The 65,000-nt window shown below is 41.8% G+C and overlaps 2 protein-coding genes across 2 annotated transcripts; both read right to left on the bottom strand.

Annotated features, from left to right (window-relative positions):
* Positions 1–13,460: 13,460 nt before the first annotated feature.
* LOC110499745 (pseudouridylate synthase PUS7L) lies at positions 13,461–20,092 on the bottom strand. Its single transcript, XM_090201118.1, has 10 exons — positions 19,769–20,092; positions 18,767–19,670; positions 18,167–18,326; positions 17,624–17,822; positions 17,239–17,337; positions 17,044–17,125; positions 16,236–16,398; positions 15,957–16,083; positions 15,702–15,755; positions 13,461–15,486 (listed from the first exon to the last, which is right to left on the bottom strand). Exons 2-10 carry the CDS (start codon positions 19,653–19,655, stop codon positions 15,028–15,030), a joined length of 2,232 nt encoding a protein of 743 aa, XP_090057244.1. The 5' UTR covers positions 19,656–19,670; positions 19,769–20,092; the 3' UTR covers positions 13,461–15,027.
* A 604-nt stretch (positions 20,093–20,696) lies between these two features.
* LOC110499746 (twinfilin-1) lies at positions 20,697–37,593 on the bottom strand. The gene is made up of 9 exons (XM_036945215.2): positions 37,453–37,593; positions 36,453–36,530; positions 35,821–35,999; positions 34,947–35,042; positions 34,353–34,457; positions 26,937–27,062; positions 24,854–25,004; positions 24,544–24,665; positions 20,697–23,119 (listed from the first exon to the last, which is right to left on the bottom strand). Exons 1-9 carry the CDS (start codon positions 37,475–37,477, stop codon positions 22,955–22,957), a joined length of 1,047 nt encoding a protein of 348 aa, XP_036801110.1. The 5' UTR covers positions 37,478–37,593; the 3' UTR covers positions 20,697–22,954.
* Between the last annotated feature and the right edge of the window lie 27,407 nt (positions 37,594–65,000).

Raw genomic sequence — 65,000 nt, 5'->3', positions numbered from 1 at the left:
CTGTTAGTTCATGTACACATCACCATTTAGCTGTTAGTTAATATACACATCACCATTTAGCTGTTAGTTAATATACACATCACCATTTAGCTGTTAGTTCATGTACACATCACCATTTAGCTGTTAGTTCATGTACACATCACTATTTAGCTGTTAGTTCATGTACACATCACCATTTAGCTGTTAGTTCATGTACACATCACCATTTAGCTGTCAGTTAATGTACACATCACCATTTAGCTGTTAGTTAATGTACACATCACAATTTAGCTGTCAGTTAATGTACACATCACCATTTAGCTGTTAGTTAATGTACACATCACAATTTAGCTGGTAGTTTATCTTCACGTGACAATTTAGCTGTTTTTATCACCATTTATCAGGATGTGCGTCCTGGCATGTGTGTGTGTACTACATAGGTGTACTATGTGTACTATATGTGTGTATGTGTGTTTGTGTGTGTGTGTGCTGTGTGGGTTGTGTGTGTGTGTGTGTGTGTGTGTGTGTGTGTGTGTGTGTGTGTGTGTGTGTGTGTGTGTGTGTGTGTGTGTGTGTGTGTGTGTGTGTGTGTGTGTGTGTGTGTGTGTGTGTGTGTGTGTGCGTGTTTAATGTGTGAGTCCTGATATGAGACAGACAGGGCTGTGGATGGGGGCTTCCTCAGCCAGAGTCAGTAGAAATGAACAGGCACGTTCATTCATCCTGCTCCTCTCTGCTATGAGGTTTTAATGTCTGAATGTTTCCAGACTGGAGCCAGCCAGCTAGCAGCCCAGGCAGCGTGTTCCAGCCCGTGTTACTGTTCAGTGCTGCTCACACACTGCTGACACTGTTACTGCTGGGGAGTTCGGTTGCATCGCAAATAGCAACCTAATCCCTATATAATGTACTACTTTTGACCAGGGCCAATAGGGTCTGGTCAAAAGTAGTGTGAGTAGGGAACTAGTAGTGGGATTAGGGAATAGGGTGCCTTTTGTGACGTTGCATAGGACTATTAAATATAATGATCTTTCCTTCACCTCACCTCACCTCCCTCCATCTTTTGCCCCTTTTTTTCTCTGATGAACCATCTCTCTCTCTCTCTCTCTCTCACTCTCTATCTCTGTCTCTCTGTCTCACTTTCTCTCTCACTCTGTCTCTCTCTCTCTGTCTCTCTCTCTGTCTCTCTGTCTCTGTCTCTCTCGCTGTCTCTCTCTCTCTCTGTCTCACTTTCTCTCTCCATCTCTCTGACTCTCTGTCTCTCTCTCCTCTCTCTCTCTCTCTCTCTCTCATTCTCTCTCTCTCTGATAAAGGACAAAACTTCTGCAACACATACAGTACACACGTATTTTAAATGCCTGTCTCCTCTAATTTACACAGAGAGAGATATCCTTCTAAAATATACTGAAATTCCTTATATAAAGTAAACCAGACGGCATCATTTTCTTGTTTTTTAAATTGAAGGATAGCCAGGGGCACACTCCAACCCTCAGACATCATTTACAAACGAAGCATATGTTTAGTGAGTCGGCCAGATCAGTGGGCAGTAGGGATTTTTCTGTCCTGCTAAGCATTCAAAATGTAACGAGTACTTTTGGGTGTCAGGGAAAATGTATGGAGTAAAAGGTACATACTTTTCTTTAGGAACGTAGTGAAGTAAAAGTAAAAGATGTCAAAAATATAAATAGTATTTTTTTTAAAACTTAAATAGTACTTTCAAGTATTTTTTACTTAAGTACTTTACACCACTGCTTTGGACGCTTACGTAGATATAATAGACAGGCACCACAGGAACAAATTATGTTCCAGAGGCATGCAGAGTTGCATCCACATGTCAATCAATAAACTCAATCCACAAAAGCATTATTTTCCAGAGCTCAATATCTAGCTCAATATCTAACCTCAAGCTAAGGGGTCAGTGAGTCAACGAAGGCTAACAGCTAATCGAATCCTATTGTGATGCAGAGAGGGACACCATTTGGCAAGAGGACACTGTTTGGCATGACAGGCGCCGCAGGCTGAATGAAGAACACAGCTTCCTTCTATGCTCTGGATCAGATTATAACAGAGGAACTTTATTAACACATGAGGTATTTATTATAAGTGACTACTGCGTTCTACATGGCTATTTAATAGATTTTAGATTCAATAACTTCTGCTATTTATTCATTCTCAAATGGGAAAGCATGCCGTATGTACAGTATGATTTCTGGTTTCATACTAAATCTCAGCTGTTTTCACAAGATTAAACAAAACAAGTCAATGATGTTTTCCAGGCTGTAGTCATAGTTACAATATAAAAACATTGAAAGCTCTTAGCCTGAGAATGAACTGCAAACTATCATATTCAGAAACACAAACCAAATGCAACTCTGAAAAATAACAAATATATTACTTCATGGGCAATGCTTTATTTCTCTCTGTAAACTGCCATTTTTTTTGTGGGGACATAACCAAAATATTGCATGTGCTTATCCAACCTTTTCTGACCACAGTTGACAACCCTGTGTACACAAACTGTCACATCTTGACAATATTCAGTGGCGGTCCCTGCAACAACACGTTTGACAAGTAATTTAAAACACAACCTGGTATGTACCCACAGAAACAAACTAACTACAGTCCCACGATAACGTTTGTAAAATCCTTGCTGCAATTCTGATTGTATATAAAGCCTGTATTGAGAAAAAAACGGATCAAATATAAAGCCTACATTTTAGGCTTTTACATTGTTCAAGTTCAAGTTTATTCATCATATACACATGATATACAGAACATGGAGTAGACATTTGGTACAAAGAACATGGGGTACACTTAGATAAAACATTATTTAAGATATTACCACTCCTAATTGGACGATATTACCACTCCTAATTGGACGATATTACCACTCCTAATTGGACGATATTACCACTCCTAATTGCCATCTCTTCAGTCTAAGCCTACAGGAAAGTGGGTGCCCTCAGGCCCAGAGGGAAGAAGAAGCAATTCTGCTACCCAAGAATAGTAAAGCACCCTTCCTTCACTGGCTCAAACAGTCAACCAATCAGCCCTTAGTAAACTTTTTTTTTTACCAGATACAATACTATTTCTCAGAAAACAAATTAACAACAGATTTTCAGCACGCTTATAGGGAAGGGCATTCAACATGTACGGCACTTACACAAATGACTGATGATTAGCTGAGATAAATTTATAATAAAAGATTGTGGGAGCTGTTTTGTTAGACTTCAGTGCGGCTTTTTACATTATTGATGATAATCTGCTGCTGGAAAATTGTATGTGTAATGGCTTTACATCCTCTGCTATATTGAGGAACAAGAGTTACCTGTCTAACAGAACACAGATGGTCTTCTTTAATAGAAGCCTTTCCAACATAATCCATGTAGAGTCAGGCATTCCCCAGGGCAGCTGTTTAGGCCCCTTCATTTCTTCAATCTTTACCAATGACCTGTCACTGGCTCTGAGTAAAGCCTGTGTGTCTATGTATGCTGATGACTCAACACCATACAGGTCAGCTAACACAGGAAGTGAAATCACTGCAACACTTAACAAAGAGCTGCAGTCACTTTCAGAATGGGTGACAAGAAATAAGTTAGTCCTAAATATTTAAAAAACTAAAAGCATTGTATTTGGGACAAATCATTCACTAAACCCTAAACCTGCCTTCTTAACAATGCTATTAACAAAGCAGGAACTACAGGCCCTAGTTTTGTCGCACCTGGACTACTGTCCAGTCGTGTGGTCAGGTGCCACAAAGAGGGACTTACAATTGGTCCAGAACAGGGCAGCCCAGCTGGCCCTTAAATATATATGGAGGCTTAACATTAATAATATGTATGTCAATCTCTCCTGTTTTTGTGAGATCTATCGACGTGCTGAATGCACCAAGCTGTCTGTTTAAACTACTAGCACAAGGCTCGGACACCCATGCATACCCCACAAGACATGCCACAAGAGGTCTCTTCATAGTCCCCAAGTCCAGAACAGACTATGGGATGCTCACAGTCCTACATAGAGCCATGACTACAAGGAACTCTATTCCACATCAAGTAACTCAGGCAAGCAATAAAATCACATTTAAAAAATATAAAAATACACCTTATGGAACAGCGGGCACTGTGAAGACACACACACAGGCACAGATATACACACACACACACACATTATAACATACACACTATACACACACGTACACATGGATTTTGTGTTGTAGATGTGTGGTAGTAGAGTATTGGCCTGTGTTGTGAAATCTGCTGTGAAATGGAATGTTTTTAATTGTATATACCTGCCTTCATTTAGTTGGACCGCAGGAAGAGTAGCTGCTGCCTTGGCAGGAACTAATAGTGATCCATAATAAACCCCAGGAAGAGAAGCTGCTTCCTTGGCAGGAACTAATAGGGATCCATAATAAACCCCAGGAAGAGTAGCTGCTGCACTGCCAGGAACTAATAGGGATCCATAATAAACCCCAGGAAGAGAAGCTGCTTCCTTGGCAGGAACTAATAGGGATCCATAATAAACCCCAGGAAGAGTAGCTGCTGCACTGCCAGGAACTAATAGTGATCCATAATAAACCCCAGGAAGAGTAGCTGCTTCCTTGGCAGGAACTAATGGGGTTCCATAATAAACCCCAGGAAGAGTAGCTGCTTCCTTGGCAGGAACTAATAGGGATCCATAATAAACCCCAGGAAGAGTAGCTGCTGCCTTGGCAGCATCTAATGGGGATCCATAATAAACCCCAGGAAGAGTAGCTGCTGCCTTGGCAGCATCTAATGGGGATCCATAATAAACCCCAGGAAGAGTAGCTGCTGCCTTGGCAGGAACTAATGGGGTTCCATAATAAACCCCAGGAAGAGTAGCTGCTGTATTGGCAGGAACTAATGGGGTTCCATAATAAACCCCAGGAAGAGTAGCTGCTGCCTTGGCAGCATCTAATGGGGATCCATAATAAACCCCAGGAAGAGTAGCTGCTGCACTGCCAGGAACTAATAGTGATCCATAATAAACCCCAGGAAGAGAAGCTGCTTCCTTGGCAGGAACTAATAGGGATCCATAATAAACCCCAGGAAGAGTAGCTGCTGCACTGCCAGGAACTAATAGGGATCCATAATAATCCCCAGGAAGAGAAGCTGCTGCCTTGGCAGGAACTAATAGGGATCCATAATAATCCCCAGGAAGAGAAGCTGCTTCCTTGGCAGGAACTAATAGGGATCCATAATAAACCCCAGGAAGAGAAGCTGCTGCCTTGTCAGATACATAATAAATATGAATACAGTGCAGTGAAATGTGTCCTTGCAGGTTCACCTCTCGACAATGCAACAACAACAGGAGAAGTAAGTCAGGGAATATAAAGAGTACTACAAATAAAAAAACTCACTGAATAAAAATGAGGAGAAACATATATTCTCTATAGTACAGAACAAGAAGGCAGTCAGATGAATGGAAGTAGGGTGTTTACACATGCAGGGAGATTGTTCAATAGATTGTGCATTAATGTATCAACAGAGATAGCACTATAACAGAATACTGTCATGTCTCATTGGGAAATTAGATTTCCGACAAATTGAGGTATAACCTGCTGCATGGTCCCCCCCCCCCCCCCCCCCGGCCTATTTGGTATACAGACATAGACATAAAGGCAAGACAAACTAAATACCACACAGTTCACTTTTGCACATCTATACTCTTATGACTCCTCTACGTATGTATTAACAGTGAAATAAAGCCTCCCTGGCTTTAATGAGCAACACTCACCGGTCCAGTGTTTGGGGGTAAGAAGGCAGACAATTAAGACAGGGTCGTAGTTCACAGCAGTGTTTACATCTCTGATGAATGAAAGCCTCTGTTCTCCAAAACGTCCTGTAGAAACAACCAGGTTCAATCAGCACAACACACCAAGGTGCAGCCGTCGACCAGGATACTTGTTAGTAGGAGTTTGTGTTTGTTTGTGTGTGTCCACACCAAACCTGTGTGTGACATGACATTCTATGACCTGTAAATTACAGCAGTGTTTTGTTATGGACGATAAAAGGCAACATGAAACGTGAACTCACCTGCCGAGCCGTGAACTTGGAGAAGTGGAAAAGAGAAACATACACTTCTCATTTAGCTAATTAACCCAACGGACTAAACATCCCCTCAACAAATAACATGCTGCTACCCCTCAACTACCACCATGCTGCTACCCCTCAACTACCACCATGCTGTCTACCCCTCAACTACCACCATGCTGTCTACCCCACAACTACCACCATGCTGTCTACCCCTCAACTACCACCATGCTGTCTACCCCTCAACTACCACCATGCTGTCTACCCCTCAACTACCACCATGCTGCTACCCCTCAACTACCACCATGCTGTCTACCCCTCAACTACCACCATGCTGTCTACCCCTCAACTACCACCATGCTGCTACCCCTCAACTACCACCATGCTGTCTACCCCTCAACTACCACCATGCTGCTACCCCTCAACTACCACCATGCTGTCTACCCCTCAACTACCACCATGCTGTCTACCCCTCAACTACCACCATAATGTCTACCCCTCAACTACCACCATGCTGTCTACCCCTCAACTACCACCATGCTGTCTACCCCTCAACTACCACCATAATGTCTACCCCTCAACTACCACCATGCTGTCTACCCCTCAACTACCACCATGCTGTCTACCCCTCAACTACCACCATGCTGTCTACCCCTCAACTACCACCATGCTGTCTACCCCTCAACTACCACCATGCTGTCTACCCCTCAACTACCAACATGCTGCTACCCCTCAACTACCACCATGCTGTCTACCCCTCAACTACCCCTCAACTATGCTGTCTACCCCTCAACTACCACCATAATGTCTACCCCTCAACTACCACCATGCTGTCTACCCCTCAACTACCACCATGCTGTCTACCCCTCAACTACCACCATAATGTCTACCCCTCAACTACCACCATGCTGTCTACCCCTCAACTACCACCATGCTGTCTACCCCTCAACTACCACCATGCTGTCTACCCCTCAACTACCACCATGCTGTCTACCCCTCAACTACCACCATGCTGTCTACCCCTCAACTACCACCATGCTGTTACCCCTCAACTACCACCATAATGTCTACCCCTCAACTACCACCATGCTGTCTACCCCTCAACTACCACCATGCTGTCTACCCCTCAACTACCACCATGCTGTCTACCCCTCAACTACCACCATGCTGTCTACCCCTCAACTACCACCATGCAGTCTACCCCTCAACAAATAACATGCTGCTACCCCTCAACTACCACCATGCTGTCTACCCCACAACTACCACCATGCTGTCTACCCCTCAACTACCACCATGCTGTCTACCCCACAACTACCACCATACTGTCTACCCCTCAACAAATAACATGCTGCTACCCCTCAACTACCACCATGCTGCTACCCCTCAACTACCACCATACTGTCTACCCCTCAACTACCACCATGCTGTCTACCCCTCAACAAATAACATGCTGCTACCCCTCAACTACCACCATGCTGCTACCCCTCAACTACCACCATGCTGTCTACCCCTCAACTACCACCATGCTGTTACCCTTCAACTACCACCATGCTGCTACCCCTCAACTACCACCATGCTGTCTACCCCTCAACTACCACCATGCTGTTACCCCTCAACTACCACCATGCTGTCTACCCCTCAACTACCACCATGCTGTCTACCCCTCAACTACCACCATGCTGTCTACCCCTCAACTACCACCATGCTGTCTACCCCTCAACTACCACCATGCTGTCTACCCCTCAACTACCACCATGCTGTCTACCCCTCAACTACCACCATGCTGCTACCCCTCAACTACCACCATGCTGTCTACCCCTCAACTACCACCATGCTGTCTACCCCTCAACTACCACCATGCTGTCTACCCCTCAACTACCACCATGCTGTCTACCCCTCAACTACCACCATGCTGCTACCCCTCAACTACCACCATGCTGCTACCCCTCAACTACCACCATGCTGTCTACCCCTCAACTACCACCATGCTGTCTACCCCTCAACTACCACCATGCTGCTACCCCTCAACTACCACCATGCTGCTACTCCTCAACTACCACCATGCTGCTACCCCTCAACTACCACCATGCTGCTACCCCTCAACTACCACCATGCTGTTACCCCTCAACTACCACCATGCTGTCTACCCCTCAACTACCACCATGCTGTCTACCCCTCAACTACCACCATGCTGCTACCCCTCAACTACCACCATGCTGTTACCCCTCAACTACCACCATGCTGCTACCCCTCAACTACCACCATGCTGTCTACCCCTCAACTACCACCATGCTGTCTACCCCTCAACTACCACCATGCTGCTCCCCCTCAACTACCACCATGCTGTCTACCCCTCAACTACCACCATGATGTTACCCCTCAACTACCACCATGCTGTCTACCCCTCAACTACCACCATGCTGTTACCCCTCAACAACAACCAGGATGTCTACCTCTCAACAACGACCAGGATGTCTACCCCTCAACAACGACCAGGATGTCTACCCCTTAACAACGACCTGGATGTCTACCTCTCAACAACGACCAGGATGTCTACCCCTCAACAACGACCAGGATGTCTACCCCTTAACAACGACCAGGATGTCTACCTCTCAACAACGACCAGGATGTCTACCCCTCAACAACGACCAGGCTGTCTACCCCTTAACAACGACCATGCTGTCTACCCCTCAACTACCACCATGCTGTTACCCCTCAACTACCACCATGCTGTCTACCCCTCAACTACCACCATGCTGTCTACCCCTCAACTACCACCATGCTGCTACCCCTCAACTACCACCATGCTGTCTACCCCTCAACTACCACCATGCTGTCTACCCCTCAACTACCACCATGCTGTCTACCCCTCAACTACCACCATGCTGTCTACCCCTCAACTACCACCATGCTGCTACCCCTCAACTACCACCATGCTGCTACCCCTCAACTACCACCATGCTGTCTACCCCTCAACTACCACCATGCTGTCTACCCCTCAACTACCACCATGCTGCTACCCCTCAACTACCACCATGCTGCTACTCCTCAACTACCACCATGCTGCTACCCCTCAACTACCACCATGCTGCTACCCCTCAACTACCACCATGCTGTCTACCCCTCAACTACCACCATGCTGCTACCCCTCAACTACCACCATGCTGTTACCCCTCAACTACCACCATGCTGCTACCCCTCAACTACCACCATGCTGTCTACCCCTCAACTACCACCATGCTGTCTACCCCTCAACTACCACCATGCTGCTACCCCTCAACTACCACCATGCTGTCTACCCCTCAACTACCACCATGCTGTCTACCCCTCAACTACCACCATGCTGTCTACCCCTCAACTACCACCATGCTGTTACCCCTCAACAACAACCAGGATGTCTACCTCTCAACAACGACCAGGATGTCTACCCCTCAACAACGACCAGGATGTCTACCCCTTAACAACGACCAGGATGTCTACCTCTCAACAACGACCAGGATGTCTACCCCTCAACAACGACCAGGATGTCTACCCCTTAACAACGACCAGGATGTCTACCTCTCAACAACGACCAGGATGTCTACCCCTCAACAACGACCAGGCTGTCTACCCCTTAACAACGACCATGCTGTCTACCCCTCAACAACGACCAGGCTGTCTACCCCTTAACAACGACCAGGATGTCTACCCCTTAACAACGACCAGGCTGTCTACCTCTCAACAACGACCAGGATGTCTACCCCTCAACAACGACCAGGTTGTCTACCCCTTAACAACGACCAGGATGTCTACCTCTCAACAACGACCAGGATGTCTACCCCTCAACAACGACCAGGATGTCTACCCCTTAACAACGACCAGGATGTCTACCTCTCAACAACGACCAGGATGTCTACCCCTCAACAACGACCAGGCTGTCTACCCCTTAACAACGACCATGCTGTCTACCTCTCAACAACGACCAGGCTGTCTACCCCTTAACAACGACCAGGATGTCTACCCCTTAACAACGACCAGGCTGTCTACCCCTTAACAATGACTAGGATGTCTACCCCTTAACAACGACCAGGATGTCTACCCCTTAACAACGACCAGGATGTCTACCCCTCAACAACGACCAGGCACTTCAGGGTCAAAGCCAAGCACAATCAGCGCGCGCGCACACACACACACACACACACACACACACACACACACACACACACACACACACACACACACACACACACACACACACACACACACACACACACACACACACATATCACTGCTCAGACAGTGCTATGGTGGTGAAGTCAAAGTAGTTCACAGACACTCCTGGTCAATTCAGGCCCGTATTTTCAGGTTAAGAGATGCTATTCAGTATGTGAAGAACAGGGCTGGGGCTGACATAACATCCACTAGTTAAAACACATTCAGGTTGATGAGAGGGAAGTGTCTGAGGCCCAGGGATGTGGGCTACATGCTCCACGAGGGCTGTTGATTTCAGGCTAGTTAACGGGACATTCACATCTCACTGCAGGACACAGACACAGACAGAACCATCCCAGTTCAGACTTCAAACCCCAAATCAAAACTCCACCTACAACCAAGACTGCTTGATGGTTGACCTCTAAACACCATGTAGTCCCTTAGGAAAGGCCCTCCAGTTGTACAATCCTGTAGGGAGGTGTACCACCACGCTATTAAGACGCTATGACGCATTATGTAGCCTTATGTCAGCCTGTCATATCCAAAACAACACTTTCCACGTCCGTCTAATCCCTCCAAGGCCTTGACGTGCAACATATCAGAGGTACTGAAAGATAAATAGATCCCATTGTTCAGGGGAAAAGTCACTAGTACAGAAAACATTCAGAAGCCACATTTCATTTGAGATTTCCTCAGGAGGAGTTAATACTTTCTGCTGTACACTCCTTCTGTTCTGACATTCAGACACTCTGCCCTAACCCTACAGGCAGGTACTTCACCAAGCGCTGCTTAGGCCTGAGTCTCGACTACAAGTCAGAACCCACAAACCCAAACTCAGACATGCCACACTTACTCTCTAACAGTAAGGTTTTCACATCACTAACAGAAGCTAAAAATGGAAGTGAAGAATCAGATTAAATGATTCATGACAGAAATTTGATATGGTCCTGCCTTTAAAAAAAATCTAGTCTGAAATCTACCAATGACCCACAGGAGAAACGCTGTCTGTCCCAAAAGGCATCCTATTCCCTTTACAGTGCACTTCTTTTGACTAGAGCCCTGGCACTATAAAGGTAGTAGGGAGCTATTTGAGATGCTGCATAGCTGTCTGAATTTTATTTCGATTTCAGAGGGCCAGCCAGAGGCTAGAGCATGATGAGGGGGATAATTATAATATATATTTTGGGTTTATGCTTCCTTACATTTCATATTAGTTCCCTTGAATATTCCCACAGCTGCTGTTGCAATATGTTTTTTAAATGAAAGATTAGCATAGCAATGACTTGTTGGGTACGGACAGGCACAGACTTAGGAATCAGTTTATGAGAATTGTTATCTGATAGAACATGTTCTATCAGATCAAATGATCATTATCCTACTATAGCTTGGCAAGAGTTTGTCCAGTACTGGCATCTAAAGAGAGACAGACTAGTGTTAACATGTTTTACTCAGTTACTATACCTTCAAGTAGGTATTAATTCACTTGTTCACCTGATAAACAACTCATGAGGCACCATCACCCTCTAGTGACCATGCAGTGTAGGCTGAGATCACCCTCTAGTGACCATGCTGTGTAGGCTGAGATCACCCTCTAGTGACCATGCTGTGTAGGCTGAGATCACCCTCTATTGACCATGCTGTGCAGGCTGAGATCACCCTCTAGTGGCCATGCTGTGCAGGCTGAGATCACCCTCTAGTGGCCATGCTGTGTAGGCTGAGATCACCCTCTAGTGACCATGCTGTGCAGGCTGAGATCACCCTCTAGTGACCATGCTGTGTAGGCTGAGATCACCCTCTAGTGACCATGCTGTGCAGGCTGAGATCCCCCTCTAGTGACCATGCTGTGCAGGCTGAGATCCCCCTCTAGTGACCATGCTGTGCAGGCTGAGATCACCCTCTATTGACCATGCTGTGTAGGCTGAGATCACCCTCTAGTGACCATGCTGTGCAGGCTGAGATCACCCTCTAGTGACCATGCTGTGCAGGCTGAGATCACCCTCTAGTGGCCATGCTGTGCAGGCTGAGATCCCCCTCTAGTGACCATGCTGTTTAGGCTGAGATCACCCTCTAGTGACCATGCTGTGCAGGCTGAGATCACCCTCTACTGACCATGCTGTGCAGGCTGAGATCACCCTCTAGTGACCATGCTGTGCAGGCTGAGATCCCCCTCTAATGACCATGCTGTGCAGGCTGAGATCACCCTCTAGTGACCATGCTGTGCAGGCTGAGATCACCCTCTAGTGACCATGCTGTGCAGGCTGAGATCACCCTCTAGTGACCATGCTGTGCAGGCTGAGATCCCCCTCTAGTGACCATGCTGTGCAGGCTGAGATCACCCTCTAGTGACCATGCTGTGCAGGCTGAGATCACCCTCTAATGACCATGCTGTGCAGGCTGAGATCACCCTCTAGTGACCATGCTGTGCAGGCTGAGATCACCCTCTAATGACCATGCTGTGCAGGCTGAGATCACCCTCTAGTGGCCATGCTGTGCAGGCTGAGATAGATCACCCTCTAGTGACCATGCTGTGCAGGCTGAGATCACCCTCTAGTGGCCATGCTGTGCAGGCTGAGATCACCCTCTAGTGGCCATGCTGTGCAGGCTGAGATCACCCTCTAGTGACCATGCTGTGCAGGCTGAGATCACCCTCTAGTGGCCATGCTGTGTAGGCTGAGATCACCCTCTAGTGGCCATGCTGTGCAGGCTGAGATCACCCTCTAGTGACCATGCTGTGCAGGCTGAGATCACCCTCTAGTGACCATGCTGTGCAGGCTGAGATCACCCTCTAGTGGCCATGCTGTGTAGGCTGAGATCACCCTCTAGTGGCCATGCTGTGCAGGCTGAGATCACCCTCTAGTGGCCATGCTGTGCAGGCTGAGATCACCCTCTAGTGACCATGCTGTGCAGGCTGAGATCACCCTCTAGTGGCCATGCTGTGCAGGCTGAGATCACCCTCTAGTGGCCATGCTGTGCAGGCTGAGATCACCCTCTAGTGACCATGCTGTGCAGGCTGAGATCACCCTCTAGTGACCATGCTGTGCAGGCTGAGATCCCACTCTAGTGACCATGCTGTGTAGGCTGAGATCCCCCTCTATTGACCATGCTGTGCAGGCTGAGATCACCCTCTAGTGGCCATGCTGTGCAGGTTGAGGTTCTTCTACATTCACACAACTAAATTAACTTCAACATTCAATGTGATTCTACCTCTAATCCACTGTGAAGAATTCTCATTCAGTCAGTAAATTAACAAAGCATTTTCTTTATTAACGACATGTCTGACAAATCAGGCAACGAATCAGCAAACTGATCACAATACTGTAGCAGTATTCTACATGTACACAAGAGGCTATAATGTGTACAAAACACAATACTGTAGCAGTACCCTACATGTACACAAGAGGCCATACTGTGTACACAACACAATACTGTAGCAGTATCCTACATGTACACAAGAGGCCATACTGTGTACAAAACACAATACTGTAGCAGTACCCTACAAGTACACAAGAGGCCATACTGTGTACACAACACAATACTGTAGCAGTATCCTACAAGTACACAAGAGGCCATACATACTGTGTACACAACCCAACACAATACTGTAGCAGTATCCTACAAGTACACAAGAGGCCATACTGTGTACACAACACAATACTGTAGCAGTATCCTACAAGTACACAAGAGGCCATACATACTGTGTACACAACCCAACACAATACTGTAGCAGTATCCTACATGTACACAAGAGGCCATACTGTGTACACAACACAATACTGTAGCAGTATCCTACATGTACACAAGAGGCCATACTGTGTACACAACACAATACTGTAGCAGTACCCTACATGTACACAAGAGGCCATACTGTGTACAAAACACAATACTGTAGCAGTATCCTACATGTACACAAGAGGCCATACTGTGTACACAACACAATACTGTAGCAGTATCCTACATGTACACAAGAGGCCATACTGTGTACACAACACAATACTGTAGCAGTATCCTACATGTACACAAGAGGCCATACTGTGTACAAAACACAATACTGTAGCAGTACCCTACATGTACACAAGAGGCCATACTGTGTACACAACACAATACTGTAGCAGTATCCTACAAGTACACAAGAGGCCATACTGTGTACACAACACAATACTGTAGCAGTATCCAACATGTACACAAGAGGCCATACTGTGTACACAACACAATACTGTAGCAGTATCCTACATGTACACAAGAGGCCATACTGTGTACACAACACAATACTGTAGCAGTATCCTACAAGTACACAAGAGGCCATACTGTGTACACAACACAATACTGTAGCAGTATCCTACATGTACACAAGAGGCCATACTGTGTACACAACACAATACTGTAGCAGTATCCTACAAGTACACAAGAGGCCATACTGTGTACACAACACTGTAGCAGTATCCTACAAGTACACAAGAGGCCATAATGTGTACAAAACACAATACTGTAGCAGTACCCTACAAGTACACAAGTGGCCATAATGTGTACAAAACACAATACTGTAGCAGTATCCTACAAGTACACAAGAGGCCATAATGTGTACACAACACAATACTGTAGCAGTATCCTACAAGTACACAAGAAGCCATAATGTGTACAAAACACAATACTGTAGCAGTATCCTACAAGTACACAAGAGGCCATAATGTGTACACAACACAATACTGTAGCAGTACCCTACATGTACACAAGAGGCCATACTGTGTACAAAGTACAATATTAATCAAAATACTGTACACACAGTAGTACATACAACATCTGAGACTCCAGTTTAAGGGTCACATTTCATGACCTCTCTGAGGCAGACGGTGGCGTAGCAGGAAGAGTCCAGGTCAAAGTTCAACGTCAAACTAGGTGTGTCTGTGTCAGGGTACTTCACCGTTGACTCCCCCTCTCCATTACCCTGCACGCTCTCCCCTCCTCTCTGCCTCTCCAGACCTCCAGGTCTAGGTGTGTCTGTGTCAGGGTGCTGTGGTTCCGCTCCAATAGCCTGTGACTTTCCATTCCACTCCTGTTGCCTCTCCCCAGCTCTCTGGCCCTGCTCCAGCCTGTAGGTCAGGCTATGTGGGATGGCCAGTAAGGGGCGGTAGCAGCCAGGGAGGTTCAGTTTGAGAGGAGTGACTCTGAAACGACAGCTCTGTAGTCCATCCCTCGCCAGTCTCTCCTGGTACCAGCCCCCTACAGGGTTCTCTGGGTACTTCACAGTGTTGCCAAGCATGGGAAGAACCACCTGATGGAAGAGCACAGCAGAAGTGAACAATGGATTCAATAGAATCATAACCCATTTGATTTGTGTAGTGTTTTGTGGATGTAGGTTTCACCGAGCTCGGCAACGCACTCAGACAACACACCCATGTTTGCAGAGTAGATTAATAGTTAAAATGGTACAAGGTACTGTAGTACAGGGGAGTGGACAGGTGTGTGTGTGTGTGTGTATATACATACCTGTCCTAGTGAGTAGACTTCCTCCTCCTCCTCTGCAGCAGTAACAACATGAATCTGGGGGAGTAGAGAGTGCAAAGGTCCATCTCAGTACCATCTTTATGACTGGTTCAATCTCAGTGAGCGAGTATCACTGGGTGTCACACTCAAAGATAGAGCCTAGTGGCCAACTCTCTAGCACCGATTAAAAATGATTCACACAAGTGATTTTGACTGTTTATTTGACTCCGTTATTAAGTCATCCTAGAACCTAACTACCTGAGGTAAGCTGGTTTCTCCCGCCTCTATCCCCTCCTCTCTCCTCTGCTTCCAGACCAGATCTCCCTGCCTGGCCCTGTGGCCCAGCGTGGTCAGCCTGTGTGCAGCCGCCTCGTTCCAGACCCGGCTGCAAATCAAAACAATCTTTATTGATATAGTATACTATATCAAAGTGAGTGAAGAGGAAGAAGGAAATACAAATGAAAGTAAGAATACAAATAGAACCATAAAGGATTCAGAATATTTAAAGCAATTAAACAGGTGATATGAATCCCAGACCTGCAGTAAGCGTGGGGGTAGAAGACCCTCATCCCATGGGGTAGGCTGAGCCAGGCACGGGTGCAGCCCTCTGGGCCCGTCCCATAGCGATGTAGGGCCCTCAGCATCATCCTCTCTCTGGCCTTGGACATGGGCATCAGAGACAGGGCCTCCTTGGCATTATCTGAGATGAGGGAGGAGAGGGGTGGAGGAACAGGGTCAGAATGGAGAAGCATTATCTGAGGAGATGAGGGAGGAGAGGGGTGGAGGAACAGGGTCAGAATGGAGAAGCATTATCTGAGGAGATGAGGGAGGAGAGGGGTGGAGGAACAGGGTCAGAATGGAGAAGCATTATCTGAGGAGATGAGGGAGGAGAGGGGTGGAGGAACAGGGTCAGAATGGAGAAGCATTATCTGAGGAGATGAGGGAGGAGAGGGGTGGAGGAACAGGGTCAGAATGGAGAAGCATTATCTGAGGAGATGAGGGAGGGAACAGGGTCAGAATGGAGAAGCATTATCTGAGGAGATGAGGGAGGGAACAGGGTCAGAATGGAGAAGAGTAGAACATGAAATACATGTGAAAAGAAAAATCCTACTGTGTTATTGACTGTATGTTTGTTTACTCCATGTGTAACTCTGTTGTTGTTGTTTGTGTCGCACTGCTTTGCTTTATCTTGGCCAGGTCGCCGTTGTAAATGAGAACTTGTTCTCAACTGGCCGACCTGGTTAAATCAAGGTGAACATTTTTTAATCTGAAAAAGGTTGGGTCCATATAAACAGAGATCATGGTAAACAGGAAATGGTGACTAGTGTAAGCAGCAATTTCTCACCAGTCTGGAGGAAGTGTCTCTTGGCAACGCTCTGAGGGTCATCACCCTCTTCTGGTGTGAAAAACAGACGGACAGCTGCCACCTGAGACACATGAACGACAACCCACACCACAAGTCAGACAGAACAAATAGAAACATTGACATCCACTGTTGTCAGTTTCTTGTCATATAAGAACACAGAAGATGTAACTGTACCATTTCCTCTTTGAGCAGGGCCAGTCCGATGCGGTCAGACTGAACACTCTGTCCAGTCCCAAACCTCTGAGGTCCATAGTAGTTCACAAACCCCTTGACCTAAAATAATTGACATTTAATAACGTCTCACTACAGATCAGAGAACAACACTCCTCACTTACACACAGTGCAGTGGAAAGGACTATTAAAGTGCACAGAGAAATCTACATTTGTTTCCAAGTTTGGGTCTGGGGGCCAACAGGGTCTGATGTTTTTATTCAGCCAATCAAGCGCTTGGTGATTAAGTTGATTAGTTACATTGAGTGCTTCAGTGCTGGGCTGGACAAAACCCTGCATCTCTCCAGGACCAGGGTTGAATGGAGGCCACAGAATAGGAGTGTCTCACCTTTACGTTCTCCACAGCCTCCTGCACCCGTGAGTCCAGCTCCATCAGTGTGCCATGACCCTGGTGTGACCTCAGATCCCGTACCACTAGGTCAAAGTGGTTCCCCTGGAGTCTACCCAGATGAAGAGGCTCAGAGACGGAGCGGACGGAGGAGAGGACCACCCCCCTCTTCTCAAACTCACTGGCCTTCTCTCTCAGCCTGACAACACACATCCCTCCCATCAGCACTAGTCTGACCGGTCCCCATGATGAGGACAGGATATGCATCAGTAGACAGTGAACTCACTGGACTAGCAGGTTAGAAATGCATGAATGTGGTGGTGATGGATGAGTTGAGTTTGCCCCCAATAGAATGTAGCACTTTGTAAATATTCATCATCATCATCAAACCATAGCCAAGGATAGCCTGGTGATCCAGTCTGTTAGTGCTTTAGTCAACTCTCTGTTTATAGTCTAGGGGAGTTGACCACAGCACATAGGCTAAGCCAAGGACTTTGAATGGAAACAGCAACACATTCTATCTAACAACTGTACTGTATCTACCGTTGTGGTGAGATCTTCTTGACCACCATGGACTGGTAGGTGACGGCCCTCTTGTCCTTGATGCCAGCGTAGGTGAAGTCAGAGGGCAGCACCCCCAGGACAGCTGCCATGTAGCTGATAGCCTCCAGCGTCTCTAGGTTCTCCTTCTTCAGAGTGAACGCTGCAGGGGAAGGAAACCCATGCCAATAGTATCCACACTAACTTCCTAGAATACATGCCCAACACATTGCTTCGTTCTAAGTAGTATTCATTCTAAGTATGGCCAGGGGAATAGAGTGTTATGAGTGGTTTGAGGTTGGTCTTAGACACTGATTTAAGGTCAGTTTTGTGGGGTCCATGTTCAGGATTTGGGGAGGATAAATCCAAGGATATGTTTTTTTTGTCACGTACAGTTTAAAGCAGATATATAAATGCTTACTTGGGCTAATAACATTTTTCTTGCTGTACATACAGAATCATAAGAGAAAAACATCAAGTAGGAGAGAGAAATAGGAGAGAAATTAAACGGAGAGAGAGAAATAGGAGAGAGAGTAAACGGAGAGAAATAGGAGAGATATAGAAGAGAAACATAGTCTGTGAGGTTCTCTATAGACCTCTCACCTGTATAGACCTCTTCCTCTTTACTGTCATCAGCCGTCCTCTTCCTGGGTTTCCCTCTTTCTCTCAACCTGACCGTAATGGCCGTAGTCTTCTGCTGCTGGTCACTGAAGCTCTTGGTCTCCACCAGTTTACCAAACCGTCTACTGAGGAAGTGGTGCACTGCTGTCCTGTGCTCCTTACTGTCATCACTCCTGAATGTGTACACAGAATTAGGCATCTTGGTGTCGATGAACCTGATAAAGTCTTCGGCCTCCTCCTCTGAGACCAAACCTGATAGGAGCTTAAAGTCAGGGTCCTCCTTAACCCTGATCTCTGATTGGTTGGTTACTGTCAACAGGAAGGGAAAGCTGTGTCGGACAGCGCGGTGGACATTAGCCCTTTGGTGTTTGTCTGGGAATGAACCCAGGGATAACTCTTGATTGGCCATCTTCTTCTCACTGCCATTGGATGATTCTTGGTTGGCCAGCTTCTTCTCAACGACCTCATTTGGACTTGATGACATCTCTCTCAATAAAGCAGTGAACTGCTCTAGCTCTTCACAGACAGCCTGACCCAGTATTATGCTCAGGTCAAAACAGTCTTGGCTGGCGGTGGATGTGATGTCACCATTCTGACCGGGTCCAGGTTCTGAATTCTCTTCTTTGAGGTTGTGTTGATGTTTTGGGCTAATAATATTTGTCTTTCCTTCAGACTTGGCACCTGGGCATGCCTCAGTAATGTTGGATGATTGAGGAACATCAGATACACTGGGTTTAGTGACCATCTGGCCATGGATGTCTATCTCTGTGACTACAAAGTCTCTGGTGAAGTTCTTGATGGTTCCATAGAACCCTTCATGTTCTGAGATGTAGCACTCAGGGACACTCGGTGCTTCGTCCTTCATAGTCATGGTAGATAGACTGTCCTGTCACAAAGAAAGGGATAAAACCAATATTATACCCCAAGTTATGTAAAAATCAATTAATTGATAATCAGAAGCCAGGTATTAAGCCATGGTCTTACCAGTTATGTAATGTGACGTGTCAGTGCTACAAATGTTTAATGTGCTAAATGAATCAATGTGACACCATAGCACACTATAACATTGTAGCTAGCTTGCTAACACTGTTCAAATACGTTACTGTTTACCAAGCTCAACCAACAGCAGAAATCGTAGTCTTTAAGCAATTTGTCATTTCACTTATATCATCTAATTATAAATTAATGCAACAATAAATGTCCTAAAACGACACATTTCTAGCAATAAATGTCTAATACACAAACACATGTGCAAATGTAGCATGAGATTGTAATTCTTCCGCATCATGTCATGTGACAATAGTTCTTAAAGGGAAAGTGCTCTTTTATTTGTCTCAAACTCCTGTTCTGGTCTTCTGATGACTAATCACCTGTTAATAATTATATTGCACAGTATAGACTAGAGAGATACATCATAAGTAAATCATTAGTATGTTTTGACAAACAATTTGCACTTAAAAGGTCATTTCTGATTTGCTGAACTGTATGAACAGGCTACTATGTATCTAACTGCTGTGAGTCATGGTAAAATAATGTTCTGAGATAACTGGAAAGATATTTTCATTAATTGAGATCTACATTACTACAAAGGTTTATTACAGATTAGGCATGGCGCAGGTATGCCTTTAATTTGTATCATCTGACATCAGCTGATCTGCAGCCAGCCAACATGACTTATTCATTGTAATCTTTTATGTGCCAGGCCAAAGGTTTACCCTTACCACTGGTGCCAATGAGTGGGATTACAACGTGATGGGAAATGCAGATTTGGCCTACTATTTCCCCCTTCACTGCCAACTCTATTCAGAGAGCAATGCTTTATTCAGTAAGCTCACACCTCTCAGTGGTCACTAGGCTTGCATAGTAGTTCTGATACTGCTACTAATAATATATCAGGCAAGAAACACATTAGTGAATGTAATTTAAATATTTTAATTTATTTCATTTCCTTACACAATTTAATTCATAGAAAAAAAAACAATTTGAGACATTACATAACATGATAGTTTCAAGGTACTAGGACTCCTTCAGAATGACATAATGTCATAGTAATCTAGTACAGCATGAACATGTCATAGTGGTTTGCCTTTTCATGGAATCAGTAGACAGATTCTCCATGACATTTGACCTGGGAATCACAGTCCCTTCCCTTCATTGTGGTTCTAATAAACATCACATGCGTACACACATTGTCACGTGGGGAAAGACCTGCAGCATTGTGGTTGAAAAGCATTGCATATTATGTGGGATTAATATCACTGATGTGAAATGCACAAACGAGCAACCCTGATTGACAAACAGGTCTGCATCTGAAATGGCACCTGGGTCAAAAGTAGTGCACTATATATATAGGGAATAGGGTGCCTATTCTGATGGGCTCTGGTCAAAAGTAGTGCACTATATATAGGGAATAGGGTGCCTATTCTGATGGGCTCTGGTCAAAAGTAGTGCACTATATATAGGGAATAGGGTGCCTATTCTGATGGGCTCTGGTCAAAAGTAGTGTACTATATAGGGAATAGGGTGCCTATTCTGATGGGCTCTGGTCAAAAGTAGTGTACTATATAGGGAATAGGGTGCCTATTCTGATGGGCTCTGGTCAAAAGTAGTGCACTATATAGGGAATGGGGTGCCATTCCGGACGCACCCAGGCACTCTCTCTCTCACACAGACCGACAAACAGATAACGGTTGACATTCAACTGATTCAGGCTGTGACCTCTCAGACGCAGAACACCACACACACATACAGTACATCACAGACCTAGAAAAATACTTTCTCATTCTTCAGTAAAATAACATGGAAAGAGAAATCCCTAACTAGATTTTGGACTGACATGTAATCATACAGTTGTTATGGACATGGTAGTGGTAGTACAAATTAGATGCATACAGTAAAATGTATACAAAAGAATTAGGCTTCTTAACAACATCCACAGACCCACACATGGCCTCTCTTCTCTCCCAAATCAAGCTTCTACATCAGCATGGTCCTATTCATTAGGCACACCATAGCTAAACGTTTTCAAACATTTATCAACGGAAAGCGAAAACAAGCTAATCTTATTGGACAAGTCTAGGTGGTCCCTCTCTGTTTTCTCCATTTAGTGTCACATGAATAGGACCCAGTCCTCAACTCTGATCCTGAAGAGCTAGCGGTTGTGGAACAACATTCTCTATTGATTGACTTTACACAAGGCATTATAGAACTGCTACAACATTGTTGGCATTGAATCAGCACTAATAACAAGGTGAAGTGTCCAGATCAGTATCACATGCTCACCAGAAAAACCACAAGGTCTTTCATCTCACACACCTCCAGAACCTCTAGCTCTCCAGGACCTCCAGAACCTCTAGCTCTCCAGAACCTCTAGCTCTCCAGGACCTCCAGAACCTCTAGCTCTCCAGGACCTCCAGAACCTCTAGCTCTCCAGAACCTCTAGCTCTCCAGAACCTCTAGCTCTCCAGAACCTCTAGCTCTCCAGGACCTCCAGAACCTCTAGCTCTCCAGAACCTCTAGCTCTCCAGGACCTCCAGAACCTCTAGCTCTCCAGGACCTCCAGAACCTCTAGCTCTCCAGAACCTCTAGCTCTCCAGGACCTCCAGAACCTCTAGCTCTCCAGAACCTCTAGCTCTCCAGAACCTCTAGCTCTCCAGAACCTCTAGCTCTCCAGAACCTCTAGCTCTCCAGGACCTCCAGAACCAAGATTAGGAACCATATATTTTAAAAACATTGTCAAATAATCTGAGAAATAAAAAAACATTAGCTATAGCTCTAAAGGGAAATGTTCGCTCTCTCTCTCATCATCATGAAAACACAGCACCGACTGTCTGTCTAAATAACAAGCTACTAATGTAAGTAAGTTCACAGGTTTGAGTGTCATGGCTTATATTAGTGTGGTGGTCTGTGTGTGCATAGTTCATATAGTCTACAGGCTGGTTGTCTATGAGGTTAAAGGGCATTAGGAGGGATTCATGTCAATGGTCTATGTCCTACATGGAACCCTATCCCCTATATAGTGCACTCCTTTTAACCAGAGCCCTATAGGCCCTAGTCAACAGTAGTGCACTATAAAGTGAATAGGGGGGCCATTTGGGAGTCAACCAGATAAAGGGTTCTTATATACTAAGTGGAATGTTCCATTGTGGACTAAAATGTAGGGGTGTTTTATTAGTCTTCTTCTCCATCCCCTGGTGGTCTAGTGATCCGGCGCCCCCCTTTCTTCCCCGCGGGGCCTTTAGGTTTGGGAAAGGCCTGCTTGTGTGCGTGCTGCTTAGGGTGGACCTCTTCGTACATGAATTCTGCAGTGAGCTCATCACCGTTATCAATCTCCAGCTAGGGGAGGGAATCAGAATGCATCAGTTAGTAGGGATACTTCTACTAATAGGAATACAATAAATCCCATCACTGAGGGGCAAACTAGACTTCCTCTATAAAAAATACATTGCAGCAAAAATCCAGTCTACGTTGGCATAATGTTACAGTATTTTCACAGGAGTGTTTTAAACTGTTGAAAGTCACTCATGTGACTCACTGCAGTTAACCTGAGTTGTATTAATTAGGTACCAAATAATATGGGTTAAAGCAGAACTAAAACCCCATGTATTTTTGGTCAGATGCATATGTTTACGCAGTCTGTCCACGAGAGATCAGGTTCCAAATGAAAGAAAAACAAGACTGAAATGGATGGACTATCTGACTTAATATAATGTGAAGTGCATGTTTAAATGTTCTGTTGCAATACATTTAGCTACAGTGTGATATAATGAACATGACCCAGCTCTTACCTTTTAGGCTATCTGGATGTGCAGGTTGTATAATGAACATGACCCAGCTCTTACCTTTCTGACTATCTGAATGTGCAGGTTGTATAATGAACATGACCCAGCTCTTACCTTTCTGACTATCTGAATGTGCAGGTTGTATAATGAACATGACCCAGCTCTTACCTTTTAGGCTATCTGGATGTGCAGGTTGTATAATGAACATGACCCAGCTATTACCTTTTAGGCTATCTGGATGTGCAGGTTGTATAATGAACAAGACTCAGCTCTTACCTTTCTGACTATCTGGATGTGCAGGTTGTATAATGAACATGACCCAGCTCTTACATTTCTGACTATCTGGATGTGCAGGTTGTATAATGAACATGACCCAGCTTGTACCTTTTTGGCTATCTGGATGTGCAGGTTGTATAATGAACATGACCCAGCTCTTACCTTTTAGGCTATCTGGATGTGCAGGTTGTATAATGAACATGACCCAGCTCTTACCTTTCTGACTATCTGGATGTGCAGGTTGTATAATGAACAAGACTCAGCTCTTACCTTTTAGGCTATCTGGATGTGCAGGTTGTATAATGAACATGACCCAGCTCTTACCTTTTTGGCTATCTGGATGTGCAGGTTGTGTAATGAACATGACCCAGCTCTTACCTTTTAGGCTATCTGGATGTGCAGGTTGTATAATGAACATGACCCAGCTCTTACCTTTTAGGCTATCTGGATGTGCAGGTTGTATAATGAACATGACCCAGCTCTTACCTTTCTGACTATCTGGATGTGCAGGTTGTATAATGAACATGACCCAGCTCTTACCTTTCTGACTATCTGGATGTGCAGGTTGTATAATGAACAAGACCCAGCTTGTACCTTTTTGGCTATCTGGATGTGCAGGTTGTATAATGAACAAGACCCAGCTTGTACCTTTTTGGCTATCTGGATGTGCAGGTTGTATAATGAACAAGACCCAGCTTGTACCTTTTTGGCTATCTGGATGTGCAGGTTGCTCTCCACAGTATCGATGAGAGGGTTCTTACAGCTGGAGTAGAGCATCCTCTCTCTGATGCTACATTTATACCCCGGCATGGAGTAGATGAACACTGCAACACACACAGGAAACCACTTTAAAATACCACCTTATCACATTGTTATTACATTGAATTAACATAATACAATTATGAATAAGAGTAGATCAAGCTAAAAAAATGATTGTGTGGTATAATATCAACGTATTAAAAAAAAACATGCCGTAATATCTTCTCATAATGTTTTAATGCGTTGTCTTTACCTGTAGACTCGAGGTAGTCTCCCTCGTGGGAATGCTTGTACAGAAAGAAGTGGTATCGGGCTGCATCCTTGGGGATCCTCTTGGGCAGATCCTTCAGTTCTGTAGGAGTGGTGCTGGACAGCTTGATACACTCATTCCTAAAATCAATCTCCTGTTGATACAGATGATGATGCATTTTTTCAAAAAACAATCCTCAATAAGCTTTGTAATGTAAACCATCCAATACAATAAGGCTTTGAGTATCATGTTTCATGTAACGTGGTGCCAGTTAGTTAGTTCGTGTTATAGCCATCACATTGTAGTCTTCTATGGCAATTATATGGCATTGTTGAATCCAGAAACATGCTAGTCAGAGACACCTACTGCTAATGAAACAACACGGTGATTGTCCGTCTCTGTGCTCTAATAAAAGGAGGTGAGACTCCAGACAGTACTGACACGCACCAGCTGTACTTGTTGGTTCTATTCTCTCTTAACTGTTCCAGATACTGGATGGCGTCTCTCTACGATACTATACTTTCCTATATTATTCTAGACTATGATGTATTATACTACATCATTCCATACTATATTATTCTATACTACACTATATTATTCTATACTATATATTATTCTAGACTATGATGTACTATACTATTCTATATCATTCTATACTATATTCTATATAATTCTATACTATAATACACTATGGCGTACTATACTATTCTAGACTATACTATATTATTCTAGACTATACTGTATTATTATATACTATGATGTACTATACTATATGTACTATACAATTCTATATCATTCTATTCTGTACTATATTATTTTATACAATACCATATCATTCTATACTATATTATTCTGTACTATATTATTCTAGACTATAATATATGATTATATACTATGATATATAATTATATACTATATTATTTAATACTACATTCTATACTATATTATTATATACCATATTATGATATACTATGACGTACTATACTATATAATCCTGTACTATATTATTCTAGACTATAGTATATTATTCTATACTATTAAATACTATATTATTCCATACTATTCTATACAATTCTATACTATATTAATATATACTATATTATGATACACTATGACGTACTATTCTATATCATTCTATACTATATTATTCTAGACTATACTATATTATTCTACATTATATTATTCTATACTATGATGTACTAAACTATATTATTCTATACTAGTATATCGTATTCTCTACTATAATATTCTATAATCTATTGTTCTATAATGGTGTACTATACTACATTATATCCTATATTATTCTATACTACTCTATGATGTACTATACTTTGATGCATTATACTATATTATTATACACTATGATGTACTATACTATATTAGTAAATACTATATTATGATGTACTATACTATATTATTGTACACTATGATGTACTGTAATATATTATTATATACTATGATGTACTATACTATATTAGTATATACTATATTATGATGTACTATACTATATTATTATACACTAGGATGTACTGTAATATATTATTCTATACTATGATGTACTATACTATATACTATGATGTACTGCAATATATTATTCTATACTTTATGTACGATACTATATACTATGATGTACTGTAATATATTATTCTATACTATGATGTACTATACTATACACTATGATGTACTATACTATATACTATGATGTACTATATTAGTATATACTATATTATGATGTACTATACTATATTATTGTACATTAAGATGTACTGTAATATATTATTCTATACTATGATGTACTATACTATATACTATGATGTACTGCAATATATTATTCTATACTTTATGTACGATACTATATACTATGATGTACTGTAATATATTATTCTATACTATGATGTACTATACTATACACTATGATGTACTATACTATATACTATGATGTACTATATTAGTATATACTATATTATGATGTACTATACTATATTATTGTACATTATGATGTACTGTAATATATTATTCTATACTTTATGTATGATACTATAGACTATGATGTACTATACTATATACTATGATGTACTATACTCACCAGCTGTACGTAGTTGATCTTCTTCTCTCTGAACTGTTCCAGAGCCTGGATGGCGTCTCGCTGCATAGGGAAGGCCACGCCCGTCAGAGTCTGTTGCTTAGTGTCCACACTGATGTCTGTCTGTACCTGGACGGACGGACACACATGGTCACTTGGTGTTGTTTTAACTAAATCACCAGGCTTTCTTTCTGAGAAGGGCCTAGGCCCAGACTAATGGTCTGGAACTAAAATTACACAACAACAAAAACAGTCATTAGGTGTCACACACACTAAGACAACCCCAACATTGGTCACCAGGCCGTGGTTTGAGAAGGGCCCGGGCTAGTCTAGACACACTACTACAACAGGAAGTCTATCCTTACCCCAATGTTGTGTTTGTGTCACCAATAATTTGCAAAAGATAAACAGAAAGATACATTCGTAAAAAGGCACAAAAAAAACATATTTAACTTGAAAAAAAAAGGAATTGATAAAGCTTGTGGTAACATTTAAAGTCTTACATGGAACAAAACGATCTCAATGTGATATGAGATAAATAAACTGTTCTGAATAATATATCCAATAATAATAATAATAATATAATGATAATAATATCATAATGATCATTTTATCCAATATAATATCCAATAGAAATAATAATAATTGAATAACATCAGTATGTAAAAGGACTGCACTGACCTGTCATGTGTTAGTACAGCCCTCATAACATTCACACTCCTGACATGCCATGTTCGGCTTGACTGAATGAGATTACCACTGACCTGTCATGTGTTACTACAGCCCTCATAACATTCACACTCCTGACATGCCATGTTCGGCTTGACTGAATGAGATTACCACTGACCTGTCATGTGTTAGTACAGCCCTCATAACATTCACACTCCTGACATGCCATGTTCGGCTTGACTGAATGAGATTACCACTGACCTGTCATGTGTTAGTACAGCCCTCATAACATTCACACTCCTGACATGCCATGTTCGGCTTGACTGAATGAGATTACCACTGACCTGTCATGTGTTAGTACAGCCCTCATAACATTCACACTCCTGACATGCCATGTTCGGCTTGACTGAATGAGATTACCACTGACCTGTCATGTGTTAGTACAGCCCTCATAACATTCACACTCCTGACATGCCATGTTCGGCTTGACTGAATGAGATTACCACTGACCTGTCATGTGTTACTACAGCCCTCATAACATTCACACTCCTGACATGCCATGTTCGGCTTGACTGAATGAGATTACCACTGACCTGTCATGTGTTAGTACAGCCCTCATAACATTCACACTCCTGACATGCCATGTTCGGCTTGACTGAATGAGATTACCACTGACCTGTCATGTGTTAGTACAGCCCTCATAACATTCACACTCCTGACATGCCATGTTCGGCTTGACTGAATGAGATTACCACTGACCTGTCATGTGTTAGTACAGCCCTCATAACATTCACACTCCTGACATGCCATGTTCGGCTTGACTGAATGAGATTACCACTGACCTGTCATGTGTTAGTACAGCCCTCATAACATTCACACTCCTGACATGCCATGTTCGGCTTGACTGAATGAGATTACCACTGACCTGTCATGTGTTAGTACAGCCCTCATAACATTCACACTCCTGACATGCCATGTTCGGCTTGACTGAATGAGATTACCACTGACCTGTCATGTGTTACTACAGCCCTCATAACATTCACACTCCTGACATGCCATGTTCGGCTTGACTGAATGAGATTACCACTGACCTGTCATGTGTTACTACAGCCCTCATAACATTCACACTCCTGACATGCCATGTTCGGCTTGACTGAATGAGATTACCACTGACCTGTCATGTGTTAGTACAGCCCTCATAACATTCACACTCCTGACATGCCATGTTCGGCTTGACTGAATGAGATTACCACTGACCTGTCATGTGTTACTACAGCCCTCATAACATTCACACTCCTGACATGCCATGTTCGGCTTGACTGAATGAGATTACCACTGACCTGTCATGTGTTACTACAGCCCTCATAACATTCACACTCCTGACATGCCATGTTCGGCTTGACTGAATGAGATTACCACTGACCTGTCATGTGTTACTACAGCCCTCATAACATTCACACTCCTGACATGCCATGTTCGGCTTGACTGAATGAGATTACCACTGACCTGTCATGTGTTAGTACAGCCCTCATAACATTCACACTCCTGACATGCCATGTTCGGCTTGACTGAATGAGATTACCACTGACCTGTCATGTGTTAGTACAGCCCTCATAACATTCACACTCCTGACATGCCATGTTCGGCTTGACTGAATGAGATTACCACTGACCTGTCATGTGTTACTACAGCCCTCATAACATTCACACTCCTGACATGCCATGTTCGGCTTGACTGAATGAGATTGCCACTGACCTGTCATGTGTTAGTACAGCCCTCATAACATTCACACTCCTGACATGCCATGTTCGGCTTGACTGAATGAGATTGCCACTGACCTGTCATGTGTTAGTACAGCCCTCATAACATTCACACTCCTGACATGCCATGTTCGGCTTGACTGAATGAGATTACCACTGACCTGTCATGTGTTAGTACAGCCCTCATAACATTCACACTCCTGACATGCCATGTTCGGCTTGACTGAATGAGATTACCACTGACCTGTCATGTGTTACTACAGCCCTCATAACATTCACACTCCTGACATGCCATGTTCGGCTTGACTGAATGAGATTGCCACTGACCTGTCATGTGTTAGTACAGCCCTCATAACATTCACACTCCTGACATGCCATGTTCGGCTTGACTGAATGAGATTGCCACTGACCTGTCATGTGTTAGTACAGCCCTCATAACATTCACACTCCTGACATGCCATGTTCGGCTTGACTGAATGAGATTACCACTGACCTGTCATGTGTTACTACAGCCCTCATAACATTCACACTCCTGACATGCCATGTTCGGCTTGACTGAATGAGATTACCACTGACCTGTCATGTGTTACTACAGCCCTCATAACATTCACACTCCTGACATGCCATGTTCGGCTTGACTGAATGAGATTACCACTGACCTGTCATGTGTTAGTACAGCCCTCATAACATTCACACTCCTGACATGCCATGTTCGGCTTGACTGAATGAGATTACCACTGACCTGTCATGTGTTAGTACAGCCCTCATAACATTCACACTCCTGACATGCCATGTTCGGCTTGACTGAATGAGATTACCACTGACCTGTCATGTGTTAGTACAGCCCTCATAACATTCACACTCCTGACATGCCATGTTCGGCTTGACTGAATGAGATTACCACTGACCTGTCATGTGTTAGTACAGCCCTCATAACATTCACACTCCTGACATGCCATGTTCGGCTTGACTGAATGAGATTACCACTGACCTGTCATGTGTTAGTACAGCCCTCATAACATTCACACTCCTGACATGCCATGTTCGGCTTGACTGAATGAGATTACCACTGACCTGTCATGTGTTAGTACAGCCCTCATAACATTCACACTCCTGACATGCCATGTTCGGCTTGACTGAATGAGATTACCACTGACCTGTCATGTGTTAGTACAGCCCTCATAACATTCACACTCCTGACATGCCATGTTCGGCTTGACTGAATGAGATTACCACTGACCTGTCATGTGTTAGTACAGCCCTCATAACATTCACACTCCTGACATGCCATGTTCGGCTTGACTGAATGAGATTGCCACTGACCTGTCATGTGTTAGTACAGCCCTCATAACATTCACACTCCTGACATGCCATGTTCGGCTTGACTGAATGAGATTGCCACTGACCTGTCATGTGTTAGTACAGCCCTCATAACATTCACACTCCTGACATGCCATGTTCGGCTTGACTGAATGAGATTACCACTGACCTGTCATGTGTTAGTACAGCCCTCATAACATTCACACTCCTGACATGCCATGTTCGGCTTGACTGAATGAGATTACCACTGACCTGTCATGTGTTAGTACAGCCCTCATAACATTCACACTCCTGACATGCCATGTTCGGCTTGACTGAATGAGATTACCACTGACCTGTCATGTGTTAGTACAGCCCTCATAACATTCACACTCCTGACATGCCATGTTCGGCTTGACTGAATGAGATTACCACTGACCTGTCATGTGTTAGTACAGCCCTCATAACATTCACACTCCTGACATGCCATGTTCGGCTTGACTGAATGAGATTACCACTGACCTGTCATGTGTTAGTACAGCCCTCATAACATTCACACTCCTGACATGCCATGTTCGGCTTGACTGAATGAGATTACCACTGACCTGTCATGTGTTAGTACAGCCCTCATAACATTCACACTCCTGACATGCCATGTTCGGCTTGACTGAATGAGATTACCACTGACCTGTCATGTGTTAGTACAGCCCTCATAACATTCACACTCCTGACATGCCATGTTCGGCTTGACTGAATGAGATTACCACTGACCTGTCATGTGTTAGTACAGCCCTCATAACATTCACACTCCTGACATGCCATGTTCGGCTTGACTGAATGAGATTACCACTGACCTGTCATGTGTTAGTACAGCCCTCATAACATTCACACTCCTGACATGCCATGTTCGGCTTGACTGAATGAGATTACCACTGACCTGTCATGTGTTAGTACAGCCCTCATAACATTCACACTCCTGACATGCCATGTTCGGCTTGACTGAATGAGATTACCACTGACCTGTCATGTGTTAGTACAGCCCTCATAACATTCACACTCCTGACATGCCATGTTCGGCTTGACTGAATGAGATTACCACTGACCTGTCATGTGTTACTACAGCCCTCATAACATTCACACTCCTGACATGCCATGTTCGGCTTGACTGAATGAGATTACCACTGACCTGTCATGTGTTACTACAGCCCTCATAACATTCACACTCCTGACATGCCATGTTCGGCTTGACTGAATGAGATTACCACTGACCTGTCATGTGTTAGTACAGCCCTCATAACATTCACACTCCTGACATGCCATGTTCGGCTTGACTGAATGAGATTACCACTGACCTGTCATGTGTTAGTACAGCCCTCATAACATTCACACTCCTGACATGCCATGTTCGGCTTGACTGAATGAGATTACCACTGACCTGTCATGTGTTACTACAGCCCTCATAACATTCACACTCCTGACATGCCATGTTCGGCTTGACTGAATGAGATTGCCACTGACCTGTCATGTGTTAGTACAGCCCTCATAACATTCACACTCCTGACATGCCATGTTCGGCTTGACTGAATGAGATTACCACTGACCTGTTAATCTCTTGTACCTAAAGGATTGGGCTGCTGTTTTTTCATCCATCTACTTAATACAAGGAACGGGTCTCTCAGCAAATGAATAATAAATATCTGAAAGCCTCTTTACTCGCATGTAGATTAGTGGATAATCATCTTGCCCACACAGCTGGGATCTCAATATAAACCTTCCCAGTTGGTTGAGGCTACTGTATTTGTGAGGGTGGCTCTATGAAATAGGCCTATAGGGCAGATGAAGAATGACCCTATCCTTTTATGGAGTCATGAGGGTGTATACACATCAAGCAATATAGTCCACAGATACCCTGGATTCCACATGTTGTTACGTTACAGATTTATTCTGAAATTGATTAAAGCCTTTTCTTTCTTCTCATCAATGTACTATACACACAATACCCCATAATGACAAAGCATAAATGTGTTAGTACTTTGTTGAAGCACCTTTGTCAGCGATTACAGCAGAGTCTTCTTGGGTATGATGCTACAAGCTTGGCACACACGTATTTGGGGAGTTTCTCCCATTCTCCTCTGCAGATTCTTTCAAGCTCTGTCAGGTTGGATGGGGAGCCTTTCTGCACAGCTATTTTCAGGTCTCTCCAGACACTGACACAGGAAGCTACACTCCACTGACACAGGAAGCTACACTCCACTGACACAGGAAGCTACACTCCACTGACACAGGAAGCTACACTCCACTGACACAGGAAGCTACACTCCACTGACACAGGAAGCTACACTCCACTGATATAGGAAGCTACACTCCACTGATATAGGAAGCTACATTCTTAGAAAAAAGGGTTCCAAAAGGGTTCTTTGGCTGTCCCCACAGGATAACCTTTTTTGGTTCCAGGCAGAACCCTATGTGAAAAGGGTTTTACATAGAACCCCAAAGAGTTCTACCTGGAACCAAAAGGGTTCTACCTGGAATTAAAAAGGTTTCTTCAAATAGTTGTCATATTTAATACAATTCTAATTTATTTTGTATAATATTGAGACAGCAGAAGAACCCTTTTAGGTTCCAGATACACTCTCAGAAAAAAAGGTGCTATGTGTTTTTGGTGAAGTAAATTCACATGCTATTTTTACTATGCTTTACAGTGTGAATGTTTAGTTGGGAACGATAAACCTTTTAGTATGAAATCTGATGGGTATACAGAGATTAATAAATAAACCAAATGGACCGGCAGAGAGGAGTTATCTGGTCTAGTCTCCTCCAGCCTACAGGGACAACCCATATCAACCTGCTGAGACGATTTGTTTCAGGGAGTAGTGGAGTGTGTGTGTGTGGGACTGGGGGGGGACTGGGGGTTGGTCCTTCTATTCTTGTGGGGACCGAAAATCCCCAAAAGACCCCACAAGGATAGTAGAACAAGGAAAATTCTCCCTCGTCGGGACATTTCCCACATCCCCATGAGGACAAAGGCTATTTTAACCCTAGGGGTTAGGTTTAGGGTTGCAATTAAGGTTAGGTTAAGAGGTTGGTGGTTAGATTTAGGAGCTAGGTTCAGGGTTACGGTTCAGGTTTCAGGTTAATTGTTGGCCCCCCACGAGGAAAGAAGATCACCACACCGATATAAATAGAAAAATGCCTCATAGTATTATTATGAATGCATGCAGCCAGGGGGATCTGGGGCAGAAGTCAGGCTTTTTAGTGTAGCATGTAAACATCTTTCCACTTCATTGATCTGTTATTGATTGCCTGCTGTAAATTGCTCGATGCCTCTCTCCACTAAAGCCTAATACATTTTTTAAAAATCCAAACGTGCTAGCTGCAAAGTCCTTTGTTGTGGAAATTATTTTGTGTGTGTGTGTGTGTGTAAACTCTTAGAAAAAAGGGTTCCAAAAGGGTTATTTGGCTGTCCTCATAGGAGAACCCTTTTTGGTTCCAGATAGAACCATTTTTGGTTTCATGAAGAACCCTCTTTGAAAAGGGCTCTACAAGGAATCTAAAAGGGTTCTACTTGGAACCAAAAAGGGTTCTTCAAAGTGGTCTCCTATGGGGACAGCCGAAGAACCCTTTTAGGTTCTAGATAGCACCTTTTTTCCTAAGAGTGTATGTACATCTGTGTGTGTGTGTGTCTCTCTACCTCGCTCAGTTTGATCTGCCTCAGCTCCTCCTCAGCAGCAGTCAGTGGTTGTGGAGCAGCCTGTGCTATCAGGTACTTCCTGTACCCACTCAGAGACACATCATCCTGGGGAGAGAGAGGACCGTGAGAGAGGTGGACTGGAGCTCAGGGTTCGCATTTAGAGTAGCAGTGCTTATATAGGATCCTCTCTTCACTCCCTCCCCCCAAAGCTGCAAAGAGTGAAGTGAATGTATTAAATCACTTCCTTGTTGTTAAATGACCCCACAGCTCTCCAAGGCATAGATAATATTAATAATTAAAAGAAAGTAAAAAATAGCATTTTCTCAAAAAGCTATCTACTCTATTTTTTTGTGTGGTGTTTAATTATTTAAAATCGGTTCCTTTTTGTTGTCCTTAAAGGATTCTATCTTGTTTTGCGTTGGATAATTTGTCATGAGGGAATGAGGGACAGCATAAACATGTCATGATGTCATCTAGCGACAAATGGCGCAACCAACAGCGACTTTCCTTGAAACGTTATTGCCAAAACTGCAAGCCCACTAGGGCCAATAAGCCAGAAAATAATGAGGAGTTTCTTCAGATTCGTCAACATACCTCCACTGTGCCAAATATTTCATCTTTAATGTGTCCACCCCCAAACTCCTTCTTCAGTGTAGCTCTTGTAGCAGCATACAACATCTTCTGTCTAACCTATAGAAGTAGGAGGAATTCATGTTTTTAGTACTGCACTAACGGCTACATATGACTGTAGGTTGCAATCTAAACAAGAACACAATGCTATTTCATACAGACATCTCAGAAACATCGACCATTTTGGCTGTTTCATTGAGGTTTGGGATGGAAGCCAGGTTCATGCTTCCTGCAAGCTAACATTAGAATTGCAAATATGCTAGCGTAGCACAACAATAAGCTAGCCTTTTTGCTCAACAGTCTCTTCAAAATGTTGGCATTAGCTAAGCATAAATAAACACTTTTTTCAATGGGGGGCAGCTTTTGACATACTTATATGAACCATAAGAGGATTTTCCTTCATCTAAAAACCTGTTTAAAGTCAACAATTCTCTCACCCAGTGGTAAGGGTTCCTCCTCTATAGTTAGACAACCACAGACCAGATGTGTGTTTGAAAGCAGCACTGTGTGTGGCCTGTTACATTCTCCCTGTTGTGCTTTACCTGTAGTGAGGACTAGACTGTGGGTTCATAGTTCTCTAAATAGAGTCTTATTGTAGACAGTATTCTGGCTTATTAGACTATGGAATAAACAGAGAGACTTTTAAATGCCCTAACGGACACCATGACAGTTGTGTTAAGAAGGTGAAACAGTAGTTTAAGGGAAGTAAAAACTGTCATGTCTATGGCATTCCAGAGGTAGTCTTGACTAACAACAAAAAAAGAAGAGAATTTGCTCCCAACCAATATATTGATGAATGAACAAAGTCAGAAAGAAACCGATAAACATATCAACATACAGGTGAGCGGTCAGGTGACCAGGCCAGGAAGATCCACTCATATCCCTGGTTGTTAGTAGAGTCCAGCCTGTACAGGAGATAGGAGGGCATGTCCTCCTGTAGGAGAGGCAGCACATAGGCATCATACTCCTGGTCCCACTTCTTAGACGCATGCTTGGTGCCTCCCAGCACCAGAGTCTCTGGAATAACAACAAGGAGGGACATGGTGGATTTATTACAGTGATATACAATATGTAACTATGGAAACAGGTACATATCAACATCAATTCTGTTCTGTCTTTTCAGGTAAGATATACAGTATCTGAGATTGCAGTGCAGTAAAGGCAACCAACCAACAGATATCTTACAAATGACATGAAGTGTAATAACTAATACAGTACAATACAATAAAGCACACTGCAATACAGTACAAGACAGTGCAATACAATTCAGTACAATTCAATCTACTTTTCAGATCACAGTATGTCTTCAACATCACAGTAAATATAACCAGTTGTAACCAATCAACAAACTACTGAACTTATCTTTTTACCCATTGATCATGTTGGCATACAGCGATGGGTAGGACTCATCTCTGATCAATAGGTGTGATTGAGTTGATCAGCTGTAGGCTAGGCAGGCTACATACTCACCCATCTCAATGACGACCTTCAGCAGGCGATAGGCTCCGTTCCTCGCCTTAGCAAAGATGTCTTTCACTTCCTCCGCAGCTGTGAAGTCAAAGCAAGCAGTCACCTTTTTATACACACACATTGGCTATTCATACAGCAGGGACATTCAGGGAACACAAGCATGGGGAATAGCCTATTACCTAACAGTCAAGTGTGGAATATACTGGTCAAATGAATTATGGATTGGTGTGTTTATCAAAAAAAGGTTTCAAGAAAAGATTAGTACAGGCAGCTGATCTATCTTGGGTCATTGACTATAGTATAGAGACAGAGAATGAACGTCAAGTATTCAAGACGCATAAGAGCAAAACCAAAAACAGCAATGACTTCAATGTACCGTAATTGTATCACACTTTGTCGTGCCATGATAAATAAAGATAGCTCTGATAGCCTACTGGCCAAAATAGGTGACCCACATTTTACTAGACAGTCAGTTGTTACATAAAAATCGACACAGTTGCATCAAACGTTATCTCATCCCCAAAACGAACAAACGTCAAAAGGGCAACAGTAATCTTGGCCATAAATGTCACCCAGATTAACTTTAGGCATTTGATGAATGGGCGGCTTGTTCCCTAGTAAAAGACCTTTGACACGCGTTACAGACCAGAGCCTGCTGCAGCAGCACGGGGCTTGATGACAAAACTGCTAGTGTTTATGCGGCGTAACAATCTCAGTTGAATCGCAGCAGCGCGACCATATTAGTACAACGCATCGCTGAATACACTTGTCATAGATTCTTCTCATTCGCCCAGTGCACCGTGAAGCCCGAAGCAACTTCCACAGAGCAGAAAGCACTGCTTATTCTCGCTGATGATGCAGAACGACACACATACAACATGATCAATTTCCCTATGACTTTAATCCTTTTAAATCAAATCTGTCATGGACGACGATTGCATCGTATATTCCGTTGTGGTTTCAACAGCTGGAGACAATAAGCAGAAATGTGCGTATTTACCTTGTATGCCCGTTTGATGGGACATTATGTCTGTCTGCTTTGCTTTGGGTCGCCGGGCCGGTAGATGACTGACGGGAAAGAACAAGGAAGAAGAAACCGAACTACAGTAACTTGACCTGCCTCTAGCTGTGATGTCATCACGCAGCAGCAACTGTATCATGTGACGATGGAGCAATAACGCGCACGTAGTTGATAAGTTCCAATGTTGAATACTACTACTGTGTTATCATTATTATTATTATTACTAGGTCTCTCTATGATACAGTGTTTTTCAATCATTCATTTTTGGTCATGATGAGGAGGAGAATGTGTACAATTGAACTGATTGTTACACTTTCACAGAGCACCAAACACACCAAGACAGTTGTGAAGAGAGCACGACAAAGCCTATTCCCCCTCAGGAAACTAAAAAGATGTGGCTGCCTTGTACGGCAACTGCTCAGCCTACAACCGCAAGGCACTACAGAAGGTAGTGCGTACGGCCCAGTACATCACTGGGGTTAAGCTGCCTGCCATCCAGGACCTCTACACCAGGCGGTGTCAGAGGACGGCCCTAAAAAATTGTCAAAGACCGCAGCCACCCCAGTCATAGACTGTTCTCTCTACTACCGCATGGCAAGCGGTACCGGAGCGCCAAGTCTAGGACAAAAAGGCTTCTCAACAGTTTTTACCCCCAAGCCATAAGACTCCTGAACAAGTAATCAAATGGCTACCTGGACTATTTGCATTGTCCCCCCAACCCCCCTCCCCAACCCCTCTTTTACGCTGCCTCTACTCTCTGTTTTTCATATATGGACAGACTACCTCAATTAGCCTGACTAACCGGTGCCGCCGCACATTGGCCACCCTGACTATCTGCATTGTGTCCCTCCACCCACCACCTGCCAACCCCTCTTTTACGCTACTGCTACTCTCTGTTCATCATATATACATAGTCACTTTAACCATATCTACATGTACATACTACCTCAATCAGCCCGATTAACTGGTGCCTGTATATAGCCTCTCTACTGTATATAGCCTTGCTACTGTATATAGCCTCTCTACTGTATATAGCCTCTACTGTATATAGCCTCTACTGTATATAGCCTCTCTACTGTTAATAGTCTCGCTACTGTATATAGCCTTGCTACTGTATATAGCCTCGCTACTGTTATTTTCAAATGTCTTTTTACTGTTGTTTTATTTCTTTACTTATCTATTGTTCACCTAATACCTATTTTTTACTTAAAAATCGCACTGTTGGTTAGGGCCTGTAAGTAAGCATTTCACTGTAAGGTCTACTACACCTGTTGTATTCAGCATTTCACTGTAAGGTCTACTACACCTGTTGTATTCGGCACAGGTGACAAATACACTTTGATTTGTTATACAAATCAAATCCATTACTATTACTATTGGACAGATGAATAATTGTCATTCAACAAATAGATCACAACAACAACTATCTCATTGTAATATCTGAATTGTATCCTATCTATCCAGTATAACACTGCTCAATACCAATACGCCATGCATACTGCAATAGGCAGTATGGAAATCAAAGGATTTACATTTTATCATACTGTCAGAAGAGCTACAGCTCCTAGGAGTTTTACACCACAGATTCCAACTAAACCGTTGGGTGTTGCCACGTTTTCCTCAGCAGCTACTAATCTAGTGGACCTGCTCAGATTCTACCATGTCATTGGATTCATAGCAGTCGTGTGGTTTGAAGCTTTACCTCCACACACTCCTCTTGTAGTCCTGGATCCACAGAGGCAGAGCAGGGTCATTTTAACCCCAGGGAAGGAGTGCTCAGGGTGGGGCACCTCCACCACACCCTGCCCCAGAGGGAGACCTGCTATTACTGCTGATCTCCTGAAGGCAGAAGGACAGAGTGTAGTGCAGTCACAGTCATGTAAATGGGTTAGACTCATAGACAAATATATTCAAACTACTATAGATAAGATCTGATGGTTTGGCAACGGTAGACTGTGTATTAACAATGACAGGCACTTCATTGTTTGGTTGTTCTCTTTGATTAGTGTGGCCGGGAGAAATCTGTTTTCATACCTACTGATAATATAGCCTGAAACGAAATATTTCAGTCTATTAAACACAAAAACAACTTTTTAGGTGAGAGTTTTGGCAGCTATATTCTCCCCTACAGTACCCAGTTGTCCCTGTCATACCTCATGTTGGTGTTTCAACTCCAACACTACTATGTCCACCACCATACAGTACAGTCAGAGTTTTGGCAGCTATATTCTCCCCTACAGTACCCAGTTGTCCCTGTCATACATCATGTTGGTGTTTCAACTCCAACACTACTATGTCCACCACCATACAGTACAGTCAGAGTTTATCGATAGTCCTTTCAAAAATGTCAGTTCACTCCTAATCAGAATATGCTTTAGATTCAGAACAATTCATTTTGTGATTCAGAAGGAATGGTTTCAACAGAAATTGTGAATGGGAATCATAAACAGACCAGTGTACTCAGTGGATGTACACGGTAAGCCTCTTACAGTGGATGTGTCTGCATGTCCACTATATGCGAGTGTCCCAGATGGCACCCTATTCACTTTATAGTGGACTACTTTAGATCAAAAGTAGTGCACTATATAGGGAATAGGGTGCCATTTGGGATATAGCCATTTGTCTAGTCATTATGTCTCTCGGTCTATTACAGTAGTAGTTGATGTTAAATTACTGTACAAATCAAAACAGTAGTATCTAAGCATAGCCTTTAAAGTCAACTGTACCTCACGTAAAGCGATAGCAGTGCAGTCATAGGTTGTGGAGTTGCTGCCAACTTAGGCAGGACAATGGGCGGGTTCGAGAGGATCACTTTTATCAAGTCAGTGACCATCGTTGGTCACCGCCTTTCAAAGTGTGTTGCATTATGGTTACATTGACTTCATGAACTTTACAAAAATCATGTGATCAAAGGTCATGCAGTTTTTGATGAAGTCGTCTTTAGGTCTCTGCAGTTGCTTTTATGAGTCTCTAGAGATTTTCTATAGGCATCCTCTCTCGCCTCATAAAAACATTGGCTGCGTCTCAGTCTATATAATAAGTCTGGCAACACAGAAGATTGGCAAACATATAGAACATTTAGAAATCCCGTAACTAAACTTAACAAAAATAAACTATACTATGGAACACATATACATGATTTAAAGAACGATAGTAAAAAGCTCTGGAGTACCTTAAATCAAATTCTAGGCAGAAAAGCTCATTCAGCTCCACCCTTGTTTAGGGCTGATGACTCATTCAGCTCCACCCTTGATTAGGGCTGATGACTCATTCAGTTCCACCCTTGATTAGGGCTGATGACTCATTCAGCTCCACCCTTGATTAGGGCTGATGACTCATTCAGCTCCACCCTTGATTAGGGCTGATAACTCATTCAGCTCCACCCTTGATTAGGGCTGATGACTCATTCAGCTCCACCCTTGATTAGGGCTGATGACTCGTTCAGCTCCACCCTTGATTAGGGCTGATGACTCATTCAGCTCCACCCTTGATTAGGGCTGATGACTCATTCAGCTCCACCCTTGATTAGGGCTGATGACTCATTCAGCTCCACCCTTGATTAGGGCTGATGACTCATTCAGCTCCACCCTTGATTAGGGCTGATGACTCATTCATAACAACCCCTTTGATATTGCCAACCACTTTTGTTTTTGTTGACAAGATTAGCAAACAACAAATGCTGAGCCTTTATATTGATGCATAACTGTAACGGTCTTCTTCCTGGGAAGGAGAGGAGGACCAAAATGCACCGTAGTTCGTGATCAACATGTTTAATGAAAGACGATAACGTGAACACTACACAAATACAAAATACAAAAGAACGTGACAATAACGGACCAAATAATGAAAGACAAGCACTGTGGCTTAGGATTCTGCAAAGTTAGTGTGGAAGAGGTGAAACAATTATTGCTATCTATAAATAAGGACAAACCACCTGGATCCGACAACCGGGATGATAAATGACTGAGGTTGGTAGCGGAATACATTGCGACTCCTATTTGCCACATCTTCAATCTAAGCCTAGAAGACAGAGTGTGCCGTCAGGCCTGGAGGGAGGTAGAGGTCCTTCCGCTGCCCAAAAATAGCAAAGCACCTGTTAATGGTTCAAACAGAAGACCGATCAGCCTGTTACCTCTGCTTAGCAAACCTTTTGAAAAAAATGGTGTTCGATCAAATACAATGTTATTTTACGGAAAACAAATGAACAACAGACTTTCAGCATGATTATAGGGAAGGGCACTCATCACGCTCAGCACTGAAACAAATGAACAACAGACTTTCAGCATGATTATAGGGAAGGGCACTCATCACGCTCAGCACTGAAACAAATGAACAACAGACTTTCAGCATGATTATAGGGAAGGGCACTCATCACGCTCAGCACTGAAACAAATGAACAACAGACTTTCAGCATGATTATAGGGAAGGGCACTCATCATGCTCAGCACTGAAACAAATGAACAACAGACTTTCAGCATGATTATAGGGAAGGGCACTCATCACGCTCGGCACTGAAACAAATGAACAACAGACTTTCAGCATGATTATAGGGAAGGGCACTCATCACGCTCAGCACTGAAACAAATGAACAACAGACTTTCAGCATGATTATAGGGAAGGGCACTCATCACGCTCGGCACTGAAACAAACGAACAACAGACTTTCAGCATGATTATAGGGAAGGGCACTCATCACGCTCGGCACTGAAACAAACGAACAACAGACTTTCAGCATGATTATAGGAAGGGCACTCATCACGCTCGGCACTGAAACAAATGAACAACAGACTTTCAGCATGATTATATGGAAGGGACCTCACCACGCTCAGCACTGAAACAAATGAACAACAGACTTTCAGCATGATTATAGGGAAGGGCACTCACCACGCTCAGCACTGAAACAAATGAACAACAGACTTTCAGCATGATTATAGGGAAGGGACCTCATCACGCTCAGCACTGAAACAAATGAACAACAGACTTTCAGCATGATTATAGGGAAGGGCACTCATCACGCTCAGCACTGAAACAAATGAACAACAGACTTTCAGCATGATTATAGGGAAGGGCACTCATCACGCTCGGCACTGAAACAAACGAACAACAGACTTTCAGCATGATTATAGGGAAGGGACCTCATCACGCTCGGCACTGAAACAAATGAACAACAGACTTTCAGCATGATTATAGGGAAGGGCACTCATCACGCTCAGCACTGAAACAAATGAACAACAGACTTTCAGCATGATTATAGGAAGGGCACTCATCACGCTCAGCACTGAAACAAACGAACAACAGACTTTCAGCATGATTATAGGGAAGGGCACTCATCACGCTCGGCACTGAAACATGATTGGCTGGATAATAATGGATAATAATACCTGAAGAAACAGCTGTTTTGTTAGGCTTCAGTGCAGTCTGTGACATCATTAATCATAATGTATTACTGAAGAAACAGGTGTTTTGTTAGGCTTCAGTGCAGTCTGTGACATCATTGATCATAATGTATTACTGAAGAAACATGTGTTTTGTTAGGCTTCAGTGCAGTCTGTGACATCATTGATCATAATGTATTACTGAAGAAACAGGTGTTTTGGATTAACATCCTCTGCCTTATCATGGATGAACAATACAACACAAAGGGGTTTCTTAAATAGAAGCCTCTCTAATGCAAATTTGGTGTACAAATGTGGTGTACTGCAGGGCAGCCTGCTTGGACAATTATTGGTCTTTGTGTTTACTAATGACCTTCCACTGACCTTGAATTAAGCCCGTGTGTCTATGTACGCTGACGACTCAACCATATAGACGTCGGCTGCAACTGTAAAATAAATACCCGACACCCTTAATATAGAGCTCCAGTCAGTTTTAGAATGGGTAACTAGCAACAGGCTGGTGCTAAATATCTCAAAAACAAATCACTCGCTCAACCTTAAACCTCACCTGGACCTATTATTGAATAATGTGGCTATTGAGAAAGTTGAGGAGACTAAACTGCTGGGTGTCACCCTAGATAGAAAGCTATCATGTCAAAACATATACTCAATGGTTACTAAAATGGGAAGAAGTCTGTCCATGATAAGGCGTTGTTCTGCGTTCTTGATATCTCAGTGAACCAGACAGCTCCTACAGACCCTAGTTTTGTCTCACCTGGACTACTGCCCAGTTGTGTGGTCAGGTGCGGCAAAGAAGGTCATAGGTCAATTGCAGTTTGTCCAGAACAGAGCAGCACGTATTGCACTCAGATGTACACAGAGGGTGAATGTCAATGACATGCATGTCAATCTCTCCTGGCTCAAAGTTGAGGAGTGATTGACTGCATCACTATTGATCTTTGTGCAAGGTGTCTATGTGTTGAACTGTCTGTTCAAGCAGTTGGAACACAGTTCAGACACTCATCGGTACAACACAAGACATGCAACCAGAGGTCTCTTCACAGTCCCCAGGTCCAGATCAGAGGCTGGGAAACACACAGTTTTAAACAGAGCCATGACTACATGGAACTCTCTGCCTCCCCAGGTCACTCAAGCAGCAATAAAACCAGATAAAAGAACACCTTACGGCACAACATGGACTGTGAAGAAACATTTTGAAGACATTTTGATGCATTACGTATTGTATTATGTATTGTATTATATATTGTATTATGTATTGTATTATGTCTTGTATTATGTATTGTATTATATATTGTATTATGTATTGTATTATGTATTGTATTATGTATTGTATTATATATTGTATTATGTATTGTATTATGTATTGTATATTGTATTATGTATTGTATTATGTATTGTATTATGTATTGTATTATATATTGTATTATGTATTGTATTATGTATTGTATATTGTATTATGTATTGTATTGTGTATTGTATTATATATTGTATTATGTATTGTATTATGTATTGTATTATGTATTGTATTATATATTGTATATTGTATTATGTATTGTATTATGTATTGTATTATGTATTGTATTATATATTGTATTATGTATTGTATTATGTATTGTATTATGTATTGTAATATGTATTGTATTATGTATTGTATTATATATTGTATTATGCATTGTATTATGTATTGTATTTTGTATTGTATTATGTATCGTATTGTGTATTGTATTATGTATTGTATTATGTATTGTATTATGTATTGTATTATATATTGTATTATGTATTGTATTATGTATTGTATTATGTATTGTATTATGTATTGTATTATATATTGTATTATGTATTGTATTATGTATTGTATTATGTATTGTATTATATATTGTATTATGTATTGTATTATGTATTGTATATTGTATTATGTATTGTATTATGTATTGTATTATGTATTGTATTATATATTGTATTATGTATTGTATTATGTATTGTATTATGTATTGTATTATATATTGTATTATGTATTGTATTATGTATTGTATATTGTATTATGTATTGTATTATGTATTGTATTATGTATTGTATTATATATTGTATTATGTATTGTATTATGTATTGTATATTGTATTATGTATTGTATTGTGTATTGTATTATATATTGTATTATGTATTGTATTATGTATTGTATTATGTATTGTATTATATATTGTATATTGTATTATGTATTGTATTATGTATTGTATTATGTATTGTATTATATATTGTATTATGTATTGTATTATGTATTGTATTATGTATTGTAATATGTATTGTATTATGTATTGTATTATATATTGTATTATGCATTGTATTATGTATTGTATTTTGTATTGTATTATGTATCGTATTGTGTATTGTATTATGTATTGTATTATGTATTGTATTATGTATTGTATTATATATTGTATTATGTATTGTATTATGTATTGTATTATGTATTGTATTATGTATTGTATTATATATTGTATTATATATTGTATTATGTATTGTATTGTATTATGTATTGTATTATGTATTGTATTATATATTGTATTATATATTGTATTATGTATTGTATTGTATTATGTATTGTATTATGTATTGTATTGTATTATATATTGTATTATGTATTGTATTATGTATTGTATTATGTATTGTGTTATGTATTGTATTATATGTTGTATTATATATTGTATTATGTATTGTATTGTATTATGTATTGTATTATGTATTGTATTATGTATTGTATTATGTATTGTGTTATGTATTGTGTTATGTATTGTATTATATGTTGTATTATATATTGTATTATATATTGTATTGTGTATTGTATTATATATTATGTATTGTATTGTGTATTATATTTTGTATTGTATTGTATATTGTATTATGTATTGTATTATGTATTGTATTATGTATTGTGTTATGTATTGTATTATGTATTGTATTATATATTGTATTATGTATTGTATTATGTATTGTATTGTGTATTATATTTTGTATTGTATTATATATTGTATTATGTATTGTATATTGTATTATATATTGTATTATGTATTGTATATTGTATTATGTATTGTAGTATGTATGTGATAGGGGGTTGGGATACCACTGTGATACAGTTTGTGTTTGTCTCGTCTGTCTCCAGGTAAATGCACTAGCTGTGGGTTTCTCTGGATGGGAGCGTCTGCTGAAAGGCTAAATTGTCATGTAAATGTACTGCTATTTATATTTATGTATATTATGACTTTGATTTGTTGTGTTGTTTCCTGTTTGGACCCCAGAAAGAGTAGCCGTTGTCTCGGCAACAAGTAATTGGGGATCCTAAAAAACACCAAATACTAAATGGGACTCTATTCCCTTTGTAGTGCAAAACCTTTGACCAGGGCCCATAAGGCCCTTAAGGCAACACTTGAATAGTCTGATAAGATTTCCAGAACATCTATAGATCCACTGTACTGCCTCATTCAGAGAGGTTCACTGTTTTACTCCCCATCTATAACCTCCTGTGTGTAACCTCCTGTGTGTAACCTCCTGTGTGTAACCTCCTGTGTGTAACCTCCTGTTTGTAACCTCCTGTGCGTAACCTCCTGTGCGTAACCTCCTGGGCGTAACCTCCTGTGCGTAACCTCCTGTGCGTAACCTCCTGTGCGTAACCTCCTGTGTGTAACCTCCTGTGTGTAACCTCCTGTGTTTCTCTCTGCCCTGACAGTGTTTTAATTTGTGGCCTGTGGCTCCTTCAGTTAAGGATTCCTGCCTGTCTGCTTTGAGACAAGGAAATTAAGTGTAGTTTGTTGTGAAGGTGTGTGGTAATGTACTGTTTGGACTCATTGGGATATCAAGACACTTGACTGGTATTATAATAATGCAATGACAATATATGTTTTTTTTTTTCATCTCCAAATGTCCTGTGTAATCTCTTCATTATTATAATCATTTATCTTCCACCATGGAGCCAAATACTACCAGCTGCCATTGTTTATTTATCTTCATACTGTAACAGAATACATTTGTTTGTTATTTATTGTTGTTGTAATGCCAGTGTTTGTAACCCTATTGATTCTGTGGTGTGTGGAGTTCTCAGCCACTAGATGGAGACGTCCTCATGTATGATTTTGTTGCTGGAGCTACAGCAGATCTTCCAGACCACAACACTGGTCAGAATATACAGAGAGCAGATGTGTCTGTGTTGTTGCTGGAGCTACAGCAGATCTTCCAGACCACAACACTGGTCAGAATATACAGAGAGCAGATGTGTCTGTGTCTCGGAGGCTACATTCTAATCCCAGAAGGAAGAGAGCTGTAATTAATACTGTTGTAAAGCACCTCTCTGGTGTTTAGGTTGTAACCCATAATAAATACGTGGCGAGGTTCAAATCAAATCAAATACAATTGGTCTCATAATCATATTTAGCAGATGATATTGCGGGTGCGAAATGCTGGTGTTCCTACTCCAATAGTGCAGTAGTATCTAACAATTCACAACAATACACACATATCTAAAGTAAAATAATGGAGTTAAGAAATATATAAATATTAGGACGAGCAATGTCTGAGTCTAGAGTATAAATAGATGGGATGTATAGACATTATGGACAGTATGTGGATAGAATATGTAGTATATCTGTAGTATATATATCGTATATAAATCTGTAGTATATATATATATATATACTGAAGCTATGTGTGATGAGATGAGATGTATAGACATTATGTACAGTATGTGGATAGAATATGTAGTATATATATATACTGTAGTATGTGTGATGAGTTGTATTGACATTATGTACAGTATGTGGATAGAATATGTAGTATATATATATACTGTAGTATGTGTGATGAGATGTACAGACATTATGTACAGTATGTGGATAGAATATGTAGTATATATATATACTGTAGTATGTGTGATGAGATGTACAGACATTATGTACAGTATGTGGATAGAATATGTAGTATATATATATACTGTAGTATGTGTGATGAGTTGTAGTGACATTATGGACAGTATGTGGATAGAATCTGTAGTATATATATATACTGTAGTATGTGTGATGAGATGTACAGACATTATGGACAGTATGTGGATAGAATATGTAGTATATATATATACTGTAGTATGTGTGATGAGTTGTAGTGACATTATGGACAGTATGTGGATAGAATATGTAGTATATATATATACTGTAGTATGTGTGATGAGATGTACAGACATTATGTACAGTATGTGGATAGAATATGTAGTATATATATATACTGTAGTATGTGTGATGAGTTGTAGTGACATTATGTACAGTATGTGGATAGAATATGTAGTATATATATATACTGTAGTATGTGTGATGAGATGTACAGACATTATGGACAGTATGTGGATAGAATATGTAGTATATATATATACTGTAGTATGTGTGATGAGTTGTAGTGACATTATGGACAGTATGTGGATAGAATATGTAGTATATATATATACTGTAGTATGTGTGATGAGTTGTAGTGACATTATGGACAGTATGTGGATAGAATATGTAGTATATATATATACTGTAGTATGTGGATAGAATATGTAGTATATCTGTAGAATACGTTGGATAGAATACTATATGTACTGTAATAGTTGAATAGGATGGTCTTGACTAGAATACAGTATGTACATATGAAATGGATAAAACAGTATGTAAACATTATTTAAGTGACCAGTGTTCCATTATTTAAGTGACCAGTGTTCCATTATTAAAGTGACCAGTGTTCCATTATTTAAGTGACCAGGGTTCCATTATTTAAGTGACCAGTGTTCCATTATTAAAGTGACCAGTGTTCCATTATTAAAGTGACCAGTGTTCCATTATTTAAGTGACCAGTGTTCCATTATTAAAGTGACCAGTGTTCCATTATTTAAGTGACCAGTGTTCCATTATTAAAGTGACCAGTGTTCCATTATTAAAGTGACCAGTGTTCCATTATTTAAGTGACCAGTGTTCCATTATTAAAGTGACCAGTGTTCCATTATTAAAGTGACCAGTGTTCCATTACTTAAGTGACCACTGTTCCATTATTTAAGTGACCAGTGTTCCATTATTTAAGTGACCAGTGTTCCATTATTTACGTGACCAGTGTTCCATTATTTAAGTGACCAGTGTTCCATTATTTAAGTGACCAGTGTTCCATTATTTAAGTGACCAGTGTTCCATTATTTAAGTGACCAGTGTTCCATTATTTAAGTGACCAGTGTTCCATTATTTAAGTGACCAGTGTTCCATTATTAAAGTGACCAGTGTTCCATTATTTAAGTGACCAGTGTTCCATTATTTAAGTGACCAGTGTTCCATTATTAAAGTGACCAGTGTTCCATTATTAAAGTGACCAGTGTTCCATTACTTAAGTGACCAGTGTTCCATTATTAAAGTGACCAGTGTTCCATGTTTATGTACACTGGGCAGCAGCCTTTAAGATGCAGGGTTGAGTTTGTGTTATGTGTGTGTGTGTGTGTGTGTGTGTGTGTGTGTGTGTGTGTGTGTGTGTGTGTGTGTGTGTGTGTGTGTGTGTGCGCGTGCATGTATGCATGCGTGTGTGAGGTGTGCTGTACAGGCCAGCACCGGCAGCGCGTGAAGCCATTCCAGTTGACAGTTGTCCTTCCCCTAATGGGAAAATAAATAGACCAATCCCAAGCTGGCATGGGGTGTTTGTTCAGGGACCAAACTCACACAGGCCATAACTCAAGCTGCAGGGATAGCTCTCTGAGAGAGACACTTCAACAAACAAAGGCTCTCAGTCACAACACACAGGGAGGGAGGGTGCTCTGGGAGAGAGGGGTGACTGGACCACTGTGAGTCACAACACACAGGGAGGGAGGGTGCTCTGGGAGAGAGGGGTGACTGGACCACTGTGAGTCACAACACACAGGGAGGGAGGGTGCTCTGGGAGAGAGGGGTGACTGGACCACTGTGAGTCACAACACACAGGGAGGGAGGGTGCTCTGGGAGAGAGGGGTGACTGGACCACTGTGAGTCACAACACACAGGGAGGGAGGGTGCTCTGGGAGAGAGGGGTGACTGGACCACTGTGAGTCACAACACACAGGGAGGGAGGGTGCTCTGGGAGAGAGGGGTGACTGGACCACTGTGAGTCACAACACACAGGGAGGGAGGGTGCTCTGGGAGAGAGGGGTGACTGGACCACTGTGAGTCACAACACACAGGGAGGGAGGGTGCTCTGGGAGAGAGGGGTGACTGGACCACTGTGAGTCACAACACACAGGGAGGGAGGGTGCTCTGGGAGAGAGGGGTGACTGGACCACTGTGAGTCACAACACACAGGGAGGGAGGGTGCTCTGGGAGAGAGGGGTGACTGGACCACTGTGAGTCACAACACACAGGGAGGGAGGGTGCTCTGGGAGAGAGGGGTGACTGGACCACTGTGAGTCACAACACACAGGGAGGGAGGGTGCTCTGGGAGAGAGGGGTGACTGGACCACTGTGAGTCACAACACACAGGGAGGGAGGGTGCTCTGGGAGAGAGGGGTGACTGGACCACTGTGAGTCACAACACACAGGGAGGGAGGGTGCTCTGGGAGAGAGGGGTGACTGGACCACTGTGAGTCACAACACACAGGGAGGGAGGGTGCTCTGGGAGAGAGGGGTGACTGGACCACTGTGAGTCACAACACACAGGGAGGGAGGGTGCTCTGGGAGAGAGGGGTGACTGGACCACTGTGAGTCACAACACACAGGGAGGGAGGGTGCTCTGGGAGAGAGGGGTGACTGGACCACTGTGAGTCACAACACACAGGGAGGGAGGGAGGGAGGGAGGGGAGTGGAGTAGAGTAGAGAGGGAAGGGAAACAGAGTGAGAAAGGTTTTCAGGAACATCTGGGAGATAAATTGGTAGCAATAATAATAATAATTACACTGAATGCCTAATGTGCAAAAAGATGGATTACATTCAACCTCTCCAGTTGTCAATGTTGTTTAAGGTCATTCACTGATTTACCAGTCCAGGGTTCATACTGCACCCTCTCAGAGATTGATGTGTTATAATGTTTTACCAGTCCAGGGTTCATACTGCACCCTCCCATTCTGTTCACCCTCTCAGAGATTGATGTGTTATAATGTTTTACCAGTCCAGGGTTCATACTGCACCTTCCCATTCTGTTCACCCTCTCAGAGATTGATGTGTTATATGTTCATACTGCACCCTCCCATTCTGTTCACCCTCTCAGAGATTGATGTGTTATAATGTAAATGTATGACACCATTTTGGAAGCCAAAGCGCCCACCATTTGGCGTTATAGGCGCACACATGTGTTCATGCATGCGCGCGGGCACACACACACACACACACACACACACACACACACACACGCAAATGGACGGGCGCCTCTCGCCTCTCTCTTCTATCTCTGTGGAGAGAGAGGGGGATGAAAACGACTGAGTTTATTCACATCCCATCTGTCGCAACACTTTCACTGGAATGGGTTTAGAGAGAAAGCCGTTTGTCTGTCCCCGTGTGGATCAGCTTATTTCCACATTGACAGATGGACGGACAACTAGGTGACACTCCACCCAACACATCTCATAACCTTTGAAGCAAATGAGGGAAGAATATGACAATATGACAATCTACACAGCAAATGATCCATTTGGTAATTAGTTCTGCTAGATTTAATAGGCCACAATCTTAGATAAATAGGAATAATATTTTTTGGGTGCCATGCAGACACCAGCTCATCAACACATGGCTTGAGGGTTTTGCTCAAAGAGCAGAGATGAAGAAAACACACACATGGACACGTCCGCACACACACACACACAAACACAATCTTGTGGGGACACACAATTCAGTCCCATTCAAAATCTTATTTTCCCTAACCATAACCTTAACCGGAAAACGCTAATTCTAACCCTATATGCGTTATCCAGACAGAAAAGAGAAATAGGCAAAATAACATTTCGATTTAGAGCAATAAAGAAATGGAATAAATTAACTGAGCAAACCAGAAACCTTTCAATATATAAATGTCAACATTATTTTAAAACTATTTCAATATAATACATAGAAATGTTGTAGGACTACTCAATATTTTTTAGATTGAGTATTTATTGGGTCATTATGTTAGTATATTATCTATGTTTGTAATAGTGTGTTATATGTGAAAATGTGTTTGAATTATAAATAGTATTTTAATGTTTAAGGACTCTTCGAAGACTAGTCCAAATGGGGACTAAAAGAGATCCTAATCAAATCTAATCAAAATCAACCCTAAAACTAATTCTAACCTTAACCCTAATCCCCCAAGAAATAGCATTTGGCCTTGTGGGGACTAATTAAATGGCCCCAATTGGTAAAATGTGTTTCTTTACTATTCTTGTGCGGACTACACACACACACACACACACACACACACACACACACACACACACACACACACACACACACACACACACACACACGCACACGCACACACACACACACAACCCACACAGCACACACACACACACACACACACACACACACACACACACACACACACACACACACACACACACACACACACACACACACACACACACACACACACACACACACACACACGCACACATCCAACAATCCAAAAAACACTCCAACTTTTCTCACTGTAAATCAATGGAGCCATCAGCCTAAAGGGAGGAAGACTGTTGTCATGTATTCAGACAATCTCCTCTTGTAGCTGAATCAATCTCCTGCTCCACCAGAGGACATATTTCCCTTTCTAATTTGATTCTCAGATTCAACACCACAGGTCAAGAATGTCAACCAGATACAGCTGATTGACAAAACATTCCCCAACAATAGAACAAAGCTGCTCCTGCATATCAATGTGTGTTGCTCTCCGGTGGCAATTCCAGAAACAATAATGTTTCCTTGTACAAATGAACAAGGGTGAAAAGGTCAAGGAGGTGAGAGGAGCTTGGTACAGAGGGAGACAGTCTACAGTATGGTACATGAGGGGTGAGGAGCTTGATACAGAGGGAGACAGTCTACAGTATGGTATGAGGGGAGAGGAGCTTGGTACAGAGGGAGACAGTCTACAGTATGGTACATGAGGGGAGAGGAGCGAGGGACAGAGGGAGACAGTCTACAGTATGGTACATGAGGGGAGAGGAGCGAGGGACAGAGGGAGAAAGTCTACAGTATGGTACATGAGGGGAGAGGAGGTAGGGACAGAGGGAGAAAGTCTACAGTATGGTACATGAGGGGAGAGGAGCTTGGTACAGAGGGAGACAGTCTACAGTATGGTACATGAGGGGAGAGGAGCTTGGTACAGAGGGAGACAGTCTACAGTATGGTACATGAGGGGAGAGGAGCTAGGGACAGAGGGAGACAGTCTACAGTATGGTACATGAGGTGAGAGGAGCTAGGGACAGAGGCAGACAGTCTACAGTATGGTACATGAGGGGAGAGGAGCTAGGGACAGAGGGAGACAGTCTACAGTATGGTACATGAGGGGAGAGGAGGTAGGGACAGAGGGAGACAGTCTACAGTATGGTACATGAGGTGAGAGGAGCTAGGGACAGAGGCAGACAGTCTACAGTATGGTACATGAGGGGAGAGGAGCTAGGGACAGAGGGAGACAGTCTACAGTATGGTACATGAGGGGAGAGGAGGTAGGGACAGAGGGAGACAGTCTACAGTATGGTACATGAGGGGAGAGGAGCTAGGGACAGAGGGAGACAGTCTACAGTATGGTACATGAGGGGAGAGGAGCGAGGGACAGAGGGAGACAGTCTACAGTATGGCACATGAGGGGAGAGGAGGTAGGGACAGAGGGAGAAAGTCTACAGTATGGTACATGAGGGGAGAGGAGCTTGGTACAGAGGGAGACAGTCTACAGTATGGTACATGAGGGGAGAGAAGCTAGGGACAGAGGGAGACAGTCTACAGTATGGTACATGAGGGGAGAGGAGGTAGGGACAGAGGGAGACAGTCTACAGTATGGTACATGAGGGGAGAGGAGGTAGGGACAGAGGGAGACAGTCTACAGTATGGTACATGAGGGGAGAGGAGGTAGGGACAGAGGGAGACAATATGCAGTATGGTACATGCTCACGTTTGATCTAATTCATCAGACAAAGGAAGATTAAAACTTCTGTATCGAACATTAGATGTTGATGATCAATCAAGGGGTATTGGTCAGGTAGGTCACCCGTGATACAAGTATTCGATGTCCATCCATGTCTGAGGAGGTCGGGAGATGACATGGAACCCGACCACCAGGGGCAACAGTGAGCACTGTTACCTTCAAGTAGGCTTTGGATTTGGTACAGTATGGGAGATGGGTGTAAAATAACCAGACATGTATAGCCGTAACGGAAATGTTGGTGACCTAAGGGTCAAATGTTGCATGTTCAAATCCAGTGATAGAAAGTTATTTTGTTTTAAGCCTATCCCAAACCTTAACCCTTACCTTGACCAATCAGAGTGTTGTATCTTTGGCATCATTAAATTGAAGACTGTTATTTTATCAAATCAATTCTCTGCAATTATTATTACGTGATTAAACTAATCATGTAAATGTAATTAACTAGGAAGTCGGGGCACCAAGAAAAATCTTCAGATTACAAAGTTATCATTTTCCTAACATAACTCTTCAGATATTTTAATATTTGATCAATTTGTCTTCTAATTAATTAATTAATCTTTACCTCACGTTAGTCTCATTCCAAATGTTGTATATTGTTGGCTATCTGCATGAACCCAGCCTCTACTATGAATCATCCATACACCAATTGTCTTAATAATTTATTTACTAACTAAGTAAATAATCACAGAAATGCATAAACAAACAGTAGATATGGTTACAAGGAAATGATAGAGGAGGTTCCCCAGTGGGCTATGCCGATATGACGGCTTGGTGGACAAAGGGATGTGGGTGTGGACTGAGAAGGACGGGAAAGACAAGAGACACGACATAGTTGATAATTATACTGATTGAAATGCTATTCCTTTGCACATGAATGCTCATTCATTCGGGAATAATTGCAATCAATATATATTTACCCTCAGTGTGTCGTGATGATCTCGGGTTGGAATCGTCCGTCTTTCTGTTGGAAAGTTCATCCACACGTCTCTCTCTGCTTTCGTGGTTAGAATGGATACTTCAGAGTACCATTCAGACATGTTCTTATAGAATAGGGTTTTCGGCGGTTGTCGGTCTTCGCAATCCAGGTTGACATAATTTCTAGCTGCAGATTAGTAATTAGTATCTAAGATTTGCTCTTATTCTGTCAGGATCGATAGTCTCAGAGGTGAACCATTTCCACCCGTGTAGCCAGTGATCCACGTGGTATGGTCAGGAATTCAACAAACATTACAATTAGCTTATAGGTTTTTGTGGTCTAAACTCAAACCTTCACCCCCTCGGTGGTCGAGGTACGCATGGTCTCCAGAGGATTTCTTCAGGTGGGGGTTTTATTCCTAACGGTAATAAAGGGCTGTCCCATGAGCCAAATCATGTCGGTGCTCATGGAGGCGGGCCAATGACTTAGTTAAACTTCAAAGGGAATCATTTCACAAATAGTTTCATCTTTACTCATTCATTTTATACAATAATTAGACGCAAACCTCAAAACGGAGGCTCTTGTATAAACAGAGTTATGGTAATGTGGCTGTATTGTCTTTCTTGAGGTCACAAACATGAAACAAAATGGACCGGGTAATAGCTGGCTTCTCCATCGACCGTTTACACATTCTCCAAAACATGGATAATGTTCAGTTCTCTAGTTCTGTGATGTAGAAGAAGCTCCTTTGTTCTCTCTATGTGTCTCTTTCTGCATGGCCAGGAGAGAGTCTCCTCCAGGATTTTACGACCTGAGATAACAGAACCTGGGTGTTGGAGGGAGAGAGGGGAAGCCACTCACTATACCCAAAGAGGGCCATGTCATGACAAGAGTTAATGCCTAACCTTAAGAATTCAGTGTAAATGCCTAAACTTAACCTTGGAACGATACAAACAAGTAACCACCCAGTTAGAAATTTGACATTTGGAACAACTTTGATATTTGACGTTTGAGAAACATGGATGGGTTGGACGATACTTTTCTTATCAGTCGTCATGAAAAAAAGGTATACTTAACAACTGGAAGTCAACCAATCCTCTGTCGTTAACAGAAAGGAAAGGTCTAATTATTTATTATGTAGTTGATGTTTGTGTGATGTTGTCAGTTTAAATGTGTATGTTTTGTATTGTTAAAACAATTATAATAATATCTTACAAAAAAGAAACATGGTTGAACGTCTAATTCTGACACGTGAGAGCTTATTGGTTTCATCTCAACTCTATCCTCCTCCCTCCTTCCTTTCTTCTCTCTCTCTTCCTTCCTTCCTCATCCTCCCCTTTCCCATCATTCACCACCATGTTCTTCTCAGAGCCATACAGTTCCTTCTCTCTTTCTTCCTTCCTTCCTCATCTTCCCTTTTCCCCATCATTCACCACCATGTTCTTCTCAGAGCCATACAGTTCCTTCTCTCTTCCTTCCTTCCTTCCTCGTCCTCCTTTTTCCCATCATTCACCACCATGTTCTTCTCAGAGCCATACAGTTCCTTCTCTCTTCCTTCCTTCCTTCCTCATCCTCCCCTTTCCCATCATTCACCACCATGTTCTTCTCAGAGCCATACAGTTCCTTCTCTCTTTCTTCCTTCCTTCCTCATCTTCCCTTTTCCCCATCATTCACCACCATGTTCTTCTCAGAGCCATACAGTTCCTTCTCTCTTCCTTCCTTCCTTCCTCATCCTCCTTTTTCCCATCATTCACCACCATGTTCCTCTCAGAGCCATACAGTTCCTTCTCTCTTCCTTCCTTCCTTCCTCGTCCTCCTTTTTCCCATCATTCACCACCATGTTCTTCTCAGAGCCATACAGTTCCATCTCTTCCCTCTGAAGAAGTGTTCATTCAGCAGCGTACACTGACTACGCAAAACATGATTAAGAACATGCTCATTCCATGACCTCCTGTAGACTGACCAACTGACTCCAGGTGAAAGCTATGATCCCTTATTGATGTCACTTGTTAAATCCACTCCAATCAGTGTAGATGAAGGGGAGGAGACAGGTTAAAGAAGGATTTGTAATCCTTGAGACATTTGAGACAAGGATTGTATGTGTGCCATTCAGAGGATGAATGGGCAAGACAACATATTGAAGTGCCTTTGAACGGGGTATGGTAGTAGGTACCAGGCACGCCAAGAACTGCAACGCTGCTGGGTTTTTCACACTCAACAGTTTTTCATGTGTATCAAGAATGGTCCACCACCCAAAGGACATCCAGCCAACTTGACGCAACTGTGGGAAGCATTGGAGTCAACATGGGCCAGCACACAACACACACATGATGAACACTTTCGACACCTTGTACAGTCCAAGTCAATATTAGGAATGTGTTCCTGCCTGCCACTATGCCACTAATCAGTCTTCCTGTGACCCTCCAGTGACTGTAGGTGACATCAATACAAAGATGGCCATTTTGGGTCATCAGTGGCCTTGTTATGAGTCAAGATGACTACCTGTTTTCAGTTTAAGACTTCAAAACAGAAACATCCTCTCTTTCAGCCATTTTAGTTCTAGACTGAAGACCGAAAGAGCAACATCCACTACAAAGCATTCATTATTTTCTCTTTGTTTTTTAAAACCAGGCAAGACAGTTAAGAACAAATTCTTATTCACAATGACGGCCTACCCAGCCTCCCCTAACCCGGACGACGCTGGGCCAAATGTGTGCGGCCCTATGGGACTCCTGATCTGTTGTGATACAGCCCCGGATCAAACCCGGGTCTGTAGTGATGCCTCTAGCACTGCGATGCAGTGCCTTAGATCGCTGTGCCACTCAGGATCTTTCTTTGTTCTGTCTCTCTTGGCTGTTAGCAAGGCAGTTTCAGTTAACTTGTCATGTATTCTCAGAAGATCAGCATAAGATATGAGAATCGGCCTCAACTCTGCCATTCAGATATGCATATGAGACAGAAAACATGGCAGCCTGTTGTTGTGCTCCATTGAGTTTGTTGTGAATCAAGATATGAGGGATGCCATGTCAGACAGTGTGCCTAGCTAGCATCTAGCAGAAGTCATGTGACTGGAGTCTCATTATACTCAAATTTCACAATTGCGTCCCATACTCTTCAGGCAGCGCTGTACTGTAGGCTATACTGTAGACTATACTGTATTGTAGGCTATACTGTAGACTATACTGTAGGCTATACTATACTGTAGGCTATACTGTACTGTAGGCTATACTATACTGTAGACTATACTGTATGCTATACTATACTGTAGGCTATACTGTAGGCTATACTATACTGTAGGCTATACTGTATGCTATACTATAATGTAGGCTATACTGTAGGCTATACTATACTGTAAGCAACGCTGTAGGCTATACTATACTGTAGGCTACGCTGTAGGCTATACTATACTGTAGGCTATACTGTAGGCTATACTGTAGGCTATACTATACTGTAGGCTATACTGTAGGCTATACTGTAGGCTATACTATACTGTAGGCTATATTGTACTGTAGGCTATAAAATACTGTGGGATATACTATACTGTAGGCTATACTCTAGGCTATACTATACTTTAGGCTATACTATACTGTAGACTATACTGTAGGCTATACTATACTGTAGGCTATACTATAGGCTATACTATACTGTAGGCTATACTGTAGGCTATACTATACTGTGGGATATATTATACTGTAGGCTATACTATACTGCAGGCTATACTGTAGCTATACTATACTGTATGCTATACTATACTGTAGGCTATACTATACTGTTGACTATATTGTACTGTAGACTATACTGTACTGTATACTATACTGTACTGTAGGCTATACTGTACTGTAGGCTATACTGTATTTTAGACTATACTATACTGTAGACTATACTATACTGTAGACTATACTGTATTGTAGACTATACTGTATTTTAGACTTTACTATACTGTAGACTATACTATACTGTGGACTATACTGTACTGTAGGCTATACTGTATTGTAGACTATACTATACTGTAGACTATACTATACTGTGGACTATACTGTACTGTAGGCTATACTGTATTGTAGACTATACTGTACTGTAGACTATACTATACTGTAGACTATACTGTACTGTAGGCAATACTGTACTGTAGGCTATACTATACTGTAGACTATACTGTATTGTAGACTATACTATACTGTACTGTAGACTATACTGTATTGTAGGCTATACTATACTGTAGACTATACTATACTGTAGACTATACTGTACTGTAGACTATACTGTACTGTAGACTATACTGTATTGTAGACTATACTATACTGTAGACTATACTATACTGTAGACTATACTGTACTGTAGACTATACTGTACTGTAGACTATACTGTATTGTAGGCTATACTATACTGTAGACTATACTATACTGTAGACTATACTGTACTGTAGACTATACTATACTGTAGACTATACTGTATTGTAGACTATACTGTACTGTAGGCTATACTGTACTGTAGACTATACTATACTGTAGACTATACTGTATTGTAGACTATACTGTACTGTAGGCTATACTGTATTGTAGACTATACTGTACTGTAGACTATACTGTACTGTAGACTATACTGTATTGTAGACTATACTGTAGACTATACTATACTGTATTGTAGACTATACTGTACTGTAGACTATACTGTACTGTAGACTATACTGTACTGTAGACTATACTGTACTGTAGACTATACTATACTGTAGACTATACTGTACCGTAGGCCCCTATGTACTTCCGTTTGATTTCAGCTTTCTGCGATCAGTGACCCCTGGGGGTGAAGAATCGGCAGTTATTTTTTAAATAATTATTTATCCAACGTGTATCACGTTTAAGAGGTGGTTACTTTTGATATCCAGCCCATCTCAAATGATTGGATGTCGTTGTCTCATTCAATTCAACTAATAAGTACCTTTTTACCTTTTCAAATGGACATTTTAAATAATATTCAAAATGATTTGGTTTCTACAAATGAGACCATTTAAACTTCTCCACATTACCGCTTTCAGGTTAATTACATTTTAATTCCCAAATAGCCTTTAGAGGTTGTATTTTTTATTTAACTAGGCAAGTCAGTTAAGAACAAATTCTTATTTTCAATGACGGCCTACGGGACCAATGCCAACCATTGATGGTGATACAGGGGCAGAATAAGGGCAGAACGACAGATTTGTACCTTGTCAGCTTGGGAATTTCAACTTGCAACCTTCCGGTTACTAGTCCAACACTCTAACCACTAGGCTACCCTGCCGCCCCAATTATTTATGATTTATCATTAACATTGATTTATCAATAAAACTTGCTTTTGCCAATCTCATTCAGTACTGAAGGAAGTCCCGCCTTCTGACCTCAGCAGCGACACAAACCCTAATTCTGCCATTAGCGGAAAAACGGCAGAAATTGCGAACAACACTCCAAAATCAACCATCGAACGCAGGCTTTGTAACGGTTTTCTCCACTTAAAAGCCCTCATGTATCACCATCAATGGTTGGCATTGGTCCAGTACCACCGTGCTCAGCAGAAGCTTGTGCAAGACATGGCTGACATGAAGGGACAGGTGGAATGAAATGAGCAACTATTGACAAGAGCACAGGAAATGAAAACATTCTGCCAGCCGAGGAACTGCGTTTGAAGTCTGAACAATGAAAAGTAATTGCAAATGCTTATGACGATGAACAAGCACAAACTCTTCAACATAATCGTTTTCTACAGGAACAACTCGATTTAGCCAAAACTAAATATGTGCCACGTATATTGTGCAGATGATTACGGGTCTCGACCCGTGTGATAATCATTGTGCGATTGTGTATTTTTTTCGAGAGACTCCTCGCTCTTTTGTTTGGGTACGACCCAGTGTTTTGTATACGTGTTTGTTTGCTCTTCGTCCCAGTGCCTTTACATGGCACGCTGTAATTTGGGAAATAGAAACCCCTATTACGCATTCCTGCGCCTGTCTCCTGACCCATTTATATCAGCGTGACACGTTGGCACTACAACTCTAGTGAAGGACAAGACCAGAAAATGTGGAGATCATTCCCACGTTGAAATGGTAAAGAAATGTACAAACTAAAAATTATGCAGACTGCAGCAGTTTAAGTACTTTAGTCTGGTAAACGCACTCGATCTGAGAATAGTTCCGAATGGTACTCTGAAGTATCCATTATAACAACTACGACAGACTGTGACTCCTGGGGGACGCAACCAGAGACTTTTCTGTCGATTGACTCTCCAGCAGACGGGTCGGCGAACACAGAGAAAGACAACAATCCTAAATATGTAAATTGCCATTTTTGAATGAGCGGTCGTTCATTAAAATATTAGCAATTTCTATGAGTGTAGTTATCAGCTATGAGTTTCCTGCAGTTGAGCGGTCCACAGCCCCTTTCCTTTGCCTACCAAGCTGTCATATCGGTTTCGTCCACTAGGGACCTTTTCTTTTTATCAATGATCTAATTGTGTGTGTTTTCATGCATTTCTGTGACTTGATTAGTTAGTTAGTAAATAATTAAAACAATTTGTACATTGCTGATTCATAATTTTTGCTAGGGTTTGTGTAGATATCTAAGGGTTTGCAACGTTCAGTAACGAGAACTGATGAGGTACAATTCATTAATAAGCGACTGTTTTGATAAGATATGAAAATATCTGAAGAGTCGATTCAGGAAATAGAGACTATATAAACATTTTCCAGTGGTGCCCAGTCTTCCTAGTTAATTAAAGTTTACATGATTAGTGCCATGATAGTGTTTATGTACTGTAGACTATATGTGATGATAGTGTGTATGTACTGTAGACGATATGTGATGATAGTGTGTATGTACTGTAGACTATATGTGATGATAGTGTGTATGTACTGTAGACTATATGTGATGATAGTGTGTATGTACTGTAGACTATATGTGATGATAGTGTTTATGTACTGTAGACTATATGTGATGATAGTGTGTATGTACTGTAGACTATATGTGATGATAGTGTGTATGTACTGTAGACTATATGTGATGATAGTGTGTATGTACTGTCGACTGTATGTGACGATAGTGTGTATGTACTGTAGACTATATGTGATGATAGTGTTTATGTACTGTAGACTATATGTGATGATAGTGTTTATGTACTGTAGACTATATGTGATGATAGTGTGTATGTACTGTAGACTATATGTGATGATAGTGTGTATGTACTGTAGACTATATGTGATGATAGCGTTTATGTACTGTAGACTATATGTGATGATAGTGTGTATGTACTGTAGACTATATGTGATGATAGTGTTTATGTACTGTAGACTGTATGTGATGATAGTGTGTATGTACTGTAGACTATATGTGATGATAGTGTGTATGTACTGTAGACTATATGTGATGATAGTGTGTATATACTGTAGACTATATGTGATGATAGTGTTTATGTACTGTAGACTATATGTGATGATAGTGTTTATGTACTGTAGACTATATGTGAGGATAGTGTTTATGTACTGTAGACTATATGTGATGATAGTGTTTATGTACTGTAGACTATATGTGATGATAGTGTGTATATACTGTAGACTATATGTGATGATAGTGTTGATGTACTGTAGACTATATGTGATGATAGTGTTTATGTACTGTAGACTATATGTGATGATAGTGTGTATATACTGTAGACTATATGTGATGATAGTGTTTATGTACTGTAGACTATATGTGATGATAGTGTTTATGTACTGTAGACTATATGTGAGGATAGTGTTTATGTACTGTAGACTATATGTGATGATAGTGTGTATGTACTGTCGACTGTATGTGATGATAGTGTGTATGTACTGTAGACTATATGTGATGATAGTGTGTATGTACTGTCGACTGTATGTGATGATAGTGTGTATATACTGTAGACTATATGTGATGATAGTGTGTATGTACTGTAGACTATATGTGATGATAGTGTGTATGTACTGTAGACTATATGTGATGATAGTGTGTATGTACTGTAGACTATATGTGATGATAGTGTGTATGTACTGTCAACTGTATGTGATGATAGTGTGTATATACTGTAGACTATATGTGATGATAGTGTGTATGTACTGTAGACTATATGTGATGATAGTGTTTATGTACTGTAGACTGTATGTGATGATAGTGTTTATGTACTGTAGACTATATGTGATGATAGTGTTTATGTACTGTAGACTATATGTGATGATAGTGTGTATGTACTGTAGACTATATGTGATGATAGTGTGTATGTACTGTAGACTATATGTGATGATAGTGTTTATGTACTGTAGACTATATGTGATGATAGTGTGTATGTACTGTAGACTATATGTGATGATAGTGTTTATGTACTGTAGACTGTATGTGATGATAGTGTGTATGTACTGCAGACTATATGTGATGATAGTGTGTATGTACTGTAGACTATATGTGATGATAGTGTGTATATACTGTAGACTATATGTGATGATAGTGTTTATGTACTGTAGACTATATGTGATGATAGTGTTTATGTACTGTAGACTATATGTGAGGATAGTGTTTATGTACTGTAGACTATATGTGATGATAGTGTTTATGTACTGTAGACTATATGTGATGATAGTGTGTATATACTGTAGACTATATGTGATGATAGTGTTTATGTACTGTAGACTATATGTGATGATAGTGTTTATGTACTGTAGACTATATGTGATGATAGTGTGTATATACTGTAGACTATATGTGATGATAGTGTTTATGTACTGTAGACTATATGTGATGATAGTGTTTATGTACTGTAGACTATATGTGAGGATAGTGTTTATGTACTGTAGACTATATGTGATGATAGTGTGTATGTACTGTCGACTGTATGTGATGATAGTGTGTATGTACTGTAGACTATATGTGATGATAGTGTGTATGTACTGTAGACTATATGTGATGATAGTGTGTATGTACTGTCAACTGTATGTGATGATAGTGTGTATATACTGTAGACTATATGTGAGGATAGTGTTTATGTACTGTAGACTGTATGTGATGATAGTGTTTATGTACTGTAGACTATATGTGATGATAGTGTGTATGTACTGTAGACTATATGTGATGATAGTGTGTATGTACTGTAGACTATATGTGATGATAGTGTGTATGTACTGTCAACTGTATGTGATGATAGTGTGTATATACTGTAGACTATATGTGATGATAGTGTGTATGTACTGTAGACTATATGTGATGATAGTGTGTATGTACTGTCGACTGTATGTGATGATAGTGTGTATATACTGTAGACTATATGTGATGATAGTGTGTATGTACTGTAGACTATATGTGATGATAGTGTGTATGTACTGTAGACTATATGTGATGATAGTGTGTATGTACTGTAGACTATATGTGATGATAGTGTTTATGTACTGTAGACTATATGTGATGATAGTGTTTATGTGCTGTAGACTATATGTGATGATAGTGTTTATGTACTGTAGACTATATGTGATGATAGTGTTTATGTGCTGTAGACTATATGTGATGATAGTGTTTATGTACTGTAGACTGTATGTGATGATAGTGTTTATGTGCTGTAGACTATATGTGATGATAGTGTGTATGTGCTGTAGACTGTATGTGAGGATAGTGTGTATGTACTGTAGACTATATGTGATGATAGTGTGTATGTGCTGTAGACTGTATGTGATGATAGTGTGTATGTACTGTAGACTGTATGTGATGATAGTGTGTATGTACTGTAGACTATATGTGATGATAGTGTTTATGTGCTGTAGACTGTTGTGGAGAAAAGAAAGGATGATGTTTTCCCTTCTTTTTCTGAAGAGGGGGATATGCTAGTATAATCACCCCATCCGTCACAGTGGTCAGTCCACAGGCAGCGACATCCATCACCAGAGAATGAGAGAGAGAGAGAGAGAGAGAGAGAGAGAGAGAGAGAGAGAGAGAGAGAGAGAGAGAGAATTCTGCAGAGTTCTGCAAAACTCCTCTTTATACAATGTAAAACAACAAATAATGCATAATGCATGCAGAGCAGAATTAGACCGATACCCTCTAATCATCAAAATCAAGATAG

This window comes from Oncorhynchus mykiss, chromosome 15 (genome assembly GCF_057628025.1).
Source record: "Oncorhynchus mykiss isolate SJ-2025 chromosome 15, ASM5762802v1, whole genome shotgun sequence".
Lineage (NCBI taxonomy): Eukaryota > Metazoa > Chordata > Actinopteri > Salmoniformes > Salmonidae > Oncorhynchus > Oncorhynchus mykiss.
Note: the sequence above shows the minus strand (reverse complement) of the source record. Positions and strands in the feature narration are given on the sequence as shown.

Bases quoted from the DNA above. Each gene is read 5' to 3' on its own strand.
- LOC110499745 (XM_090201118.1), bottom strand. From the start codon at position 19,655: ATGACTATGAAGGACGAAGCACCGAGTGTCCCTGAGTGCTACATCTCA. The intron at 17,126-17,238 runs GTACAGTTACAT...CATGTGTCTCAG, and splicing joins CCCTGCTCAAAGAGGAAATG to GTGGCAGCTGTCCGTCTGTT. The intron at 16,399-17,043 runs GTGAGAAATTGC...CCCTCATCTCAG, and splicing joins GAGACACTTCCTCCAGACTG to ATAATGCCAAGGAGGCCCTG.
- LOC110499746 (XM_036945215.2), bottom strand. From the start codon at position 37,477: ATGTCCCATCAAACGGGCATACAAG. The intron at 24,666-24,853 runs GTAAAGACAACG...TGTGTGTTGCAG, and splicing joins AGACTACCTCGAGTCTACAG to TGTTCATCTACTCCATGCCG. The intron at 23,120-24,543 runs GTACAAGCTGGG...TCCCTCCCCTAG, and splicing joins ACATCCAGATAGCCAAAAAG to CTGGAGATTGATAACGGTGA.